This window comes from Echeneis naucrates, chromosome 10, assembly GCF_900963305.1.
Source record: "Echeneis naucrates chromosome 10, fEcheNa1.1, whole genome shotgun sequence".
Lineage (NCBI taxonomy): Eukaryota > Metazoa > Chordata > Actinopteri > Carangiformes > Echeneidae > Echeneis > Echeneis naucrates.
This window is the reverse complement of record NC_042520.1, coordinates 5,391,728-5,463,092: the sequence shown is the minus strand read 5'-3', so window position 1 is coordinate 5,463,092 and position 71,365 is coordinate 5,391,728. Positions and strand designations below refer to the sequence as shown.

The 71,365-nt window shown below is 40.4% G+C and overlaps 4 protein-coding genes across 6 annotated transcripts; 1 reads left to right on the top strand and 3 right to left on the bottom strand.

Annotated features, from left to right (window-relative positions):
* Nucleotides 1-32,711: 32,711 nt before the first annotated feature.
* On the bottom strand, nucleotides 32,712-38,383 carry eif4ea (eukaryotic translation initiation factor 4ea). Of its 3 annotated transcripts, none has more exons than XM_029512004.1 (7): nucleotides 38,334-38,383; nucleotides 37,163-37,266; nucleotides 36,728-36,823; nucleotides 36,408-36,471; nucleotides 34,714-34,827; nucleotides 34,276-34,415; nucleotides 32,712-33,989 (listed from the first exon to the last, which is right to left on the bottom strand). In XM_029512004.1, exons 1-7 carry the CDS (start codon nucleotides 38,349-38,351, stop codon nucleotides 33,875-33,877), a joined length of 651 nt encoding a protein of 216 aa, XP_029367864.1. In that variant the 5' UTR covers nucleotides 38,352-38,383; the 3' UTR covers nucleotides 32,712-33,874. The 3 variants fall into 3 exon arrangements, with proteins under 3 accessions (XP_029367864.1, XP_029367866.1, XP_029367865.1); XM_029512006.1 differs by lacking the exon at nucleotides 38,334-38,383 and adding an exon at nucleotides 37,859-37,998; XM_029512005.1 differs by lacking the exon at nucleotides 38,334-38,383 and adding an exon at nucleotides 37,739-37,768.
* A 1,373-nt stretch (nucleotides 38,384-39,756) lies between these two features.
* On the bottom strand, nucleotides 39,757-43,925 carry LOC115049581 (alcohol dehydrogenase class-3). The gene is made up of 9 exons (XM_029511925.1): nucleotides 43,878-43,925; nucleotides 42,881-42,982; nucleotides 42,448-42,589; nucleotides 42,250-42,337; nucleotides 41,786-42,005; nucleotides 41,046-41,306; nucleotides 40,690-40,825; nucleotides 40,075-40,213; nucleotides 39,757-39,964 (listed from the first exon to the last, which is right to left on the bottom strand). Exons 1-9 carry the CDS (start codon nucleotides 43,893-43,895, stop codon nucleotides 39,940-39,942), a joined length of 1,131 nt encoding a protein of 376 aa, XP_029367785.1. The 5' UTR covers nucleotides 43,896-43,925; the 3' UTR covers nucleotides 39,757-39,939.
* A 643-nt stretch (nucleotides 43,926-44,568) lies between these two features.
* On the bottom strand, nucleotides 44,569-47,242 carry gar1 (GAR1 homolog, ribonucleoprotein). Its single transcript, XM_029512364.1, has 7 exons — nucleotides 47,174-47,242; nucleotides 46,751-46,936; nucleotides 46,078-46,232; nucleotides 45,898-45,957; nucleotides 45,683-45,809; nucleotides 45,196-45,312; nucleotides 44,569-45,078 (listed from the first exon to the last, which is right to left on the bottom strand). The coding sequence occupies exons 2-7, from the start codon at nucleotides 46,917-46,919 to the stop codon at nucleotides 45,068-45,070; spliced, it is 639 nt and encodes a 212-aa protein (XP_029368224.1). The 5' UTR covers nucleotides 46,920-46,936; nucleotides 47,174-47,242; the 3' UTR covers nucleotides 44,569-45,067.
* A 59-nt stretch (nucleotides 47,243-47,301) lies between these two features.
* Nucleotides 47,302-51,324, top strand: LOC115049535 (alcohol dehydrogenase class-3-like). The gene is made up of 10 exons (XM_029511813.1): nucleotides 47,302-47,370; nucleotides 47,516-47,566; nucleotides 47,746-47,847; nucleotides 48,200-48,350; nucleotides 48,461-48,548; nucleotides 48,675-48,894; nucleotides 49,818-50,078; nucleotides 50,171-50,303; nucleotides 50,453-50,591; nucleotides 51,163-51,324. The coding sequence occupies exons 2-10, from the start codon at nucleotides 47,549-47,551 to the stop codon at nucleotides 51,185-51,187; spliced, it is 1,137 nt and encodes a 378-aa protein (XP_029367673.1). The 5' UTR covers nucleotides 47,302-47,370; nucleotides 47,516-47,548; the 3' UTR covers nucleotides 51,188-51,324.
* The last annotated feature ends 20,041 nt before the right edge of the window (nucleotides 51,325-71,365 follow it).

Sequence of the window (71,365 nt, the reverse complement as noted above, 5' to 3'; positions counted from 1 at the left end):
CAGTATGTAGGTTGGGGAGAAAGGGAGGGAGAAACATTTTAGCCAGACTACGACTTGTCTATCCCCCCCTCAAACATCCGAGCTCTCCACATTTGAGTTGTTTGCAAAACGTCCTTTTTTGGACAGCCTCCTTTTAGAAAAAGTAAAAGCACTCACCATATCTGCAGCTTCATTATAGTTTATTTGTAGTGAAAAATGTCAGCAGAATTTAAAATTTTGTTCAGCTTAGACTGCAGTGCAGCCTCCAGTGGGATAGAAAAACATTTAAGATGTCATACATCACACCAAAAAAAATACCCAGATTTATACACAAAGACGTTTGGTTGTTATGCAGCCACGTGCAACCTTGAATGCCAAAATGAGCTGATCTCGCTGTGCAAACAAACCCTCTGCATTCAAATGTCACGTTGTCTCTCTGGAACTCTTTAATTGACATATGCCACCCTCCAATTTGCCCGTGGCCACTTCTGCCTATTTTCTCCCCTGTTAATTGCTTGAGGTATTCGCCACTGTCTTTTTTTTTTTTTTTTTCCCTTTTTTTCTCTGGGACAAGACGAGCACAGAGCTCCACAGATCTACCAGCCTGCCCCTGATGAATAGACACAAAGTGACATACAAAGCAGACACTCCAGGGAGCCCTGTAAATGACACATTCATAAATGCCATAAAAAGGGCTGCCTCAGCTGTGATCGATAAAGTTTTTTTTGCGCATCAAATCGGGGAATTTGTGTGTTAAAGACGTGAATGGAAATGTTTCTGCCTCTGCCCTTTGCCTCTTGTCTGAAGCTCACGGATGACCTTGATTTCATCCTGTTACCGCACCGTATAGTGACAAAGGACAGAGAACAGAGAGACATGGTTGTCAAGGCAACATGGTTATAGAAGGCAAAAGGCAGATGTGTGTGCACACGAGCTCGCACATACGCACTCGCTCACTCTTTGTCAGTGACAGCTTTGCCTGCCTTTAGGATATTCAGTCTGTGAGCACTCTGGCAGCGTTACAGTATCGTCATTAGAGGGGATGGCGAGGGCTACGTGCAGGGCTAAAGATACAGCCACAGAGGGCCGGCGGGTGCAGAGACGTGACACATTTGCTGTCCAATAAGTCATTTTGTGAAATTAAAGCAGCGCTTCACATAAAACAGTGAAAGAAAAAAATGTTGTTGCTTCTTTCTTTAAGTTGCATCAAGCCATGCAAACCATTTGCTGTGGTCTCTAAAGGACTTAATGCCACTTAAATGTCCACCCAGTCCAGGGAAGTTAATACATATGGATTCTTTTATGGACTTAGTATCCAAAAGTTGTCATTGTTTTACCCATATGTAGTACATCGTGTGTGCAGTTGGTGCAGATTCTGCCTGATTTTTGCAGTGCGGACAAGTGAGAGGCGTTCTGGGTGATCAGTGGGCTTTCAAAGCACTAAAACTTCAGCAGGGTTCATGTCTTCAGTCCCACATGGATAGATTTAGGAAAAGGCAGGTTTTAGTTTAATTAGGGAAGGTTTGTTGTCTGTTAAATGTTAATGCAGAATTGAAGACCACAATCATCATGGCTGACAGTGAAAAGGTTCCTAATAATGAATATAAGCATAAACGTAGGCAATAAAAGTCATTAATTCTGGAGCTGCTGTGAGCTAACATTGTCTTGTAGAAAATATGTTTTCGACAAATTTATTTGGGAGCAATTCTGCATTTGGAAGGAACCATAAAAGAAACTGCATTATGATTTCTGCTGACATGAGAAAGAAATGCTCAGTAAAATCTTCACTCAGTGTGTTTCAGCGGCTTTCTGCCCAAATATCCAGGATATAGAGCGTTATAAAACTTTAAGAACAGACATGTTCAGGCAGCGCTCGGTGCAGGTTGGAGATAGATCATGTCCAGATTTAATACAGAAAACAAATGTTGTTGGGCTTTGTACTTTTGACTGACACGCTTTAGAAATGTAGCAAAGACATTTCTCCTTCATAATCCAGCCACAATGTAAATTCGAGAACAATTTCATCATATATTCAAATAAGACTGGACTGTCTTAGCATAGAAGAGAATTAGCATTTGATCAAAGAATGTGGGCTCTCTTTTGTCTCATGTGGACAGTTTCCAAAGGCAGTTTTTCTTCACACATAATAATCCGCAGAGTCTGCAGTCCGCAGAAGGTCTAAATTGCTCTGTAGACTGACTGCTATAGCATTGTTTTTTCCTCAGTGGTTGTCTAACCCAGGTCAACCCAAGGCAGAGTATGTCAACACCCAACTATTTTCTTGCTGCCAGTGTGTTTTTTACCCTCAGCTTCACTTCCCGCTTCGTTTCTTTGACCCCTTGTCCTGTGCAGTGGTGGCTGTTGATGATGAATGTTAATGTTTGTGAGAACCGTTACAGTCGGTGGAAGTCCACACGGGCTAAGGCCAGCTAAAATTATTCCACCCCATTAAAAATGACTGTGACTCGCAGAGATATAGAAATCCCCTTTACTTTTTTTTTTTTTTTTTTTGCGCTCGCTCTCTTTTTGAGTTTTGTTTGAAGTTGTGTAGCCATACACCACTTTGCTTAAATGAATGCTGTTTCATGCAGAGTTGAACTTTTGAGGAGTTCATTCAATCCAGAAGAGTAAAGATGCAAGTAAGCAAGTAGATTGAGCTGTGTTCTCTCATATCGATCCTGTTAATTTGGTTTTCGTTACACCACTGCAGAGGTACAAAGTGAAACGTTCACAATTATGGGAAGTAGGTTTGTTTGTAACTTTGTCTACAGTGCAGAAAACTGCCTTTGGCTTCACCACGCGGCTCTAAAGTTAGCACAACACCTGATGAAGGAAGACATCAACACAGTGGCATCAAGATTAGACACACAAATGTTTGTGACGACCATGAGGGCGCATACCCATCATCTCATGTCAGGAGTAAACATGCAGCATCTGGAACCAGTAAATGTTTGTCAAAATTAATTAAGTGATTAATAGCTGTTGAAAATAGTTGGGAATAAATTTTCCATTTGGTTGACTGTTTATCAGTACAGACTTAAAAGTGTGTTTATCTTCTGTTGGTGGGCGGATGCTGAATCATCCACCAGACAGTTAATGAGGTCATCCAAGCAATCAAGCAGATAAAAATTTTTCCCTGCATCTAAAAACACAGAGGTTACAAGAACATCTGAAAAACAAATAACTGATACAAATGATTATGAAGCAATATTATTTTACTTTTTTTTGCACTCTTTATTTAATCTAGTATTATGGAAGAAATATGGGAATACATAAATATGAGATATTTTTCCGTCCTGCAGGTTAAAGCCTGCTGAGACCATTTCTCTGTTAAACGATGACTGTCTGAAAGCTGAAGCTGTGTTCTGATGTAGTCTAATACTTGACTGTGAATAATTTAGCGATACTGTGTATGACTTGGCTGCTGAATGATTTAGTCCGAGTTTTAAAGTGAATTAATGGGTTTGATATAAATATGGATTCATGATGTGAAAAGGTTAATTCTCCTGCTTAAAGTCTATGTTGAGTTTTTTGTGCATTAGAATTTTTGAAGTGAACATTTCTTGGTGGCTAATTGCATTTCATTTTTCCTTTTTTTTTTTTTTTTTTTTTTTTTATGCAACTGTTATTCTATCTGAACAACACATTCTATGTTTACCCACTGCTATCATCCGAAACGATTGAGAGTTTTTTAATTGCACATTCTCCACAAAGTGTATTACCTGCAGCAGGAAATCAGCAAGGTTGTCGGTCTTTGATGTTTTTCTTTGCTGTGACTGAAAATCAGTCAGATGCTGAAAAGAAAGTGCGAGAGTCAAAGGCAGAGCAGTGACTGTTCTAGCAGCGACTGCTGCCGCTAATATGCATAGAAATGGTTTTGTGAGAGGGGCCATGGAGCGCAGTGGAGTGTGATGTAACAAAAAACATTTTGATTTGACACTTCACTGTTACTGTTTTGGGTTTTTTTTTTTTTTTTTTGTTGTTTATTTATTTATTTATTTTTTTTTTACTTAATGCATTGAGTCAAACCGACTTAAGAAATAAGGTGATAGATTAAAGGAGAAACCAAAACAGTAAGGCATTGAGCCCTCTTTAACAGCTCCGTTGCATAGATTCTTAAAATCTGTGCAGGAGGAATGATCAGCCTTCCTCCTGATTTCGATGATTGGGGTGAAGAAGGCTGTTTAACACGTCGCTCGAACACCTCCCGTGTACGTGTTCAGCTGGGCTGGCATCTCGAGACAAAGACGTGAGAATGATTCTCATCAATTTCACACTCTTTTAATCAGTGACTCCTTGTGACCTGCACCAAAGCGTCGACATTCACCGTGTTGCCTGTCTCTTCATTTTTCATTTGTCTGTATTTGCATTTTTAAAAAAACTGACTTTTGTTTTTAAATTTCTTTTAATACAAGCGAGGAGCAGACACAAGCACCTGATGCTCAAGGTCAGTCATCCCAGTGAACCTTTATTCCATTCGATTTATTTGTCTCTTATTATTATTATTTGTCCTCCAGGGGTTTTACCTGAAGGACTCAAGGTCAGCTGGATTTGATATTATAGGTTTATGGACTTTTCATCAAGATGCTTCATTAGTTTGTCCTCCCAGTTATGTGCAACTGGCACCCATCAGAATAATTCTACATATGTTAGTACCATGAACAGTCTCAGGGTGAAAATATGGACCTACTAAAAGATTCATACCTTTGAATATCATTGCAGTTCTCCCTAGCTGGTTAGATAGCAGCTCACTGTCTCTTAAAAAATGCAAAACAATAATGTCACTACCTTTGTATGTGACATTATTGTTTGTGCAGGGAATAACAAAAATTTCAGGATGTGTTCAAATAATAATTCTGATCAATGCACAACATATGATGCAGGGAACTATTTCCATATTCACACTTGGATTTTGACAGCAGTGAAAGGAAGTCGTAGTTCCGCGTCGATGATTTACTGACTTACTTGAATTTGCTCGTCCGAGACTGTAGGGCAGATAATAAGCTTTTTTGTAATAATAAGCTTTTTCATGTGTGTCTTGTGTCAGTGAATGCTCCAGTGCTATCAAATTTGAAAACATAATATCGCATAATACATGCAATTAAAATTTTGTGCAACTTAAAATATATATATATATTTCCGCACCACAAAATAATGATCAATTAATCAATAATCAATTAAATCGATAAATCACAATCTTAAGACCTTTCGTAGTGAGCGAGATTTGTCAGAAACAAGTCAAACAGCATCCATCGCTCTCCTGTGCAGCATATTTCTTATGTTTGTCAAGCTTCATTTATCTCCCCATTCAACTGCATCCAGTCCTTGAAAATACTTTCCACTTTGACAAGCGGTCCTTGGAGGCTCTCTGAAAAACATAGTGGGAGAGGAGGAGAGTTGGATGTGGGAGGTGGTGCAGAGGAGAGAAAAAAAAAAAACTCTGATTGATTTTACCATCATCACCTGCATTGAAATAGCACCTTTATTGATTGGTTATAGACAAAGGGTGGGGTGAGAGGTGAAGGTTCCTGAGAACTAGTGTGATGCTGCTAAAGGCAAAGCCTGTTCTTTCATCTTATTCTGGTTAGCACAGGTCTTTTGAAAAGGTTTGTGACCCAGCTCTTACTGTTACTGTCGCTACTACCACTTCCAGGCTGCTTTATATTCTCCGTGTTGACCAGATCAGTATTCCTGCTGCTTCTGACTTCAAAGGGTAAAAAAAAAAAAAGGCAAGGTAATGCAATTGTGGAATTGCACTGTTGGGTTTTCCATGATATTAATTGTGTGTCAGTTTAAGGTTAAGTTCACTGCACTTTTCACCTCATTGTACACTTCAGCTACTGGCTGAAGATATAACAGACTGACACACTGTCTCTCTTCATCTCCTCTTCACAGCTCATAATCACTCCTTCATCAACCATTATTTAGATAGAAAGTAGGCCTGTCTTTTTCTTTTTCTCCAACTTTTTTTCTCCACATTTTGCAAATCTGTCCCTCATGAAGTGTGTCAGCTGCTGTCCTGTAATTTTGGGAGACAGTAAATCTAATGAAACAAACGTTCCTTTTATGACTCTGATCTGTTGGCTATTGTTCACATTAGTTGTTTTTTTTTTTTTTTTTCACCAATCGCCTTCTGTGTGCTCAGTGAACTTGGACTGGCCCTTGGCTCCTTTCCATCGCAAAAGAAATAAAAAAAAGAACTCCATTCATGAGGCCCATTTGCATACTGAAATGACATTATTGGTTGCCCTCATTCAGCCGACTTAATGCTGCTCCTTCGGTCCCAAAGCCCCGAAAGTTTCTGTCGGTGATTGACACTGAGAGAATTGCAAAAAATCTTTAATACCAAAAAGGATTTGAGATATCCCAAAGCAACAGAAAACAATATTTATAATCCCCAAATCATTTTGCAGTTCAAATTCAAATTTCCATTTTAAATATTAGAAATGCATCACTATTCCAGCACAAACAAGAATATTCTTTGCTCTTTGTGCATTTCAAAGGCATATGTGCATACAGTCATAACAGCGAAACCTCAAAAGCATAAAATGTTTGGTGATGCCGGTATATGGGGATGATAAATATGTTATGAGGCAGACACATCCAGTCTCTCTTATTCAAATAAATCATGACTTCTCTCTTGATAAATGAGCATTCATGGCTGGCTTGGCATCCTTTTCAAGATGGAAAATTGTATCATAGTTTACTTTTGTGATATTTCTGTTGATAATAATTGATAATAGATCGATAAGGTGCTTTTATCACATGTTCATCACATCTGAAATGTGACATTTAGCTTTATTTTGACTGGAACATTTCAGTCGAGCAGACTGCATGGTGTACTTCGAGGGTGCCTTTACTTAAGCAGACTCCAGAATCCATTAACTCGATTTCGGAAATTGTTTCAAAAGCATTTTCCAACCGTTGTCTTTGCATTATCCTCCGATGATATCCTCCAGATCCGGTTACAGGGAAGATAACTTGGAAGTACTTTCAATATAAGGGAGCTGAGTATGAATTTAAGTGACTAAAAGCTTGGAAAGAAAGATCCAGTGCATCATAACCCAGTGCCTGCTTAGCTCTGCAGTTCAATACTTGAATGATGGTGCCGTATTGTAGAAGGAATCAAATGTGAACGTGACGTCAAACGAAGTTAATTAATTCGGCACTGCAGGGGGATGTATATTGAAACGGCAATCCTTGAATAAATATAAGTTGTGGTTCAAGGCCTAATGCTTCAATGGTCTGATCTTCTGAAGATATTCTATCTATTTCTACTACAACAAGGCATTTTTGCTGCTGACCTTATGTAAAGCAAATGACTGATTTGTCCCATGGGTGATGAGGGAATTAAAAAGGCAGGGAGTAATTGGTAGTTGCAAGGTTTTGACTGAAGGCTAGAGGCTGCAGGGCCGAAGCTACCTGCCTCCCACTTGAGGCACGAGGGCACCTAATAAACCACATAACCTGACATAAAACTGACACTTAAAACTAATTTTGAGGACATTTTTCTACTCAGTTGTTTGTTATCATGTTTGTCTCCTTTTTTCCATTTTAATCTGCACAGAAATATCGTCTGAATTAATTACTTTGTTCATTCCAGTTTATTTATTTTTTTTTTTTCTCAGTACAACAGAAAACATTTAAGGAAGCTCACTAGATATCCAGATGGTTAAAACTTTTACACAATAGCATCCATAACTTTCCAACACCAACGCCTCTAGTTAATTACAGTATGTCAAACATTGTCTAACTTTTTAGATTTCTGAATGAAACTAATTATTTTTCTTCGCATTTCTATTTTTGTAGCTCTGGTTTGGAGTTTCAAATTTTCTAATTTTCTTCAGCTGAACACGTACATTCTTCACCTGGGGGAAACCATCTGCCCCATACATAATGAACCTCTGTGTGACTTGTTCAAAGCTGTAGAATTTAATTTTCATCTCACCATCTTTTACATCGAAGCGGTTTTACAGGTCCTCCCCGGAGAGTCGACGACACTAGTTGGTGATGGACACAGGATCTAATACCGTCAGGCTGCGGTCATGGTTCCTTCAGGGACCTGCTTTATTCACTTGTTTTCCTCTGTTTGGACTCCCTGATATATGTGCATAGCTGAGCCCTGGGGAGCAGGAGGCATTCAAAGAGGCCTTCTTGATATTCCACTTGTAAAGAGCCCCGAGGTGGAGTGGAGAGGTAGATTGGTGAAAAGGGCAGGAGAGTTATTTCATACCATTGGCCACGGATGTTGAAGCTTTAATCTCCCCAAGGTCAAAGTCGGGTATTACTGATGAGGAGCCTGATTCCCAGGTTGAAGTCTAGGTTTTCATTCAAAGCCCCCTATTAAATGGATGGACCACATCATGCAACCAAAAGCACCTGGAAAAGCCTCCTTGACTCCTGGAAGATTATCTCACCCAAGAATAGAAATACAGTCCTGTGTTCTTGTGGCGACAATGACGCCTGCGTGTGTGCACGCGCACTTCACTCTTTCTTTGTGTGCCCACGAATTCCCCTTAGAAGATGGAGGCCATTACGTCTGGTGGGGAACGATGACACATCACAAAAGGATGGAGGTCACCGTGAGCCGAGCTAGAGGAGTGAAAGTTTTCCACTTTGATGACGATGAAATGTCATTCCACTCGAGCGGGAATGCTGCTGTCATTAAACGGGCTTTCCTCTCGCGTGCAGTCCCAGCTGCAAAAGGCACTGTCGAGATAAGAAACACTCAAATTGAAACTGAGAGTCATCCAGGCCGCCTGGGTCTTTTGAGCCCAACGTATCCAGGTGGTCTGACGATAGTACGTTTTAGGAATAGGACATTTTCCTACCGCCTGCCTTACATCTTTAATCACATCAGGTGGCCTTTTCTGACAGTGGGGTGGAGGAGCAGAGTGGTAGAGGTCCAGGCAAGGGAAGCAAAGCGGGGATGAGATAGCAAGTAAGGAGGACACAGAGGGAGGGAGAGACAGAGTAGAGATGGAAAATGACAATATAATATGATTAGATTTGTGGGACAGAATGGATTCTCAGTGCCCATTTTGTGAAAGATGAGAGGAGGAACAGGGAGAGGGAGTGTGAGGATGACGGAGGTGGGTGGAGTGTGAACAGTATGGCTGTGGAGTTCATTTAGCACCGGAGCTGTGAGATGGCTTGACAGCTGCTGGTGGAGGCATTAGGCTGCTCACTTTAGTCCAATTTTGCTCTCTTTTTCCATCTCTGTCCCTTTTCTCTCTCTCTCTCTGTCTGCCTGTAATGGTTGTCTTTGTCATGCCTGTAGTGTCAATCACTGCTCTGTGCAGGCCTGTGTGTAGATTTCAGTGGCCGGAGGAGAGCGCATTATTGTGGCAAAAAAAAAAAAAAAAAACATTACGATTCATTAGTGGTCACAGAGTAGCTGCAGGCGATAGGACATTTTAGAGGTCGTAAATTCGAAAGTCAGTTTTCTTGAAGCCTATAGCTCCGAAAGTTCGGAGCCAAAGTGAGACACTATATCTGTCATTTCCGAAAACATGACACTTGCTCTCAGAGAGTGATTGACAGGGAAAAAAAATTAAAATAAATTTAAATGAATTTGATATGCCCACCATTCAGAAACAAGACACATGCTTTTCACAAAGTGAGTGGCAGGAAGAAAAACGTCCAAAAAAAGTCATTTCCAAGGAGAGTCGCTGACTGGGTTGACAAAGAAATAGCTCTCCTAATGTATTGTCTGTATGGAAATTATGTTACCTCATAATTAGGGGGAAGTTAACCGTTGAGTTTTTTTTTGTATTGAAAAAATTGCCTCTGTAGCATTCATGTGTTAAGCAGTTTTATTTTTTGTTTGTTTTTTTTGTTGTTGTTGTTGTTGGGTTTTTTTATTTATTTATTTTTTTTACATTCAGTATCGTGTTCCTTATTCTGAAGATTATGGAGTCAAACTGTTCAAAGTGAATCCATTTTGAGTGTGTGCTTCAATGGGATCACAGTGACTTTTATTAGCAGCTAAGAAGCAGCCATAATTACTTCTTTCAAGGAACTCAATCCGCTCAGCAAGGAGCAAAACAACATTACCTGTCAACAAATCTGTCTGTCTCATTCTGTATCTACCAGTCTTTTTTTCTCCATTCTCAGTTCAAAGAGTGTCGCTGGAGTGAAAGGCTGCAGAAATATTTTCTGAGTAAAACATCGGTGTAAAAATAACACCATAAAATGAAACGCAAAGAGAATTTTGTTTATTACAAAAGCCTCTTCTTGAAGATGTGTGTACATGTGATAGTTTTGTAAATACATAGATGATGATGCTTTCTGAATACATTAACCAGCAGAGCTTTTAGGAGAGTCTCCTCTATGACCAGTATTTGATTTCTTCATTCTGGGCCACTGTAGAAAAATGAAGGCTCAATGTGGCTGCCACACCTCAATGTGAGAGAAGGTGAAAGACTTCCATATCTAACCATATCTAAAATATAATATTCAATCGACATCGAAGGATGCACAGCGGCATGTTTACATCGCTTAGCAATGATCACATGATCAATTGTTAGACAGACTTCAAAAACGTTTTGCTCATGCTGAGAATGTGACGCAGCATCAGAAGCTCAATTCATGATTAAAGTTTAGAAATCAATGAATGCTTTTTTGTAACATCTTGGACTATTTAGTTTTTTGTTTTCTCTCTTCATGACAGAATTTGAAGGCGAATCGGCTCTTCGGGCTGATGATGAAGATTGCAGCATAGATACTATTGGGTAATACAGAGCCCGGTAACATCTGTACTCTGCCAATGTCTTTATTACACCAAAATGATTTTTATCGGGCTACAAGTTCACAAGAGAATGTGTTTCTTTTGGCCGTTGATGCACTTGATCTTTTCATTTCATATCCTGAGGCGCTTCCAGGACAGTTGTTATCTGAAATTAGCTCTGAAATTAGCTTTTTGTCGTAAATCAAATCATCTTCCTCATATGAGCCCAATTTTAGTTTGTGCAGTTTGTGCAGGCTATTTACATCCTAAAGGTGCATTTTGGTTTTGTCCTAAATGCCAGTGTGTGCTCAATTAGGTTGTAAGAGTATAAAAGTTCTGCGCTGAAAGACAGTGTTGTTCTACTTTGGTGTAAAAAGGGGTGTCTGGCAGAAGGAGAGGCTATTATAGTTCCTTTATGGATTATGAGGCAGGAGAGTGACCCTTATCTCAAGGTGAACATCAGTAGCTGCCCTTGTCACAGTCCATCACAACACTGTTCCCTATTACATTACAGGTGATGGCCCTGGCAGCACATCACCGCAAACAGTATCCATTTTAGCAAGTCATTTCACCTGGTAATGATCCTTACAAATCTTGTTTCCCTTCACACAAGTCGTTCACAAAAGCAAAGTAAGTGATTTTATTTTCTTATAAAGCCCCAAACAAGTGACAGTGGCTGCGAATCCATCCAATCACTCGCTATCAAAGTTAGTGTCACTGAATTATGTCCGGCAGCTTCAAAGCTAGGGAGGCGCCGACCTCACAGATGAATTGCTGACTTTTTTTGATGAGGAAGAGTACCTTCAGGTTAATTTGTTGCCCAGCCTGTTGAGATAGACCCGCACCGCAAGATCTTTTATGCAGAACAGCTCTCTCCCAAAAGTCACTTCCAGTAAATGTGAAGATTATCTGGCTCAAAGACAATCACATGCACTCATCCACGCACACTCCTCAGGTTTAATTGGAAGAACCTAAGAGACCCTTAAACTCCACAAAGGTCCCATGTTTAATAAGACATAATAATTAATACAAGGAATTTCTCAATATGCACCCATGTTCACACAGCCCTGATGTGGACGTTATATGCAGAAGGATGGATGAGTAAAATAAAAACAAATAAAAAAAAAAAAAACTCACAACACAGTCTGTGTTCTGTTCCACAATCATCTGACTTCATTTAGATATTGTCACTTTAATTTCATTCAATTTTCTCTGGCCTAATAAATATTGACAAACGCAGTCTAATGGCCGAGACCTTTTGGTTACCATGAAAACATAAATTCTGCTTAATGTTACATCAAATAGTTGTTTTAGCTCTTATTGTGTTCATGAATTGTTGTTGAATGTGACATTTGAGACCAAGCAAATACTGACAGCCATATTTGATCTTGTTTGTTACAAGTCATATTATCTGAAATAAGATTTTTTTTTTTTTTCTTTTCTTCTGCATAACTGTTAAACTAGCGTTGGGCTGACTCTTCTGTAGCTATTTCCTTTTTGTACTTTTGTTTGTTACATTTTTCTCTTATGTTTACTGGAGTGAAAGCTGTGCTGTATTCCTTATTACATGTAGGTGTTGTAGATGAGTCTAAAGATATTAGGTGCAATCCCTGCAGAGGCCATTAAGTCATAAAGATGGAATGAATTTACAGTCAAAACTAAAAGATTATTAACTTTCTATCCCCTTTTAAATTAACATTATTCAGCATTATGTTGGAAGTTTGCCTGCCAGCCAGAAAATACCTCAGAGGGATGAGCTGAGGAGTCGTGGTGACGGCAATACATTGCATCCAAATAGAGCTGCTGTCGTCTGGACCCAGAAATCTATAGATGGTTGAAACAGCTGGAGGAATGAACATCTGTGTATAATTGTCCAAATTTTCTGAAGCAGTCGATGTATGACTGTAAAGCCCTTCTCTCAGCTTCTCAGTTCATTCTCTGTAAACCAACGTAGGCAGTGCGTTCTCCACAAGGACTGAAATATTGAGCTCTTCTTTATGAATCTAATAACCATCTCTTGTTTGTTTTTTGTCCATTTTTTTATGTGTCCATTGAGACACCCTATAAATGTAAAATGATTTGACTCTCAACAAAGTTGCTTGCGGCGGGAGGTTGCGGGCAGTTTTAAGTTTAAAATATTTTATTGTGCTTGTCTAACATTAATATGTGGCAAATAAAAATAAATGGACTTAGAAAGGACTGACTAATATATGCTTCACCAATTTGAGAATTGAAGCAAATAAATGTACCAATTACTATTAAATGCAGCCATAAACTGCATAATATAACTAAATTAATGATAATAACTGAATTAATGGTACATAAAACTTACTGCTTGGTATCGTAGCTTTTTGCAGTAAAGCAATTTTCTGAAAGTATGGTGATTATTTGGGTATAAGTAGCAGCATTTCCCAACGGCTTGAGTTTGGTTGGGAAAATGCAGACAGGAGGCAGCAGGATACTTCATTCAGGCACACGCTTGCTTTTAGGAGTCACAAGAAGAGACTGAACTACAGAGGCTCACCTCAGGCAGGAACACCAACTTATGCACGAGACGTTCAGTGAGGAGTCGCCAGTGCTTTAAGGGTTTTGCTACACTCCAATGTGTCACACAAACCTTTTATTTAGAAGGTGGCCTAAGTTACATCGGGACTGGTTTTACTTGTATTTTAAGAAAGGAAACTCCTTTAGGAAAATAAAAATCCTTCCAAGACAAAGACAACCATAAAACCAAAAGTTCTCTCCGTCTCCGGAGAGACGTCTCTGCGTGTTGCGCTGATATATTGGTTGTGGGTTCAGTTCTCGGCTTGGGGCCTGTCTGGGCAGAGTCTCCATGTTCTCCTCGTGTTTGCACCGTCCCAACACATCCTGTTTGGGTGAATTGGTGACTCTAAGCGGTCCGTAGGTCTGAGTGAGTGTGAGTGGTTGTTGGTCTGTCTGTCTCTGTGTGTTGGCCCTGTGACGGACTGCTGACCTTTCCAGGGTGACCCCGCCTTCACCCGGTGTGAGCTGGGATCGGCTCCACACCCCCAGTGACCCAGAAATGAAAAAGCTGTAGAAGAGGAATGAATGAATAGTCCTACATTCAGGTTTTAATTTTTATATAACAGCAAGGTGTTTTGGTTTATGCATCTAGATTCAGAACAACCTTTACTGAGAAACGAGTAGCGCTGTCGTGACCAACTTTTTTTTTTTTACTGCAGCCTCACAGTAAAAGCCTCCTGTAGCATCTGATGCATTTCTAATTATGTCTGGAACTACGACTCGTATATCTTTTTTTCTTTTAAAAAAGCCTCATGTTTGGATTCATCAAACCAGACGATAATCCCTTTACGAAATCTGCACTTTCAAAACAAAGCACGCCAGCTTTTTGTTTACAGTCCAATGAAATGACCAGCACATTTTGCAGGTAGGCCATCAACACTGAGATTATAAAGAAATTACTGGATACTGGATAAGACAAAGACTGGACGCCATTAGAGGAAAATATGGAAATACACTAGGAGCATATGCTGAAAGTCAAAGGTCGAGCAGCAATACGCAGAAACGTGGACAACTCTCTCCTCCCCACAAATGGTCACATGGCTGCTGTTCAAAAATACAACGGAAGGGTTAAGATTAGGGGGTAGGGAATAAAGAAGGGAAAAAAGATTTGACTGCTCAGCCCTAGAATAGAAACCATTTTTATAATTTTGTCAGTAGACTACAATAAAGTAACCCACTAAACCATTCAGGTCACCAGCAGATGAAAACAAGAGAAACGTGATGCATCAACATAACTGATGTCCTTCAGGCGTCGCGGGCAGGGTAGTTTTACTCTTGAATTGCCATTATTTCTGACCTTGTGTCTCAATCTTAATGCATTCCTGTGGTGGTTACTGTGAAAGCCCAAGCTAAATTAGGGAGCCACGGATGAAAACATGTACCTGGTCATTTTGACAGCTGTGAATATGAATTACAGACATCTAAGTGGGTGTTAAGTTGAACTGGTGATATTTTTCATTTTAAATGAATCACACAGGCAGTCACCACCAGTTGATCCCATCACTCAAGCAAGCACGGCACAGGACTCCATGTTGCATGGTTGTTCTATAAGACTGTACCATGCAGGCTGGACATACGGGAGAAAAGCACACCTCAGCAGAGACCAGATGAGGTTGTGGGCTTTTAATCGACAGCGTTCAATTAAAATGCCCCATGTGTGTTATGCGCCTAGGTGTCACCGTGATGGAACGGCAGTGCTCTTTAACCCCACAAGCAATGGTTTTCCTCATCAATCCTGGGAAACGACGGTGTCTGCAGTTTTTGATTATGGGGTAGCCAGACATAATGCTTGATGGAGTTGTGATGGGATTGCTGATGAACCTGCACTGTAAAGTCTTTTAATGCTAACTCTGGATCTGGAATCATTGTCCCAGGACCCACTGATGTTGATCCAGTCAAAAGGCCAATATTATTGAAAGATGGTGACAATATTAAATCCACACTATTGAGCTATTTCAGTCAGATGGAAATTTCATCTTTTGTTCTTTTAACCTCTTTGCAAACGATATTTTTCCGAATAATATTACGTGACAAAATGAAGGGTTAGAGGGGACTATTTGACTATAGTCAGAGGAACAGATGAGCAGTCAGCATTTTCAATTTATCTTTCAATCAAAAGCTTGCTCAGCTTTGTCTGGATACTCTGCCAAAGCAGCGTTTGATTTAACCAATCATTAGGATTGTGTCGGTGTGTAATATAGCCTCAATTGGTAGAAACTTTCTTTTCTTTTCCTTTTTTTTTTTTTTTAGCATAGATTTATAGTCACTGTCTTGTAAAAATCAGATAACTACCCTCGTATTCTGGGGAAATAAATAAATATCTCAGAGTTCAGCTGCAGGGCACCTTTGTTTCGACTGCTGTGTGTGTCTGAATTTTAGCAGCTGGCACTATCTGCTGAGACTTAGCCCCGTTCAACCAGCTCCAGAGGTCTGGGCAGCAGGCTGCCTGTCAGTGCTGAAAAGCGGGCTGGCATGACCTTTTCCATCCATCACCGAGAAAACATTGCTTTTCCTACTCTGCTGCTCGGCTTGTGAATGCGTCAAGTTCACACGTGCTCTCTGAAACTCCCCAATTTAAATAAAATGTAATCCCAACGCAGAAAAATCTGATGAGCAACACTCGTGGTTCTGCTCAGCTCTTCTGCGTAGACCTGCAGAAATAAAAGGTCCTCACAAGCAAACTAACAGAACAGATGGAGAGCACACTCCACTTAAACATTCAGCTTTAAGCTTTATATAGCAGGTTCACGGCTGCTGAAGGGAACAGCAAGGGGCCCCGCGCTGCAAACGGGCAATGTATTTTGAGATAAACACAAAGAGGGCAGTGTGAAATTCATAGAAGGAAATGAGTCCACGCGCGCAATTCATCCACACTAATGTGAACGCAACACATGCACAGAAAGCAGTGTGAGGCATCTGCTGCAAACCATGGATGTTTGGAATTAAAAAGCTGGGTGTTAACAGGTTTTGAGGGTTCAGGAGTGTGGTACTTGGATGATAAGTAGTTAAAAACAAAGCTGCAAAGCATTAATATTTTTCGCCACCATGTTGGCCACCCGGCAGTAGCTCACAGCCTCAGATGAATGCCAACACAAGTGCACATTATGTTCGCTCACTGCCACACATGAAGAGGCCTATTTTTTTTTTTTTTTTTACATATAAGTTTCATAATGAACATCTCACAGATGAAGGTGTGAATAGAAATAAAAGGTTACGAGAGCATGATGGTGGTCAGTGAAAGCCAAGTGGCAAACATATTGGAGCGAAACATTTCAACACACATTGACTAAACAAATTATGGCTTTTTTTCCTTTTCTTGTCAATTACTCTACTCCATGTGCTTATTCCGTAATTTGATGGCCACATGGCAGGAGGAAGTGGTTAAGGAAAGGCAGCAAATGTGGATTGAAATCCCAGCGCCACTGAATGCCTCTGCAGCCAACACTCTTTACTTCAAATGTCTGTCAGCACAGTTTGGAGGACATTAGTCTTAGGTAGACAGCTCCCAGAATAAAGCCTTAAGACAGCCCCGATCGCCCACAGCCTAGAGCCAAAAATGATAGAGTGGTCTGTGTATTCACATTGTCTCTCTCACTAGTATTATATGTTTATTAGTCTGTCTCAAAGCCAGTCTTATAAAACTGGCCAAGGCCCTGTCTGTCATACAAACCATTTTTCATTCCACAGTGCAGCACCACTTTTATAGTGTTTCTCTGGCCTTAGAAGGAACAGTCAAAGAAATTCAAATGTGCTCTTGTTTCTGCTGTCAGGTGGCAAAAGGAATAGCTGAGCAGCCAGTTGTTTTAGATACGAGGTCACTGTCGCAATGTACTGCAATCCTTCGGCTCCACTTTATCACATTTTTTTGAAAGAACAGGTTGCAGCAGCTCCTGCAAGACTAATGTAAGGTAGATGCGTTATGTGGGACCTTAAACTTTACTATCATTACAGCATTAATGTAGCATAGATGTCGGAAACGGGGACTTATCACTGAAGTATTAACACAATATAGATGCAGCACAGGTGAATTTTATCGCGGTTGTCTGCCACTGTAGAAGTAATTAAGCATGTGTGCAGGATTGGGTTTTGCTGCAGTCGCCTTTTGGGTATCGCTGTAGGGAATTGCATTGGCTCTTTAACAGAGAGTTACAGTCCACGGAGGCTCCAATGAGAAGAGGCTGATGAAATCTTCAGCATAATCACGGTTGAGGAAAGGCTTTGAAAACAAGGCCTAAGTTGAAAGTATCCCTTTACAAAGGACTGAAGATGTAATCTGACCCAGGTCTACTGCCCAGCATGGAACTATAAGCCACTGTCATCCCATAAATGAAAGAAAGGAGAATGATTAATCGTCTCAACATAATCCTGATCACTTACATCATTAGTTACAATGAAATGCTAATAACGCATCATATGTCTTCAAGGGAAACTCATTTGTCAAACATTCATTTAAATACAAATTTCAGAACCTCTGCGCACTAACCTTCTCCAGCACCACAGATTATTCCTGCAAACATTAGAGCAAAAATAGATGTTGTGGCGTAAAGATGAAGAAACTGTGTATTCACATTAGAGTACTTTGACTCTCCAGTCAGCCACCCATCCATTATCGATACCCCCTATCAGGCAGGGTCACAGATGGGGGCTGGAACCAATCCCAGCTGACATTGGGCCAGGGCATGTTACACCCTCCCTGCAGAGGTGGCCAGCCTCTCGCAGGGTGACACATAGAGACAAACAACTATTGACACTCACACTCCAGCCTTTTAGAGTCAACATCTGACACAGACGTGTGTCTTTGGACTGTTGGAGGAAGCAGGAAGAACAAGCAAGCGCCACACAGAGTGGCCTCAGACTCTGGAATCAAACCCAGAACCATTTTTTACTTACCAGGTGGTGTTAAAGGTAATTGAGGGTCTGTACAGAGTAGATGATGATCTACTGTGGCTGCCAGGTAGGTTAATGGCTAATGTGCTGGCAAGCTAGGACTATATTCCCATTATTTACAGGGACACAACAATTGCCATCATGAGCAAGCATTTTGCGACCGTAGCCATGGAAAGCTTGTGTATAAAGCTCCATTTGTACTTAGTTGTGTGTATCTGCAGCACCAAATTAATCAAGCTGTTTGCTGCATTGTTTGCGTTTTGTTTATTTGCAAGTGTTTTGTTAAGTTGCAGGGTGCTGAGATTGCAATTTTTTTGTTATTGTTGTCAGGGAAAATGCTCTCTGAGCTACTTGGCTTGGCTGCTAACAGGACCACAGTTCAACTTGTGCCAATGACTCGTGTTTTTTTAAATATCCAAAGCTCTTACTTTTTATGTCTCTCGCAAGAAAAATTAATGATCACTAGTGATTCATTCATCCATCTTCTACAGCTTTTCTATTTCCGGGTCACGGGGGGGTGTTGTAGTCAATCCCAACTCCCTTTGGGCGAGGGCGGGGTCACCCTGGACAGGTCGCCAGTCCATCACAGGGCCGGACAATTTAGAGGCGCAAATTAACCCAAACAAGATGTCTTTGGACGGTGGGAGGAAACCAGAGTAGCCGAAGGAAACCCACGCAGGCACACAGAGGACATACAAAGTCTGCATTGAAACGTTCCAGGTGTGGGAACAGAACCCACAAATTTCTTGTTGTGGGGCAACAGTGATAACCACAATTCCACCGTGCTGCCCACTAATGATTAAAATAAAATAAAATAATTTCACTGCAAAGCTTTTCCTTTATAAATGCTTGTGTAATCAGACCTTTATAGTTCTCTCCTTTTGTATTTTGGCCTCACATCTAAAATGCTGCTACAATAATTGGACATTTTCAATTCCGTAATCAGCACACTTTCTGAGAGAGTTGAAGAAGGTTACAGACACACAAACTGGAGGTATAAGATACCGTCTGCAAAAATGTCCTCTGAGACCCCAGAAGATTTTATAAAAGATAATGGGCTGTTGCATTCAGTAAAAATCCTCTGGTTACAAAAAGTACCACCTGCGTTTGGTGCGTGTGGTTTGCCGATATTAAAAATGGGAGAAATCACAGGCACCACAGCTTCTGTCTTTGTAATACCGTATCATCTAGCCACTGGTTTCCCATTTTAAGCCACTCATTGAAAATGAACAGCCATGATAGGATATATATCGCCGCTCCTGCTGCTGTCAGTTGAGCTGGATGTACGGTTGTGTTATCTGTTACCTCCTATAAATTCCAATTATCTCCCTCGTCAGATAAGATCACACATGCACATAGGCCTGCATGTCAGCACCACAACACACACAAAGGAGCAGCAGGCAAGAAAAAAAATCAGTGATTGCAACAAAATAATCCTGTCCTTGGATCTAATCTCTACTACCTCAACTGTAGACACACTCCACTCCAGTGTAATTAAAGATGATTTGGCATGATTTACACGCTATGGGCAAGATAAAATAAACATGATTAGGTTAGACAAATACTGAGGTCAATATTTTGAAGGCTTGGAAATTAATAATACATTTTGTATAATAAAATGCTGCACCTTGAGCTCCAAGCACCGAATGCTAAGCAGTCAGGCTGCTGCACCAAGGAAGGATCTGGGGCCCCCTGCCGTTATCGACGCAGCCTCATTAATTGCTGAAGACGCATCTCTTAAAGCACTTGTTCTTGTTAAAAACGGGGGCATAATTTGCTTTGAATTTACAGCACGACTGCCTTTCTTTGAGACAATGTCACATTTTCACCTGCAACCCCCAAGGGTTAGTTTTTTGGGGTTTTTTTTAAGTAAAGAGCTGTATTTGTTCTAAAATAAATACAGACACAGCAACCTTAAACCTTAAAATTCAAACTTTATGGAGCTTTACATCGGTATCTTTAAACATTAAGAAAGGGAGGAGACAGAAGATGGATGCTAGGTGCATGCCTCAAAACTTAATGATGCAAAATATGTTCTGCAGTTTCTGCAATCTACAAGATCTGGGACGCGCCGTGTTTACAGTGATTTCCACCTGAGAAGGACAGGAACCTGAGAGAGAAAGAAAATAATGCCCCCCCCCCATTGTGAGCTGCTTATCGCAGGCACTCAGCAGTGTCATCCTCTAAAATTAGCTTGTGCTGGCTGAGCACTATCTGGTGCAGATAAAATAAGGAGGGATCAGTTATGCTGCATTATTAATCTTGAGATGTGGAGGGAGAGAAAGAGACAAAAACAGGGAAGAGAAAACAGAATTGAGCTGAAAGAGGGGAACATGGAGAGGAAGGGACAAGATAACTTCCTTTGAACTCTTCCTACAAGCTGTAGCTGAATAAAAAGACAAAAACATATAAAAATATAAAAATACATGAACCTAAATGAGGTTGCCGGTCTCACCTGACACTGCTGCAGATTTAGGTCTGCCAGCAGCTCCAAGTAAAGAAAAGTCAAAGAGATAACTGTCCCCTTAAAGCTGGTGGGAAATCACTGCATCCAGGGACACATTCATACACACCAGCGAAAACACGACTGGCACTTTTTATTTTTATTTTCTGGCCTTAGAGAGATTTTGGATAACCCCATTGCACCCAATCCCACCTCTTACTCCGGTCACTGCCACATTGTGGCTTTGTATCTATTCTTGAGGTCAAAATTCAATTACATTACAATATAAATACCTCAGTTCAGTATCGTGTTTATTTGGTGATAAGCCATAGCCATGGGAAGTTGATGTGGTTGTATTATACCTTGACTAATAGCTTGGGGTCTGAGGATCAACTTTTTCTCTCCCTCTCTTTTTAACAGAGTCTCTCTTATGTAAGGCATTTATATCATTTGATATTTTGGTCATTCAGTAAATAGCTACTTATCCAAAGCTGCTGTACAGGAAGTGGCTTGAAATGAGGTTGACTCAAACACCTAAGAGCATATAACCACGCACAGTCAATTAGTGAAGCGCAGGCATTTGTCTTCCCACTGAAAAGCATTTGCTGTGTGGTGAGGGCAAAATAAACCATGTGGGCTCAGCGCAGTAGATATGCAAAACTGGCAGGATTTAATAAAATATCTTTTTTGTGTATTTTTTTGGAAACTCCAATAGTATCAGTATATTTACCAAAAGCAGTGTGACGCTTGTAAGCTGTCAGATATTTTCCACTGTGAGCCATGTATGGAAATGTCATCAGAAAGAACAAGGGAGTCCATCAGTACCACATCCACAATTTATGAATTCAGGCATCTGCGCTGGTCAGGGGGACCAAAAAAAAAAAACAAAAATGCCAGCTTGGTACTTCATCCACCAATGATGAAAATCCAGCCATGATCCAGCAGGGGGTTCAGGACAGGAGAAGGTTTTTCAAGATAAAGCTGCCATAAAAAATGAATGACTATTTGCAACAAACACAGATGCTCCTGAATCATTCATGGGTCGTGTAATGGAAAAGTATGAAGGAACAAATGACAGAAAGTACCCTTTACACAGACAAACTTCCATGGCACAACAGGATTTAGGGGACAGATGTCAATGAATCCCTATAAGGCCCCTTGCAGGAAAAATCCAGAGCAGTATATCACATCCAAAATGCCCTTGATCAAGACTACATCAGCTGTGTCTGTCCTCAGACACAGTAAGAAACCTTTACAAAGCACGGCGTAATGTTTCAGGGAAGAAAATAAAAATATAATCCATAAAAAAATGAAGCAAAATGTGTAGCGTTCATGTTCTCAGTGTAATTGCATTGTGTTTCTCTGTGTGTACAGTTAATGACAAAATACATTTAACCCAATGTGAAAAAAGTGAAGCAGAAGTATTGTAGTCATTACATAGATAACTTTTCTGCGCCTAACTTCCCTCAAGGCGAGGCACTGAAATGGTTGAGTGCATAAAACCCCAGCCAAAAAGAAATTGCTTTCTTGTTCAGAAAGTGAAAGTATATAATTCATCTGACCAAAAGCCTAAATGCAAGAGATTAGATCACCGTAAAGATCTCGGCATCAAAGAGATGAACACCTCCCTGCCAACACAGAGGACACAGAAAAGCCTGAGATCTGCCTAAATCTCTCTCTCAATTATCACCGTAGAAACGCTACAGGAGGATTCAAGGTCCTTCAATGATAAAGACGTCAGCGTGAGAAAAGCTGAAGTCACAAGATGTGAATGGAATTTTCATTCATGACATTGGCACTGGCACCTACAGTACTCGACTATGAAAGCTATGCAAAGGCAGACACAATGTCAACTATAACATAACCTCGGTGTTAGTGCAAGAGCACAGAGCCAGCCAGCTGCTGCATTTTATTGTTTGTGGTTTATTTTCCCTGCTCGTCATACGTACACCTCATGACATCACATTGAGCTGCTCGTACAGCAACAATAAACGACGACAGTGTTGTCCGGACTGTCGGTATATTTTTTCTTCTTTAACAGAATTTTGTGCTTGAACAAACATAGGTGCACTGACTTTCTGCCGCAGTGTCATTGCTGTACCAACGCACGCAGCCAAAGTAAGGAAGTGTCAGGTGTCGCGTCTACTAGCTTTAACAAAGAGAAACCTGCAAAAATACGAGTCCAAATCAAATTGAAGGGGACACGCGGGGCAGGCAGGAGCAAAGTTAGGAAGTTAGATGGCGTTGTGCATAGAACAGCAAAGTCATGGTGCTGCTAAACTCAACAGATCTCTGACCAACACTCACCCCTATTTATTAGAAGGCCATTCCACAACCTTCACCTAATATTTGTTATTGCACCCACAAGTACAACAACACGCAGCTGCAATCGGTCCCGAAATATGACTAAACTATATGCAGCTAAACCTGTCACCATTCTGTACGCAGAGATGGAGGCTCCCACTTTCCACCCCGGTTGCGTCTCGTTAGTCATGACCACCTGTGCCGAATGCAAGATGATGACACCTTGGAAGCGTTGTAGTTTTTGCTGTTGTCTTTGCTACTGTTGTTAAAGTTTATATTTTATGATGCCACAACTGCCTGTTGGTGCTCACTGTTCAATGTGAGTTTTTTTTTTTTTAAACTCCTCCAGGGCACGGTAGTCTTAAGTGCTTGAGTCGAAGGGGACTGGACTTATTTCAGATTCTCATCTGAAAGCCTTCTTCAGTTCTAAAAGCTTATGGGGAGCAATAGTAACTTTGTCCATACATAACACACCTGTGCACTTCAGATCCTGCAGCACCTTTGGACAAAAACTGGTTCATCCCCAGGACACGGGTGCATGGCACAAAATATCCGCGGCAACTCATCAGGACAAGACTCAGCTGTACATCTGCATTTTCTTTGGAGGAAATTCTTTTCAGGGCAGAGGGGACAGATGGCTTGAGGCAGGGATTTAAAAAAAAAAAAAAAAAAAAGGCCCATCTATGTCCAACTGCAACAAACAACCACGGACAGGTGGTGGCTTATTCCTGAGATCACAAACGTATTCCAGAAAAGACGTCCGGTGGCCTTCGACTAAACAATTCAGGCAAACAACTGCAGCGTAAGCAATCCACACCGTGTTTCCAATGGCGCACGCCTCGATGGACATAAATGGATTTTATGTTTAACCATCACCACTCTCACGTCTGTGCGCTAATGATATAGTTAGAGGTAGGAGACGTTCAGTCAGCTAGCGTGGCTCTGTCCAATGTTAGAAATATGGCAACCAGTGCGGCTGAAACTCACATTGTTGGAGTCGTCGCCGTGGGTAACAACATGCCTACATCCGGTCTGTGTGGTAAGCTAAACTGATTACCCCTTGGCTCTCACTCCAGACATAACTGATAGACATGAATTCTCATTGAATGCTCAGGTAGAAATAATATTTTAATAAATAAAAGGATGTCCTTAAATGTTCCTTTCAGGGCGTGGCTGTTTGCACTGATCCCGAATCTGAGATTTTATATCCCTAGTTTTTTTTCTGGCTTTGTCTTGTGGAATCACTGCTTTTAATGACAAAGAATATAAAGTAGTGTAATCTGTTTTGTGATGCGTGACCATACCAACAGTGTTGCACCGTCAGTGGGTGTCTAACCACCGATAGATCGCAGCACCTCTGGTATTGACTTAAGACGTGTGATAAAACACAAGACTGAAGCTGAATCTTCAATCTGAAGAGTTTTGATATCCACATCCACAGAAAAATAAGTGTATTTATATCATGTGGGACTTTGTTTATCTCTCATTTCAAATATATGGTGGCTTTTTCCATTTAGTGGGGGGAAGAAAAAAAAAAGAAAAATCAATACTCAGAATAGTAATGCTGTTGTGTATATTGCTTCCACACCTTCAGATATGCTGTCATCAATTTACAACACAGCTTTCAGATCACAGGCATGCTCTTATATTTATTTGTAACAGCTGCAAATGTTAGGGCAAGAGAACTTGTGCGTGTCGTACGTCGGCGTATGTGCAAATGTGTGCGAGCAAGAAAAAGCAGGATGTAGTGAGAACATGAAGAGGAGGCAATTAGACAATTAGTGATGAGGGAGCTTTTGAGGTGAGATTTTCTGACGGACCCTTCCGGCACATCACAAACTTATAAGCAGAGATCTAAACCAGGAAGGCGTTGGATCAAGAGGTTGGCTAGTGGTCCCCTTGCATGATCGCAAGCCTGCATAATGATGGGAAAAGAGGAAATGTTCTTACTCCAAGCCGGAGATAAAAGGATTTGTAAGGGTATGTAGGTACAGAAGAGGAGTCGAGAGAGCAATCAATAATTAATTTACTTTCAACAGTCAAGGGCAATTAACACGCTTTTTTCCCCATTACCCACCTAAAAGGGCCGCCGATGTGGCTCTAGCCCCTAATCTCACTGACCATTGTCACAATCGAGGATTACACAGCTAACAAATCGATTCACACACAGACAGACACAGAAAATGCACAGGCTTTCCCAAACACTGGAGACTTGGATTAGAGGCAGTTTTGTTAAGTTAGAAATGTCGAACACGCAGGATTTTGTTGCATTAACCCCCATCTCAAAAAACAGGGTGGCTGAATGATTCGCTTTGTTTTTCAGACAATGATCTGCACAATATGCAACAGCTCCAAATGTAATGTTACATACCTGATGTGGCCTGAATATTTATTATATATTTTGTGTTAGTGTGTGTTATGTTTTTTTTTTTCCTGGGCAGATATTTTATTAAATCTCTTTAGTGCCAATATTACGCTGCTGTCAGTATTAGGAAGGTCACAGATTTGATCCCCCCGGTTTGTTTAAGTCTCAGTTCTTGTCAGGATGAATGAATTATTTTCTTTTTCATAAGCAAACAAATACTGATTGCCGCCAGCGCTCAACAAAACGTCTGCATACTCACAACGTGTGTCTTGAATATCAACACATTAAAAGCCAATAGTGTCCTAAATTCAGAAATTTTTTGTCCTTGGAGACCATCATCATAAGCTCCAGCAGCCAGCGAACTATTTTCTAGATAGAGATCTTCACTCCACTCACTCCACTGCGTTCATCAGCATTTTTCTTATTGAATATGTTGCCAAGGAAACACCATTTACGCCTGACAAGCTGACCTCAGAGTCATGATCAAACTCTGTGAAAGAAGGCAGGATATTTCAGCAGCTCATCTTGTCCCAGCATTACCTGCTGCAAGTGTGCTGCAGACCTTTTTTTTTTTTTTTTTTTTTTTTCTTTTTCTTTTTCATGAAGTGGGTCAGAAAAGTGAACTTGGCCGGGGAGACAGGCTCAGAGATGGATGATACCCAAAGCTTTGGGGACTAGATTTAACATGGACTGCTGTGACACCAGTGATTACTGCTGAACCGACTGGAGGGAAAGCTCATTTAACTAAGTAACATCCAGGGGATCCTATTCCTGACCAGACAGAGTGTGTTTACAAAAACCAACCAAGGGGAATGAGTGCGTCACTATGTTACACACACATCTACGATATTTCACCAGATGGGTCAGAGCACAAAGCAGATACAAGATACTTGCTTGTTGTTGTGCAGGTTTTTTTTTTTATTTTTTGTTTTTTTTGTTTTTTTTTTACATATTTTCCATTCCTTCCCTCAGAGACTCTAATCAGATCTTATTATTTTCCATCACTGGCTGTTGGACTGAGGAACCCTTCTCATTACTGGTGACTCCTTCTAAGCAGGCAACCAAAACTCAGTGTTACTTCAGCTCATTAGGGTCCTTATTTCACATGATGCAGACAGGCAAGTAAAAAACTGATAAAACCATCAAGTACAATTTTTGGCCCAAATGTGGTTATGTGTTGAAGTTAAAGTGTGCTACTCATATTCCAGATGATTTAAAAGGCTTTAAAGGATGCCAGACCTCGTAATGAAGCGACCTACGCTTTGTGAAAAAAGGAATCTTTGAGGTCACATCCGATCGGCTCTTGAACCACTGCTGACTCAGTATTTTTCCTTCTTTCTCGTCCATGTAGGTTGAAACATGATGTTTGCGCTTGCATTTTTAAATTGAGCCAAGAATCCAGAAGGAGCCAAACAGCATTTCTGAAACAGTTTGTTCTGTGGGATCAGCATTGCCAAAAAAGTCAGTCTTCTAAAACTGCTATAAAAATATCAGTGAATATTATTTTCCACTTTCGATCTATTAATTTTGTTAAGCAACATCAGTCCTGATAGTGAATATTCAATCTTCTAATCCTGCTTAGCCTGTAAGTAAGATTTAATTTACTTTGTTAATTATTATTGTCACGAAACTATTTTGTCACATTATTATCTCATTTTCTTTTCTCTTCCACATTTCTCCTCCTCTTCCTCTTTTTTTTTTGTTAGTGCCAGATGGCTTTTGCCCCGAAATATTCTTGAAACATTATTTCATTATTATTTTAAGGCTTGGGACTATAAATAGTGTTGTTCTTTTAATTGTGTTTTCTTATCAAATTTTTGAATAGTGTTAAAGTAGCTGTAAGAATAAATAATTAAATCCTCCCTCCCCGCCTCCCTTGCAGCTTTTTGGAACCTCTAGCTTCCACCTAACCTGCCCTAGGAGGTACACCGGCCTGGCACAGGGGATACCTTTTAAAATGAAAACCTACAATGGCTGCTACTTAATCTGACTCATTATGCCTGTCAGTCATTTACAGTGAATTTTTTTACTTGTCAAAGAAAAAACATGTAGCTTCTTTCTTTGTGACGGCAGTGTGGAGGCGAAGAAGCAATTATCCACGCGTAGATTTCATTTTATAGCTCAGGACAGCACTCCATTCCATCTCACTACAAGTCAGTGAACTGCTAAATAAATTCACTTATAGTGGTCGTTCACCTCATTAAATGATACAATTGTGCACCTACACATGCATATAATTCAGACAACTTGCACTGCTCTGGATTATACGTTTAAGTGGACGAAATGCAAGAGCACAGCGAACACTTGTGATTAAAAAATATTCAGGGTCTGTGATCCTGTTTAAACATAACAACTAACAAAATATTATCATGGTGGTAAATTAACAATGGAGTCCAGCATGAGTCCTTTCGGCAAAATGTTGAGACTAAAATGTTTGTGTATGAGCGGCACATCTTAAGCGTTGGCCACTTCTCGCCCTGCAGCCTCTCCATTTCCAATGAGTCAAGAAAAAGTTGTAATTCATCTGCAGGAGACTTTCACATCAAAACAAGTTCGTATAAAGTGCCACAAGACAAACAACGGAGGGAAGAGTGTGAAAGTTGGTGCAATTCACTGGCTTTTATACACTGTTACCTGTTTCCATATCAAAAGCACTTAACTGTGACATCTACGTTTCAAAGCAGTCTATATCTACACTCTTTCAATTATCTTTGTTTTATTTGTTTTTGACTTAAATGTATGAGGACCAATTAACTTGACTATCCGGCCTTTTTGGTGTTACTGTGTATAACAATTCTACTCCTCAGACTATCTGCCACAAATGTGATAACTGTCTCAGGTTAAGGATGCAAGTTTTAACAAGTATTCTCGACATGCACACGAATAACAGACTCTGTGCCCAATTAAAATCCTGAATATTCAAACTCTTCTGTAAATGCCACCATTTCCAGCTTGATTCGCGGCTCTGCTCACAATTTTAGCTTGTTGACTTGTAAATGTCCTAGTCAGATTTTGTTTGTGATTTTCAGACCCGCATGTCAAAGGTCACCAGATGTCATAAGGCAGAAAACATAGACGTACACAAGCTGTGGTGGACTTGCCCGCCACATGAACATATAAATATATGCACATAATGATAATTTTTATCCAAACTGGATCAAATCAACACTCTTTATAGTCATTCCTCTACTAGTTTTAAAACGGTGTCACATGCAGTTCGAACTCCACAGCTTGTGTATCTCTTTGTGTTTGTGTACACATCAGTCTTTGCACATTACAACGCCCCCTACATAGCACTCCACAAACGAGTTTCTTTTTTCTGGTTGCAACAGGAAGATGACAAGATTATTATTGGCTGTAGGACACTGTCAGCAGCCCCATGGATAATAACCTACCTACTGCGCCTGGCTCAGAGTCCTCAGAGGCGGCTGCGCCGGTGAGGTGCTGGGAACGAGGAACAGTTCAGTGACATGTCTGTCAGGGAAACACAGAGGGAATCGGCACCTCCTGCGGATGCAAGGAACTGCCTGCAACCTTTCATGCTGCAGCCTCGTCCTGAATGGTGTCATGTCACGGGGTTTATACTTCTTGCGCTTGTGCATTGGGGTTGGGTCAAAAACATCAGTCAAAGGCAGGGTGCACGGCTTGACTCTCCCTGTCCCCTTTTGTGCGCTGTATAGGGCTGCTGAGCAGGAGGTTGACAGTTGCCTATGGCGATATGGGGGGAATTGTAATGTGCGTTGTGTTTTGTTTTGTTTTTTTTCCCCCCCATTTGTTGTGGTGGTGCTATTTACAGATATCTTCTTCCCCTCGTGTGTGCAACAGAGACACACTCAGTAGAATCCAAATTTCCTTTTCAAAAGCATTTGTGAACGATTGAAAAATTGGAGGACATATAAATAGTGTGTAGTTACACTGCCTCCTTGTGGACACTTGAAAAGAAATGAAAAGAAAGACCCCACAGTCCCAGTCACTTATTGCAAATGGATATTAAGCAGTCAAGATTATGCAGACCTTCTTTGACAGTATGCTCCTTGCTGAGTGGAAGATGTTTGATGAAGGCTCCTTTTTTTCGTCATGAAAAAGAAAAAATTCTCCATTTGGTTTGGAAGAGGCAGCACGGTGGAAAAGTGGTTAGCGCTGTTGCCGGCCTGGGGCCTTTCTGTGCGTAGTCTCCGTGTCCCCCCCCCCCCCCCCCCCCCCCCCCCCCTCGTGCCTGTGTGGGTTTCCTCCCCCCGTCCAAAGACTGCATGTTTGGGTTAACTGCTGACTCAAGTTGTGCGTAGGTCTGAGCGTGGGTGTGGGTGGTTGTTGGCGACCTGTCCAGAGTGAGCTGGGATTGGCTCCAGCATCCCCTGTGACCCAGAGATGGATGAACAGTAGGATGAGGATGAGGATGAGTGAGTGGGTGGTTTTTCGGAAGCTGAATGGAATTCAACCATCGAAGCACCTTTGAGCTGACTGTCTGTGATCCAGGTCCTACCTCACAGCATCTCTGGTCCACTTTAGCAACATACCTGTGGTTGAGTTTGAGCAAATCCCTGCAGTCAAGTTCTGAAATCTCAGACCGGAGGAGTGGTGGCTGCTATAGCAACCCGCTGCAGCCCATGGGTTTGTAATTAGATGGAAGCACAGTGCTGGAGCATGTTGGCCATTATAATTCACTTGTGATTAAAAAAAAAAAAGTACTATATGCAGTGTGTCCCAAGAAGCTTGTGAGCATGGGCTTTGATCTCTGTAATAACCAACATGCTCACACAACCAAATTAGAGGTTTTGCATTTTGTGTTTTTTTTACAGACTATTGCAGCTTTACGAAATTTTCTATTTTGTACCCACCAGCAACATTAACAAGCTGCTTCGCTATTAATGAGTTCATAATTTAGTCATTTTGGAAGCAATTTATATGTTTTTATCCCACATTTTACAAATTTCAAATCAAATTTTTGCTTAATTGAGATTGCATCATTACAGATAGATTACATCAAATGTTCAAAAATAGAAAATGGATTTTTTCAGTTTTTTTCAGTTCAGTGAAGGATCTGAAGAACAGTCTTCATGTCAGCCTTCATGCATGACAACCTTAAACTTTCTATACAAACCTCAAGAGTTGGTGTACATTTTAGTGGCTTCTGTCGTTGGGAAATGTTCAGTCGGATTTGCACCTCAATCTGTCAAGACATGGGGGTCATCAAATCCACACAACGCAGACGTCAGCTGTCACCACCAAGAGATGCTAATGAGCCAAAAGCAATCCATGAGAAAGGGAGTTGAATCGATAATGAACGTCTCTGCCAATCAGGGATCAGGCAGCATTTTCATCTTTCATCATTCAAGAGTGAAATCACACACAAGTAAAACTAGAGCCAGAGTTGTCGAAGCTGGTGACACAAGAAGATCAAGGAGGAAATAATTAGATTATTGATCAAAAGATATTACCAGGTTATCAGACACTGGATTACATTTCCATTTTATCACGCTAGAGATATATTTAATATTTAAATCTGGCACAATGAAATTAGACAGACACAAATCTTCATTATCACTATTAGAAGCTTAAACCTGAGCCACATAACCAAGTCAGAACCATAAAACAGGTTTTTGCAGTATTACAAATACAGGACTGGCCCCATTCTCCGGCAATGTCTCTCACCCTCAAGGTCTAACACTCAAACTGGTCCTCACAAATACAACCACGCAAGCGCATGCACACGTTTACTTTCATGCAATAAACGGACAAATATATCTCTGACCTGCATTATGAGGGCATCTGAAAACATCTGAGGCCTGAAGGACCGACTGTATCCGCAGTAACTTAATGTACTTGAATTTGTGTTACCTTTATGTCAACAGAAGACAATAAAAAAAAGAGACACAAAAACAATGAGGCAGAGTTAGCAGCTCAGATAAATGATGCAATGCACATGATCTAACACAGCAGTCCGTGAGACTAAATCAATAAATGAACAAAACAGAATGAAAGTATTTATATCAGGAGACCTTGGAAATATTTTTTTTTTTCAGATATTCATATGAGAAAATGTCAAATAAATAAAAAGACAGATACGTATTTTAATAACTTCAGCTTGCTGCCATGATCACAGAACATTCAATCAACTCTGACCTGACGTTTTTCTGCAAACGACAAAAATCTCATTATTAATATAACTATACTGTATGTGAGTATGTTTCCAGAACATCAGCCAACCTTTTAGCTGAGATTTGGGTCAGACTTTTTTCATTACTTTTTTTTTTTTTTTGTCACAGTCTCTTTCACCACATCTTTTTGTGCACAAGTGCAGGGAGCTGTGTAATGACTCCACATGTCAGCCATCTTAGGAGAGAGGCTGAGTAGGACAATCAGTCGCACTGTTTCACTGTGAAACTGCCAGCGCCCGGAGTCTTGATTTCAAATGGTTGTGAAATGCCATCTGCAGATTTATCTGTCATGTTTCCATCTATGGGAAATTATTTCTGAACTCAGCTGTTCAACAAAACGCACACAGTGTTTTGGTTGTGACACAACAGAAGAGGCTCCGAAGGTGAAGTGTCGTGTTTGGCTTTGTGGGGTAAAACCTTTAACCTTCCAATCTCATTGAGGTTGAAGGGCGTTTGTCTGGACCGCTCATCTAATTTCCTCCTCAGTTGTTTCCAGTGTTAATATGTGATTTGATGGATTGTGTCATTACAGGGACGAGGAGGGGCTGTGCTGTGATTGCTCCCAGGTAGCAGTCAACAGATGTGATTGATGACTCTAAGACTCTTTAAGTCCAACTGCAATTTTTAACAGCCTTTTATGGATGAAGCCCATAAATGACTGTAGTTGCAGCAATTATAGAAATCTCCAAATGTCCCACGATATGGGTGCAAGGTCAGCAAAAAAAAAAAAAAAAAAAGACGATGCAGAAATGACTTTGATGACTGTTAATGAGGATTAAAGAATAAAACCTCATTTTATCCAACTCGTGGGAAAACCAGTTGGTTGGAGGATCTTAAGGTTGAATACTGTACCATTGTCTCTCCCCAAAGCTCTTAATTAGGAACTTATCCTGGGTCGGTTTTCCTGCTGCTGCTCTGTTCTTCGTGGTGACATGATTGTTTCACATCTCTCCTGATATGTCAGCTGCACACGTTGCTAATCTCCAGTTTTACTACATACCAAAGGCGTTTCAGCTGTGATGACTGCAGAGGGCTGCACAGACAAGCTGTGGTGTTCAAAACAATGAGTGGACGACATATTGTCCCATTCTGTGTTGCTGAAGCTGCTGACCTGTGTCTGCAGGATTTTCTGTCAGTGATTGTCTGACTGTGTAATTACACGGCTACTCGGGTGTAAACGCATTTGTAATGATTTACCGTTTTCTGCTCAGACTGGATGTCATGCACTTCCTCTTCTTCCCCATGTCAGTCTGCTGTTTCAATTTAACAATCAAGTTCATAATGACTGAAAACAGCTTGTTTTGAAAGAAGAGAATCCCCTGTACATTTATTTACATCATCCTTTGTACATTCACTGCTTACATTCAAGGCACAGCTCAATCCCTCCAATGAGTAATTATTTTTTTTTTGCTTTTGTCATACAAAACAAAATCTGGAAAGGAAGTAAGTAAACCTTGTAAACTTTCAAACTGAAGAAAGGAGTTGGTCATATGGCTTGTCTGCTCACAAAACAAAAATCTTAAGCACCTAAAAAGTTGTTTATTTGGAAAATATCTTCATCATTGGCACTGTCATGACATCTTTCTGTGCTCTGAAGCTTATAATTGTAGACATTTATCTGAGTAGTAAAGTATGCCAACAGCTCAGGTATGAACACAGGATTATGTGCACTTCTGGTCCATTTTAGTGTGAAATTTGTATTTTACTTGAGCAGCGACTTGAAATTCTTTAGACACTTGGTGTGAAGTACCACAAGTGTGTAAATATATTTTCCACTCTTCAAAAGCAGTGAGCATCTAAATTTTAACACTTTTTATACAAGCTACTTCGTAAACTTAAGACATCCAATTCACACCTCCCGTTTGCAACATTGGCAATAAAGTGACTTCTAAATATGTCGAACTGATAACTACATAAGATACACCAAGATACATAATCTCCTATATTTCGTTGAGAACAGGAAGAAATCAAAAGCTTTTCCCGTTATTGTGCCCATAAAGCCCAATGTGCGATAAAAAATTTGATTGAGCAACAAAATGTATAGGAACACCATACATTTATACTATAGACTGAGCTAAGAGCTACAGTTTATACCTAAGCAGATTTTTTTTACTGTTTTCCTTTCAGTACTAAAGGCTGAACAAACTCTTAAGCTTGCCAGAAATATGCAGAAACGTATGAAAATCAATCTGGCAACAAAACATATTTTCTCCTATCCTTAGTCCTCCACCACAAAAAAAAAAAAAAGTAATCATAGTGCTACATTTAACTGCACATACATAAACAAAAGCTTTGGTAAAGTGGCAACAAATGGAAAAACAAAAATGAAGCAATTTTATCTCCACTTGAATCTTTGTTGGTGGATAAACATGTCAGGTACATTCAAGGAAAATTACACAATATCTAGGTTGGCAACAGAAAGAAAAGAAAGAAAAAAAAAAATACTGGGTTGATGATTCTGGTCCTCAGGCAACAAACTTGTTCTTGGTTGTGGAACCACTCTTTGTTGCTGTGTCAGCATGTGACTGGTATCCAATGATCACTTTTGGCGGAACACCTAATCTCTCTTTATACACCCGCCTAAAATAGAAAAACAGTAGATAAACATTCTCTACATATTAGGAAAATGCACATAGCTTTATCTAGAAATACATGACACATGGATGTTAAATACACATTTGTATCAAACGCAATCTTTTCTAAATGTGTTTCTATTCCAGTACCAAGCTGCAGCAAACTAGTTCAGGTTCAGCTCTGATAACATGTTTCCATCACATTTTCCACAGAAATCTTAAATTCATCAAGACTCGATTTTATATTTGACGGGTTTAATCTTCCATCAATAAATATGGCCTCCTCTGCTCACCCAATGTGTGTGATGGCGTCTTTGTTTTCGTAATCTGTGGTCCATATTGCTATTTTATCTCCTTTGGCACGGACGTTAATGACAGCTCCACACACGTCGTCGCTGTAGTCATCAAACGCTTCGCCCACAAGACACAGGAGCTACCGGGCAAAAGCAAACATTATTTCAAAATGCCTTGTTAGCTTAGCGGTTTTTCACTTAGTAGTTAATAGCTGATATCTGCTGATCTTTTTAAATGGACATTCTGACTTGTCACATTATTAGCATGACACTGAGCCAGCATACACAATACCAGGAAACCAAAGCAGCAGAACTCTGCCCTCATCTTTAGCTGTGATTTTTCTGCAGTGATGTATCATCATGCCTTCAAAAAGGCACGTAGAAATGACTAAGAATTGCATAGTTAGTGTAAGTAATGCTGAACAGGTCTGAACGTACTGTCTCCAACCAGAATCGATCCAAGTCTGATCTGCGCTGCTGTTTGGACAAAGTTATCAGCCAACGGCCACCTCGTCGGTTTCTTTCATCCTCCCACATGGGCTCAATGCCATCCTGTTTCCAAATAAAAATTAAAGCTCATGATATGAAATATCCCAACATATCTACAATGACCAAAATAATTGAATGGTCCAGTATAAACTAGGATAGGAGTAAATAGCATATGCAGGATTGAGGGGCAAAATATACAGCATTTTGTCCTTCTTAAAAAAATAAAATCATGACATTACAAAATCAAAAAAATAAATACATTAAAAAAATAAAATCTACCATCCAAAATGCAATTCTACCTTTTTCTGTCTTTGGAAATATAAGAGACCTCAGTTTGAAATCAAATTGGAATGAATGAGTTTTCTGGAGCAGAAGCCAGCCTCATAATGTTTAATTTATGAATGTAATGTGATTCATTCTGAAAGTTAGCGACAGTCAGAAACCCGGTTCTGAGCAATGGAGACTATGATTAATATTCAGAATGACAGAACACAAGTGGTCACATCCTACCGGGTTGAGAACAACTGTGAACAGACTGCATTTCACTTTTAAATAAAATGCTGCTTCCATCATAAAGTTAAATTGTTAGTATAACCTATATGAGTGTTTGTTTGTTTTTTCTCGGACACGTGTGTGTGCGTGCGTCATAGTGGTGACAGAATTTTCTATTGCCTGACAACAAGAAATAAGCCATTTCAATTACTGTCCAAACATGACCAAAAACATTTAGTCTAAACATTTAAGTATGCTGATAAGGTTTATCCACTTGATTGTCCCCATTCATAAAGACAACTATCTATTATGTGCTAATGTCATAATCAGCACCAGATACAGTTATCCCATAAGAGCACTGTGTTTTTGTGTGGTGAATTAGGGTGTGTGCACACCTAACCTGTTTGGCAACGTTTAAACATTGGGGCATTTGTATTATGTTGGCCAAACATCCACACTGACAGGACCTGATAAGGTGGATTTATTCTGCTCCATTCTAACTTTGGACAGATTTTGATGAGGATTTTAGGATGACAATGCAACACAGATCAGGAAGTAGGCAAAACACACTAAATTTAGACTATTAAGAATCATAACTAAAATGACCACATCAAAAGGCTGCTGTGCTGTGTGTGCAGCTCTGTCTTCTGATGTGCACGTCCAAACCAGCAACAAAACAAAAGAATGCAATACAAAGGTGTGCGTAAAGCTTCATGAACAATCTTTGTTTCTAACTGACAATTAACAGATGGGGCCTGGTCTTACTTTGTCTTGCCTGATGCTCGTAACGAACTGTTCTCCAGGAGTAGCTGTGGGTTAATAGCTCTGTGTGTGTACCAGTGTCACTAATGGAGGATTACGAATCAAGTAAACTTAAATGAATGCGTTACCTTTCAGGCTATATGTGTTTGTGTTTTGTAACTATTTGTTACTCTGTAATAAAATAGTGTGCTCTAAATGAACCAGAATAACCCTTCACCAAACACTCTGCTTTTTATGAACAAGTTGAACTATAGCCTGAGATAAAAAGTGACACTACAACTCCATCCTTTCAGCCTTGACTAATGTTATCAGTTTCATCAGCTGAAGCTAAGAAAATGTATAGTTTGAGGTGTAAAATGTTAAAAGGCTGAGATTAAAAGCACTCTTACCTTGAACAGAGAGTAGTCACAGCCAGACATCAAGTTACTTGAGAGCTGAATGTGATTGTATAGTCTGAGAACAAGAGGATAGTTTATGTTCATGAACACATGGGAAACAGTGGCCTGGATGAAAATATGGTGAAAGATGAATTTAACCTTTTACATTATCGACTACAGACACAACAGTATTATCTTGGTGAGAAATCAAATGGACAAATATTTCCTTTCACAAAAACTTGAATTGATGTGCAGCAAATCTGAACATGAATAGGCTCGGTTCAATTGTACAGAATTTCATGCATTCAGATACAGTGAGATAAAATACTTACGCCCAGAAGTCTTCCACAGTGTCGAATTTTGAGATAAGGCGAAGGTTGGCTTGCCATGTTTTGCTTTTGTCGTTCTTGAAAAACCAAAGAGCCCACCTGCAAATCATTGAAACATGATGTCAGACTACAGCTTCACGTTTCATGTTCATTTAATGTGTTGCACTTAGCCAAATTAACAACAGCTCCTTTACAAGGTTTCTACTTGAAACTGCTGTCTGCTCAAATCCCTTCAAGAAAAAATAAAAAAATAAAAAAAATAAATAAAACACTGCAATCATTCTTCTAAAGTCAAAGTCTTATGTTGGTACTTTTTCAAGTTTGACGCAACTACATGGCTCAGGTAAGCTCTTTAGTCACCACCATCAACTCTATATTGATTCACTCTGTTTGGGAAAAAACACACACACACACAAAAAAAACCTAAACTTTTCTTACCTGTTCTGCAGTGGGTGCTTGATGTAGGCTTCAGGACTCACAACCTTTTCAATGGCTGTTTCGCATTTTTCCTTTTCAGGATTTGCAGGAACTGAAGTTGACGCCTAAATCAGAAGACACATTGTTACCATTGTTACCGATGCATTACAAAGAGACTATGTGATGACAGCTACTGGCACAGTTTTGCTGTTTGAATTACTTTTTGGCAGCCATTGCTTTGAGAGTAAAAAGTGGAAATGTAGGAGTGATTCACAGTTTGCAAAGGGATGCTTTTATTTTAATTGTGCGAGCAATCTAGGGGAAGTTTGCAGTTTTTGCCACACTTTGACTACACAACACTTCTCAGTCAGCGCAGCAGAACTGCTTTTCCTACTTGTCCACCTTTTGAAGGCGAACATTTCACTCATACTAAAAGATTTACATCCATATTTAAGTGAATATAACACTTTTTTTTTTTAGCAATCAAAGATTCGTGAGTGCATCTGGACACGTCCACACATCTGCATTGTCCTGTGCACAAAAGAGGCAGACTTACAATCCTGAACTGACAATTTCACAACTTTTGCTTGAACTCACATTCATAACATCCATCCAGGCTGAAGGACAGTCTGATTTAACGCAGGTTTACATTGCACAGTAAGCAGTGGTGTGTTGTGTAAAACCCTGCAGTGATATCATCCAGCAGAATAAAGTTACCATGGAGGGGGAAAGGGGGGGGGAGAGATCCCTCTCATCCGTCCCGGCATCAGGAGTTCATCTGAGGCTACGACCGAGACATCCACTCGGTCAGCAACGAGTTAACTAGTCGTGCCTCCCCCACCACCACCACCACCACCCAACGCACACTTTAACAGCAGTCACCGTAAACGACAGAAAAAAAAACAAAAAACAAACCTGACAAGCTGTAACGGTAGAAATAATCCAGTTAACAAAAATTAAAGCGACAAACGTACCACCGCGATGCTAACTTAGCCACGTTTAGCTAACGGCTGAACTGTTAGCCGCCGCAGACGATAACAGGAAGTTGATAACTGTGTCTCCGCCGAGGCCGCTCGGTGTTTGGTTCAGTTTTTGTCGTTGCTGTAAATAATTCGTGCGTTAAACGTTGAATTAGAGGCTCGTCTCGGAGGGGGAAAGGAGCCCGAGTTCAGTGATGTAGCAGTGCACTCACCACCAGAGCGGTCGCCATCTTGTGGAAACCGCTTTCAGTTTTCTGACTCGTTAAAATAGCCGATTGGGCCAGCTGGTGCTCTACACGGCGCATGCGCATGAAGATCGCGTTTAAAAAGGAAAAAAAAAAAAAAAAAAGATTATTGCTCGTGAAATAAATAAATAAATAAATAAACTATCAGAATCAATCAGCCGATGATTACATTTAATTCTATGTTATAATTAAACCCCCTCGTTAAAAAAAAGAAATCTGAAATTCAGATTGCTCCATTTGTTGTTGTTTAAATTAATTAAAGATTATGTCGCCAATTCGTTAACATATGTGAATCTATAACATGCCATGTATGTCGGACAGACCGTGGTTCCACCAAAAATTGCTGACAGAATATTCAAGATGGGCCGTTTTTGTGTTTTGTTTTTTGTTTCAATCCTACAATTATAAAGCAATTAAGTAAAACACAATGAAATTACGCACAAAATGTAGTTACCAAACGGTCTTTTCAGGCTCCATTTAACTAGAGAAATTTATCTTTTTCAGTCCAACTAAGTCATCCTGGTCTTTTAGCAACACTGTTGATAATGACGGTCAGTGTGATACAGGACATACTGTCTGGGCCGCATGGCGACCTTGACAACCAAATTGATATTTGCTTGTTTGTTGGTCAAGTGGTTACTTATGTAACCCTTAATTTGAGAATCCCAGTCTCAGAGATCATGATAGCTGAAACATGTCTTCAAACAAAGGGACTCGCAGTGTTCTCGTTATTTATTACCCTGCCGCTCAGTGGCAATATAATTTTCAAAAAAGTAATAAAACAAGAATATTTTCCATAGCAGCTTGTCTTCGATTGCACATACACGTAGTAATCTGTATGTATGAGAGTGGTTAGAAGTGCAGGAACCGGAGAGAAATATTTACATATGACAGTCTAAATTATCATGGCATTGCAATGAGGGGAAAGATGCAAAAACCAGTCTTTTGAAATATATTATAGGCTAAGTTCATTTTTACCTATAAAATGTGTGCATATATTCTACGATGCACAGGCTTATTAGAAATCCCCTCTAATATACCATATTCCTCAAGGGAATAGAGAAAATATTTCTGATGGTATAATTACTATTTTCACTCAGAAAGCAACTTGAGATCTTAGGTTGTGGTATGGTCTGTCAGTGCCTGTGAAGACATCTTCATAATTCATTCTAAGTATCGCATAGTTGCATATTTCTCCTAAATATTTTACCTGGAATGTTTATCTTTCAATTTAAAATGGTTGAAACGTAAAACATATTGATTATATTAATATGTATCATGAAATGAGAGACAAGAGATACATAATATAATGGAATTAAGAATGTATATATATATATAAAAACATCAATTTCACATTAGTCAATCAATAAAAAGACAAAACCAATGTAAATAAATGCATTCTCAAAAGACTTTAATGATACCATTTTGTTTTAAACAGGTAATACTGACGATAAAAATTATGCACTAATATTTAATGTTATTTTATCAAACAAGTGCAGAGTAAAGATGTAAGTGCTGAAACTATGGAGGGAAGATTGTTTAAAGGCCGAAGAATTTCAATGCTACAGGCACTTCAGAAGGTCAACACAGTGCGGATGCTGCAATGACAATAGATAAAAAGGTGTTAGGCTGAAAAATGAAGGACTACAGTCAGCATAACAACAGAAAAAAAAATGTGTGATTTATACAAAAGAACAAAAACTCTTACCTCTTTCCTGCATGCATGAGGTCAAATCCTTCATTGATCTGCTCAAATGGAAGCGTGTGGGTGACGAACTCATCCACCTTCAGCTTCTTGTTCATGTAGTCTTCAACCAGTTTAGGAACACTCTCCACACTCTTCCATCCTGACAATGAATAATAAAATAAACCACAAAAAAAAAGCAAAAAAAAAAAAAAAACAGTTTGAGCAAGAGACTTACAAGTTTTACTTGGTAAAAGAACGTATGACTGCAAATTAAACTTTCCCACAATAAGTTTATTTTTTTATATTGCTGCTTTTGAAGGTGTCAACACTAATGCTTCCTACAATTGTTTGATGACTGCCTCATGGCTGATTAAGTACTTCTATATCTGCAAACATTTTAATAAGAAAGCAATCTGTTATCTTTGTGTCAAACCATAAAAAGAGAAAATTTTTAGTTCCAAATCAAATTCAGCTGGATAAATGTAGCTGTTAGAAAGCACATTGATTTTACTTCAGTATAGACCTGCATCCTTTCACAGGAGATAATCAAAAGAGTTTGAACTTGTACAATTTTAGGAACGCTGTCAGACCACATTAAGCCTTGTATGACCAAAATTTGCTTACAAAGCCACTCACCTCCAAAGGCTGTTCCTCTCCACACTCGGCCTGTCACAAGCTGGAAAGGTCTGGTTGAGATCTCTTGCCCAGCTCCGGCTACACCAATGATGACACTTTCACCCCATCCTTTGTGGCACGCTTCCAGAGCAGCTCTCTGAAATAATAACATGATAATTTCTCTGGTTTCTTTGAACTGTCAACTAATAAATGGTGCCAATGCCACCTCCCGACTACATTCAACACAGCGCACATCAGCACAAGCTCTTCTATGGACACCTATAGTGCAATTGAGATCATTCCCAAATACCATAGACCAGTAACAGTTGCAGTGTGAGGTGCTTATTTATGTTTGGCATAGAAAATGCAAGTCTCACCATGATTTGCACGTTTCCAATGCACTCAAAAGAATAATCCACGCCTCCATCGGTCATCTCCACCAGGACCTCCTGGATGGGCTTGCTGTGGTCTTTAGGATTCACAAACTCAGTGGCTCCAAACTCCTTGGCTTTTTCAAACTTGGCAGGGTTGATGTCCACCCCGATGATTCTGGTTGCCCCAGCAACCTTGCAACCCATGATAACAGCCAAGCCAACAGCTCCAAGGCCAAAGACAGCACACGTTGAACCAGGCTCAACCTGAGAGTAGATGAAGAAGCTGTAGCAGTGCTCTATTTACTGAAAATAACAGTACTGAGTTTTGTTATGTGTTACATTAAGTTCTGCATCAATTCATTCCTCTTTTTCATCCTTGTACAAGGATTCTTCTGTAAAGATCCCATTAAATGTTTTTTTTTTTTCTTAAATGTTGTAATGAATTCATTATTTTCTGTTTCCAAGTTGAAAACTGAGCCCCTGGCAAAAATTCACATCAGTTCTGCATGATTAATAGGGGTGAACTATGTCAGAGGGAAACCTGGCAACAGTGATGTTTTTGATGTTTTTTCATTGATCCCTTGAAACTACACTTAATGAGAAACATGTCTTGCATGAATAACTTTAAACAATATGTGTCACAACTTTCCAGCTGTAGTTATCTCCCTTTGGAGGGGAAAAAAAAAAAAAAACTCACGAACAAATGTTTTTAGCATGTTTTACCAAGACGCAGTGATACACACCTTAGCAGTGTTCAGAGCCGCACCGTAACCTGTAGAAATCCCACATCCAAGAAGGCACACTTTATCCAGCGGAGCGTTCACATTCACCTTGGCCAGAGATATGTCAGCCACAACGGTGTACTCAGAGAAGGTGCTGGTGCCCATGAAGTGAAACACTTGCTTTCCCTTGCAAGTGAAGCGTGAGGTCTTGTCAGGGAGCAGGCCCTGGCCCTGGGTTACTCTACAAGTGGGAAAACACAGGGGGAAGGTGGTTTCATTTATTGTGTGTATGATGAAATAGAATTTCTGTGTACATCAGTGCACTGTAGAAAGCTCAATATGATGACTGAGCTTTAATTTGGTTGCCCTAAGGTGAGGTACCTGAGGCTCTAAGATCATTTATTGGAGAGGTCTGCCACACAGAAATACATACATAAATTTCAGTCATATGCCCAGAGGCAAGAGAAGTAGTGAGACAACATTACCTAATTTTCTGGCAAAGGTTGGTCTTGGGATTTTTGCAAAACTTGCATTCACCACACTGTGGTACATACAAAGGAATGACGGTGTCACCTTTGTCAAAAGAAATGGTGTTAAATTATATCACATGAGGAGTGCTTGCTTTGTAGCACAGCACGGAAATGTGGACTTTGGTAGTACCATTTTTGCCTGTGGCTCCATACCTGGCTTGAATTTGGTCACACCCTCCCCGACACTCTCGACTGTCCCTGCACCCTCATGGCCCAAGATGACAGGAAAAAGGCCTTCGGGGTCACTGCCACTCAGGGTGTAGGCATCTGTATGACAGACCCCTGTTGCAAAGACCTGAGAGGTTAAGTATTAAGACATTAAGTTGATTTCAGATGCAAATACTACTCACATAGCTAAGCTGTGAAATAATATGAATATGAAATAAAATGTCAATTTGCATCATTTAAAAACAATGCTTGTGCATGATTCTTCCTGGAGGATGACAGTCATTTTTCTGCTTCTTGTACTGAGAAGTCCTGACCCTTAAAAGCATACAAATGTTTTTCATGTCCGTTCGCTGAGCTGGCCTTCCTCATGTTGGGGCTTTTGACAGGAAAAAGGGTGACTGGAGAGGTTTAGATTTACCTTAATGCGGACTTCATGGGCCTGAGGAGGTCCGACCTCCACCTCTTCAATGGAGAGAGGCTTCCCAGGTTCCCACGCGACAGCTGCCTTGCACTTGATCACCTGAAGGAGACGGACAGTGTGTGTTTCATTCAGGTTTGTTAACCCTAACCAGGCTTTACAGTGTGTGTGTGTGTGTGTGTGTGTGTGTGTGTGTGTCATTCAGGTTTGTTAACCATAACCAGGCTTTACAGTGTGTGTGTCATTCAGGTTTGTTAACCCTAACCAGGCTTTACAGTGTGTGTGTGTGTGTGTGTGTGTGTCATTCAGGTTTGTTAACCATAACCAGGCTTTACAGTGTGTGTGTGTGTGTGTGTGTCATTCAGGTTTGTTAACCATAACCAGGCTTTACAGTGTGTGTGTGTGTGTGTGTGTCATTCAGGTTTGTTAACCATAGCCAGACTTTACAGTGTGTGTGTCATTCAGGTTTGTTAACCATAACCAGACTTTACAGTGTGTGTGTCATTCAGGTTTGTTAACCCTAACCAGGCTTTACAGTGTGTGTGTGTGTGTGTGTGTCATTCAGGTTTGTTAACCATAACCAGACTTTACAGTGTGTGTCGGGCCTTGCAGGCTTCCCGGTGCAGTCAACCTTTGAACTGGATTATACAACAGTCTCAACACTTTTACCACTGAGGTGGCAAACCGTTAACTTCTGGCCCTTTATCCTTTTATCGATGATAAAAGGACAGAGGTGGCAACACAGAAACTAGATTTGTGTACTGAAGTAGTGCTGAATCAGAAAATATCTCCTGAGACAAACTGAACAGCTGCAACGAAGCGGCGTCAAATGCCCATTAAGTGACTGCACAGCGTTTCTTTGTGTTTTTTAAAATAACTTCGGCAGCATTTTCCCGTCGGCGCCGTTTAACGATAAATGCATGGACGGTAATGCATTTAAAGTTATTATATATATATATATATATATTTTTTTTTTTTTTTGGAGATATGCACTTACTTTTCCAGCCGTCTCCATGTTTGCTCCTTCAGCACGAGAGGCCGGGACGCCGCGCGAGCGTAAAGAGGAGTCGGTTTCCGGACCAATCAGATGGCAGAACGCAAAACGAACGCGTGACGCAAGCACGTTGGCTCCGGGGAGGCGTGACGTCACGCTTCGTGTGCAGCAGTGGTGCAGAGGCCCAGAGAGAGTACACATGATCAGAAATATGATTTAAACTGCTGGTAAAGGCCAGCGTTTGAACGTCAAGGCTCATTTGGGACACCGAAATAATGAATATAACACATTTAGAGAGATGAGTGCGGAGGTGGATTTAACAGCAGTGGAGAAGATAAATAGATGGCTAACTTCAGCACTAAAGGTGCAATACAAGGGACAGTCCCACATTCAAACTATATCAAATCATGTAAAAAAAATCTGTATAATGCACTTTGAAGCATGCTCATTGTGATTTCTATCAATTATATATTATTTGTCGCAATGTCATTATAATGTTGCAGCTGGACATAGAAAGTTGTAACTGTCAATATTCATTCCCATTGTAATCCTCCTTATCTTAAAAAAAAAAAAAAAATCACTATAATTGTTACCTGTTCCTTTTCCCTCACTTAAGTATACTGAGTTTATGAATATGCAAATATAGGATAAAAAGTGTACTTGTAGCATCTGAGAATATAAAAATAGACACAGCTACAAAGCACCTTTTAATCAAGGACTTCAACAGAAATGTGACAATATTTGACAAATTATTTTGTATGATTTCAACTAACATTGAATTCAGTTGGATTTCCTACACATTTTTCCACATTAGAATAAAGAAATGCATGGAAGCTTCCAAATGTCTCTCCTGAAATATTTCTCAAAAGCACAAACATCTGTCATGACGGTACATTTTAACACAATTAGCAAAGGGGCATGATTCGCCTCTTCACAAAGGGAACCCTCAGCATGTAAGAACAGGCTTAAAAGGTCCCCGCTATCTTTCATCTGTTAAATAAAAATCATGAAGATTCATCACTCCTTTAAAACTGGTCAAAAATAAAACAAAATGAAAAGATCCAAGTTCTACAAATCGAGGTAATGTCCATCCCCTGAGTCCAAAATGCCAGGCCACGGCATAGAGAACAGCCTTTATGCTGGAGAAGGCATAGACAGGGCTGGGAAGATCAAACCACACCATTAATGTCAGATCATCTTCCACCTGCAAGGAAACAGAAAGATGTTGCATTATGAAGATGCATTATACACAGAATAAATGACAATACTGACATCTTTACACCAGCAAAGATAATTTTTGGAGCAAGTGACAAATGCCAACCTCTGAATCCACGTCCGCCACCACCTCCTCTTCCCCTGAAGCCACCTCCTCCCCCACGTCCACCACCTCCAAATCCTCCACCACGGCCACCTCCACCTCTGCCGCCTCGAAATCCGCCTGAAACAACAACAAGAAAAAAAAAAGGAATGAGTCACACCACTCTTCCAAGTCCTGCTGTGAATAAGTTTTCATCTGCATTCAAAAATCAACAGCAACTAACACCCAGAAATAAACAGAAGTATCTAAGTTAAGGAAAAATCCAGGGGTGTTTTTTTTTTATTTGTAATTAATTCAACATTATGGAGTATTTTCTATGAGAAATATAGTCTTAGAAACATGGACAATTACAGACATTAACACCTCATAGCTAGTCACAACTAGGGTGACTGTAACACAAGTTTGCTTTGCCAACCTTTAGGTTACCACTGCTTAAAGACCTGCATATTCAACAAAAGGAAAAGATTCAGGATGACTTTGAATTCCTTACCTCCACGACCACCACCTCTTCCCCCGCCTCTTCCTCCGCCTCTACCCCCTCTTGGTGGCCCCTTTTCTCCTGGCGCCCTTGGGAGGAATCTCTGTAGTGGGAGGAGCTTCATTGGATCTATATAAAACTAAAAGAACGGTTGTCAACTGTAGAGGTACTGTAATGCTGGTGAGTATGAAGATGCATAACTTTGAAGTGTTATTCATGTTTTATACCTTTTGCAATTTCTTAAACGAAGATGCCTTCATATTATCAGAAAGTTTGACCGAAAAATACTGCATGGAGGGGTCAAGGAACCAACAGGAACAGCATGAATAATATTTAAACCTCATCTGCTCCCTTTCTGTTGTGGTCTCGAGGTATATAGACTGAAAAAAGAGTTACAGAAAGGATACGAAGTCCCGGAGCTGTCCGAATATCTCGTCCACCTTCCCGATCTGCTCCTTGTTTTCCAAGTACACTGGGGCATTGAAGTAGGGAACTTTGTTTTCATCTGTTGTACACTTGCATACAATATCATCTTCACATGGATGCATGAACTCTCCCAGTGCTGCAGAGAGGAGAAAAAAAAATGGAGAAGCCACCACTATTAAAGTAAGGTCCAGTTTTATTTCTGTCCTTTCCTACAGTTTAAATGCAGATGTGCTGAAGAGCTATATCACACAGTTTGTCAGTCTGCAGCCTTTGCACACGAGGACACCACACATAACAATTCCTTACAGAAGATTAACATTATAATAACAAAATTATGGGTGCAAAAGTTAAACTTATTATTGCTCACAGAACTCAAGATGGTGGACTGTTTGCAGAGTGAACAGATAAACATCTATACAATGATCCTGGTATGATTAAGTGTCGTTCTGCACTGCGTTTGTGATGGTTCAGGAAGAGTGTTAAAACTTAAAACATCCAATTGTCAAATCTAATTCAGGGAGCATTATATTATTATCTTCTAAAATATAGTGAATCGGCTACTCCATGCTCAGCTCCATTAAGAAAGACCTGGCAGGGATGTTAACCTCCGCACCACGTTTCTAATATTACCATTTGGAGATCCGGTCATCTTACCAACAACATGATCTGGAGGACCGAAGTCTTGCTGTCTGTTGAAACCCCCTCTGCCCCCACCTCGTCCAAATCCTCCTCTGCCTCCTCCGCCTCGATTAAAACCTCCACCACGATTAAAACCTCCACCTCGTCCACCACCTCGTCCTCCTCCACCTCCTCTGTAAGACATTGTACTCCTGGAGTCCTCTGTGGCCAAACAACATCAACAAACACAAAAACACACGAGTCAATGGTCGGTCACTTCTAGCACCGCTGGCTTACAAGTTCGTGCTAGCATGCTAACTGAACTCATTCATCAAACTATATTTTTTAAAAACCTACAAAAAACACACACACACAACGTCTTCAAACTTTCACGCCAAGCATCCGTGACTAATCGACCCTACACAGCAATTATCGCACAATTGGAGACCAACAACTCACCAGGTAGATCGGCTAGCAGCAGCTATTTACTTCGAAGGACTTCCATGCGACAACACGTGTGACTCGGACCTGCCGCAAAGCTGCCCAGTAGCGTCGGAAACTGTCGTAAAACCCACTCGCCACGCCTTTTGGCTCATCCTATTCAAAAAGTAGCAAACGTCAGGTTGTGTGACAGTTCAACAAAGATAAGACACTTGGTATGTATACCGCCACAGATGAATGTATTTATTTGTCGTAAAGTTGTTTTTTATTATTATTTATTTCCCGTGTCTCCGTTACGTGTGTAGATGTCAATAGTTGTCTTTTTTTTTTTTTTTTTTTTTTTTTTTTTTTCAAAATCAGGCAAATGTAATATATCTCAGCAATCTGTCAACTATGTCAACCGCAGGCCAGGTGAGAATAAACCTCATTTGTATCGTTTTCAGTTTTTTCTTTTTTTAATTTTTGCTATTTAAAACATACCAAATGTATAATTGGAAGGTAGAGCGACCACGCCCTGCCTTCACAAATAAAAGAAAAAGCATGTTTAATCCGGAACAAGTGATACAAGGGTATTCTTGTCTCTGTCTCAGGTCATCAGGTGCAAAGCAGCTGTTGCTTGGGAGAGTGGAAAGCCCCTTTCTATTGAAGATGTGGAAGTGGCTCCTCCTAAGGTCCATGAAGTGCGCATCAAGGTCAGCTGACCATCCAGGAGAAAACAACTTGAACAAACTTTTTAGAACTTCTTTTTTTGACCAGAAATGGGTGCACTTTCTCAACGATAATTCTCTGGGATCGTGCTGACAGTTGTAAACTATTATCAGTGGTGTCAAAAGTGTCCTTTCATAAGAAACGTGTGTCGAAATATTGTGTTGCCAGGCATATTTTATTTTGATTATGCGGAGACAAAAAGACAAAATGCTGACAGACAGGTCACCACTTCCTCTGTTTGTTTGTTTTGTTTTTTTTCATGTTGATGGGGCAATTTTGAAACATTATAACCACTTAAATTGTGACATGAGCACAGCGCCCTGCTTGTCTGTGCAGGTTGTTGCTGCTGGTGTGTGCCACACAGACTGGGAGTACCTGTACGAGGCTGAAAAAGGGATGAAGTTTAGACCCTTCCCACTTGTTCTTGGCCATGAAGGAGCAGGAATAGTGGAGAGTGTTGGTCCAGAGGTAACCACATTCTCACCAGGTAAATCATACAGCAGAGGATAAGCTGATATTTGGTAGGATTCGTTTCTGTTTTGTTTTTATTTTACATACAGAACCCTGACTGAAGTAGTTTGCTTTTCTTGTTTTTAGGGGATAAAGTTATCCCTCTTTTTCTGCCTCAGTGTGGGGAATGTGAGCGATGTGAGAGTGCTAAAACAAATCACTGCAGGAAGAACTGGTGATTTCAATAAAACACATTTGCATGGAAACATACCCACCTTTGATCCATTGCCTTCACTGTGTTTTGCTGCATAATCCAGCAGACGAGGTTAAAATATTATTCATGCTTTTTTGGGGTTTTTAGGGCAAATACACAAGTGGGTGTTTTGGCTGATGGCACAAGCAGGATTTCCTACCAGGGGCAGCAGGTGTACCAGTTCCTTGGTGTCAGCGCCTTCTCCCAATACACTGTGGTTCCACACACGTCCCTTGCAAAGATAAGAAGTGACGCACCGCTGGACAAAGTGTTTCTTCTCGGCTGTGGTGTCTCCACTGGTTATGGCGCAGCTGTTAATACAGCCAAGGTAAGAGGATACAGATCTGCTTCACATTTGCCTCCAGGTCATAACTGGTGGCATGCAGATGCAAGAAATTTACATAAACATTTATTTAGAACCATGTCATCATTGAAACAGTTTTTTTTTTCCCCATAGAACAAACACTGCTATGTGAGGACAAAACTATATGACATAAGTAGAAAATTTTCCCCACTAGATGTCAGTACCTAACATCTGATGAATAAGAACTGTCAAGCATTGTATCTGACAATACAGATATTTTTTTCTTTAAAATAAGATGAATATAAGACTTCCTTCTTTAAGAATTAAGGTCTGTAAAAATGACATAGATAAGTACATGTTTTGAGCAGTAAACAGATTTAGATTACCCAAGTTAAGGACAAACGCTTATCTTAAAGTGTTAAAGTTATAAAAACTCACAGAGAATCCCTGTTCTTTGATATGTTCTTGAGAACATACAAACTGGGTGTGAAGTGGGTGTAAAGGGGAATTCAATTTGTATTTCAAATATGATACAATCAGTGTTTTATTTAAACAGCACTTTTAATATCAGGTATCAAAAGTCTCAGATCAAAGAATGAAAAAAGACGATATTAAAACCTGGTGAATAGAAAGCAAGTTTTCATGAGAATAAAATAGGTCAGTAAAATTCATATAGAAAACAATAGAAGGAAAATGTTTGAACTTGATATATACAGTGGGATGAAGTCGAAATGTAGCATATGAAAGTTGCATCAGCTCTCTCAGTTTATTGTAACTGTAGGGGAAATTAGGTCACAGCAGAATCACATGGCTCTTTCATAACCAATAAAACATGAAAGTGCCAGAATGAAGCGCTGCACGGCAGCTACCGAGCAGCGCCCCCAACAGGACTCTGGGTCAAATCTGTCTGAGTTAACCGACTTCTCTTCCACACAATGTGAATCCAGGTGGAAAAAAATTCTACGTGTGCCGTGTTCGGGCTCGGAGCCGTTGGACTGGCTGCCGTCATGGGTTGCCAGGTTGCCGGGGCAAAAAGAATTATCGGAGTCGACATTAACCCGGACAAGTTTGCAAAAGCTGCTGTGTTTGGAGCCACTGAATGCGTCAACCCCAAAGACCATACCATGCCCATTCAGGAGGTTCTGGTCAAGATGACAGATGGGGGCGTGGACTACGCTGTGGAGTGTGTTGGGAGTCCATCTATCATGGTGAGTTTTTCTTTTTTTTTGGGTCACATTGTAGTCTCAACACAATGTGTCCAAATGTAAATGGATTTTAAAGGCAACATGAATTGTCTCAGACAGCTGCATTCGAGTCAACAAAAGACAGCTGTGGCTCCTGTGTGATCGCCGGATGGACAGAGACAGGAGTGATGAATGTAAAGGTTGAAAAGATCCTCATGGGTCGCACGTTGAGGGGGACTTATTTTGGAGGTGATCTTTGGTAACGTACTGCAATAAAGAAATAGGACAATAAAAGGGAATGTCGTGACTAGAAAGACAGTAATAGCTTTCATTGGTTAAGGTGATATCTCAGATTACAATGCTTTGTCTGTCTTCATTTTCATTATTCCCCCCTAAAGGTTGGAAGAGTGTGGAGGATGTGCCTAAATTGGTTAATGACTACATGAAACAAAAGCTGAAGCTGGATGAGTTCATTACCCACAGCCTCCCACTGGATCAAATCAATGTGGCCTTTGACCTTTTGAGAACTGGGAAAAGGTAAGCACCGATTTACTGTTGGAGGGTAGTACTTGTTTGTTTATGTGTGCGTGCGTCTATGACGGAAATTATAAATGAACGGACCAGTTAATGTCGTCGGCAACAAAAAACTGCTCAACACGAAGACCTTAAGAGAGTGGTCGAGAACACAATTGGTTAAAAAGACCAATCAGATTCCTTTCAAACTGCTCGTATGGCCGTCTGTGGCGTTTTGTAGGAGCAGCTGGGGAATGTCTTGGAATTTGATGAATCGTAAGGAAAACATGTGTCACACTATTATTTTCATTAGTCCCCAAATTCCAACATGATGGTAAAGCATTAAAACAGTTAAATCCTTTTAATTGCAGGAAACCAGAAAATATTCACAAACATTCGAGCTTCGACCTGAAGCGGGGCCATGTTGGTTTTATGGAAAATTTAAATAACTTATTTACTGACTCAAACTCAAAATACTCTATTGTTTTATTAAACTGATTACTTTAAACTCTCAACTCTTTCTGTATTATATTACATTTGGTGAAAAGGTTGTGACTAACCCTGTCCTAATCATTTCTCCCTCTTTTTTTCTCAGCATCCGTACTGTAATCAGTCTGTGAGATTGAAGAGGAAGAGGCTACCTGACAAGATGGGATATTGGAATTCATGTCTTTTCAATATAATTTATACAGTTCTGTGAAACTGTTATGCTCCTTTTCTTAAAAGATAATACCAATAAATATTTTTCAATGCTTGACTTTGTAGAAAGTAAACTTAGCTGCCACTAGATGGCAGTCTTATGTCATGTAAAAGCTTCTATATTTGTGTCTCACTTCATAAATTGCTTCTTTTGCACAGAATTCTGTGTTCTTATTCAGATGAAATCATAAGATTGTTTTCTTCCCCACAGAACATTTAGTGCACGTCTGTGATCTGAAACCGATTGTGCTGCATATGCAGTATTAATGTCTGAAGAAACTTCTAGTTCTGTCACATTTGGCTGCCACAGTGATTCTGGACTTGATATCAAGCAGAGGAGATAGTTGGAATTAAACGCATTTGCACAGGAGATGAAGTGAAAGACACGGGAAGCAAATGGCTGAATCTGTCATCAGCTTTGGGAGGTTGGGTCCTTGGTAATGTTAAATATTGAATTAATAGGGAGTCAGAAGGGTTGAAAATAACAACTGTGGGCTGTCAGCCAGGAGAGCGGTTGTCTGGGGAAGGTTATTTTGAGTTCCTCTCAATGAAAAACTGAAATAGCTGTCAAAGGAATTTGTTTTATTGTTGTGTTATCCGGCTCAAATGTAGACTGTTGGCAGCTGCACTTCTTTTCCATCTTAATTCAAAATGAAAGAGCAATTGGCTCTCTTCCTCTAATGTTAGTCTTCTCTCTGTGCTATCAATCACAGATTACACATTTTACACCCCCAATCCCTGCTCCTCCCTTTTCCAAAGAGTCCCACAGAAAAGTTTTGAAAGAAATAGACATCAGAAAATTGCAGAGGAAAACGCAGGAGACAGATAACAGGGGAAGATCAAAAGGAGAAGAAAGACAAGCTTTGACAGGTGGTGATGTGGCTGGGCACGCTCAACTGCAGATGTTGGACATGCTCACAGATTTATAGGGCTTTCTTGGGGACATATCTGAATGTCTGCTTCATTTATGAGAAAGCTATTCAAAGTGACAGCCATAAGTCTTTTACTGTTTTGTTTTGGTTTTTTTTATTATTATTATTCGTTGTGTTTGAACTCCACAAACTGGAATTGTCACAGCATTGTGCAACTGATACAGAGAAGACATACAAGAAGCAATGAACACATTTTCGTCCACCTTGACAAGCTTCATATTCAACATGCACCTTTCTGGCAGATATCGTCTGGATAGGAAACTTTGGTGTGAAGTGGGAGGGGTGTTGAGCAGCGGTAGAAATAACAACTCCAACATTTGCAAATAATATTTATGCATTTCTATGAGCTTGCTTGCTTCTTCTTCTTTTTTTTTTACCTAGTGCTGTCATCACTTCACTATGACAACTCTTTCAGACATGAGACTTCAGGAAGATAATTGACAAACAATAGAAATGCCAGATGAGGTAAATGCCATCACAAAAATAAGGGCATGTCTGGAAAAAAATTGTCAAAAATTGCCGCCTTGCCTTTCGCAATATTTACATTGGGATCAAGAGATTTCCACGTATTTATTAAGCTATATTCCTGTGTGACAGACACATGATGACATGCTGAATATAGTGAGAGCATAAAAAATTCTAAGCAGGAACCATCTTATTTCAACTAAGAGTGTTTCAACAATGAGAAAAAAATAAATGCTATCTTGTAAATATGAATTGATGCTACTCTAATTCATATGTGACATACAGTGACACAGTTTGAATTGATACTAGTTTTTTCACTTTTACACGCCAGTCCTCGTAAGCTTTAATATTCCTACTATGTCTGAGATGAAAATCACTATGGTTCCACATGAACCGTGAGTTCACCTGTTGGTCTCAATGTTGACTATGTGTTTCCACAACATCACAAACAAAAGACATGTTACCACATTCTACGATATCAACATCTGAGAAAGAGCAGCACATCTGAAAGAGACATCGTCAGTTAGGCAGGGAGAGATACTGGGATGGATATACTGTATCGTCCCAATGGCTATGGAAGAATGGCCACGCTTAGTCACGAAAGACTGCCAATGTGAGGCCCCTGTTTTATCCACAAATCCTGGCCATTATACGGCTAATGTCAGGCATCGCCTGTGACATCCCCTGGTCTTTCTTTGACATGGTTAGCTTTAGCTTCTGTGTCAGAGGAATATACTCAGCTCCAATGCACGGCAGCACAGTAGGCTTCAGTGCTTGATGTCTGAAAGGGGCATCGAGTTTTCTGCTGTGTCAGTGCTATACGCAGCAACAAATCTGACAAAATAGTTTATTGTTATCAACTGGATTTTATTTTCAAGATATTGATATTTTTAGGCTTTTTGAAAAATGCGCCACAGTCGAGGCTTGATAAATAATTGTTTCAAAATCAAGCATGACAATTATAAACTGAACTCTGAGATAGACTGGCGACCTGTCCACGGTGGACTCTGCCCTCACCCAAACGTTAGCTAGGATTGGCTCCAGCAACGCCCACAATCGGAAGGATAAGTGGTTGACAATGAACGAATGAATGACATAGTGAAATGGCATCCACATTTTTCAGACAACAGCAATATGCTTTTATATACCCTTTGAAAATCAAATCCATCAAACTTATTTCAATGTTTATATACCAAAGCCAAAGTCTTCCCAAAATGGATGCATTCTACACACAAAAGTCAGATAACTGATGTGGCCAAGTTAAAAAAATAAAACAAAACATATATACACATATTTAAATATAAACTATTTATGTTAGCATTCCGAAGACACACGATAAAAGTCCAGGGCCCCACACTTCAGATCCTTCATCGTAACACCAGACCCCTAACCACGATAATGACTATATCATGCTTTTCTCACTGAGCTACCCCACACCATATGTTTTGTATTATGTTGCCTGTCAATCATATTGTGTCAGTGTTTTATAGTTAAGTTGCAACAGAAATAGGCACCAAAGAACTGGATTAGACAGACCACACATGGCTATTACCAAAGAGACACACAAACACGCACACATAAAGAGCTGTATGCGTGACAGCTCTAAGCTTTTGTTGTGTTTTGTCTGACAGCAGCAGTAAAGTAGTAATTGAGAGATTAGCTTTAAGGTGCTATCATGGAACTCCTTTGTTTGGCTTCCCCCTTATTGGTCACACAGACTACTACTAGAATGTGTGGGAAGGAGTCATACGCTGAGATAGTTTGATTTACTTTAGCTTGTTTGAATCTTTCGTAAATGACCTGGACTAAAGACCACATCCATGGCAAAGACGACGCACAATATAATATTTTGATTGCAAATAAATATCATTCCAAGATTATGAAATAGCAGGTTTGCATTATCAGATTTTCTTTGTATATAGTTAGTTATAGTTAAATCCCCACCTCTTTGATCATTATAAGTTAAAGACTGATTATCGTAACTGTATCTTAGATGATTTGACCTTGTGGGCTTGACAGAACTCATCCATGACAGACTTGGACCCAACCCTCTCCAAGTCTGCCACAATGCTTTTTTCAGCGTGCCAACATTGAGTCAACAGAGTCATTTCATGTGGTTATGGGCTGGAGGTAGGGGGAGATATTTCTCTCAGACCCTGTGTGTTTACCCCCTAATCCCCGAGAAGAAGTTCACAAGCATGAGGAAAGTACTGGGAGATTTAGCTACCTCCCAAACCTGCTCAGTTTGCAGCCCCCTTGTCTTCTACAGCCACATGGGGCCTGGGTAATTCCTGGGAATGTTTGTGAAGGTATTTTTTTCTGTGATTTTAAGAATATAATTAGTATGAAATTGCTGGTTGTGCTATATGAAACAATGTACAATAGTCTATACATCAAACAGAAGGTCTGTGTGCGTACTCCTCATCTACTGCTTTTATTTTTTGGTGTTGGTTAGGTCTTGTAAATCTCCACTACAAAGTTCCCTCTATCTAAAATGTGTTTATTCCAACAATAACCTTGTTTAGCATTTTCTTGCCTGCAACTGCAAAAAGTTATGAGGAGGAAAATATAACTGGTTAAAAATATACTTTCCTTGAACATATCGAGGTAAAGGTTGGTGTGTAAAGTTTCTTTTTGATCAGTAGCTGACTATGCTATTTTTTTTGCCATAAATACAAACAGGATATATTGCAGTAGTATTACTATGTACGGAGGCCCGAATGCAAACCAACAGGCTGAATGTTTAATTTCTTCAATGCAGTTGAATAAATTCTTGATGTACATTTGTTCAGCTCAGTTCTTTTGTGTATGTCATGTCGATTTAAAAGTGATGCCTAAATTTCTGGCATGATCATTAATTAAGTAACTAATTGTTCAATATTCCCAGTAGCATTAGTAAGTGGTGTCCTGCGACTCTGAGAAATGTTTTTGCACTTGTTCTATTTGGCCGCGAAAAAGATTCTGGCTTTGGTGACTCGTGTTGCTACATTTGTTTCATTTCTGTCTGGCTTGATATATCTTCCATGACTCGCAAATGAGTCTCAAGTTTGTGGTGGGACGAGACGAATCAAGATGAATGTGCGGTGAGTCATAGTTACCTTGTTATACCGCCGCAGCAAAATGCATCATTCTGTTTTTCTTCTTCTCCTGACAACTCACTGATGTCCAAAGATGAGGCTCCCAAATCACTGTTCCTTGGCCACCCTCCAGGCCACAAAAGGATTGGGCCAATCCCAAAAAAATACACTTCGAAGTGAACACAGTTGAAGCATTTTTCTCCGGCTGGTAATTGTGGTTAAAAAACAACAAAAAAAAAAAAACAAAACCCAAACTGAAATGATGCCTTACAGGTGACTGGGTCCATTACTCATTCCCAAGCCTCCCACAGTTTCATACTGTGCATTGGCAGGCAGATGGTGTAATGGTGAATTTACATTCATGTTTATTTTATATATACAGCCGGCTCCGGACAGGCAAACTTTTCTCAATTATAATGAGTGATCCAATTATTTTACACTGCCTCGACAGTATAACTCTGCACCCCTTAATGAGGTAGAATAATGTTCGACAACAAAATTAAGAACCTTTTAATAGTAGCTGTATTTCAAATAAAGTACATATGCACATATACTATGCTACTCGATATAATTTGTACCAGCTTCACAGTACAATACAGTTCAGCCTATTTTCAGCAGTCATAGACTCTAGTTGTACTGTACAGCTGCAGTTATTTCAAGGATGGATGCGTGCATAGCTCTTAAGTTCTTGACTTGATTAGCAGAGCAGCAGAAATCCTCAATGCCTTTGGGAAGTTAGTTTTTAAGGAGGTTCACACCGTAAGGTCAACTTTGCTGCAAAACACATAGATTTAAACTTTAGCAACGGATCTAACAGCAAATATGTAATCCTAACAAGGGAGCTTTGGACATGGACAATATTCTCACCGCCTCACACTGAGAGAATCAACAGTTCGCTGCCACCAACCTCAGCTCTGTCACTTTACCAAAAGTCTCTCTGTCGCCCCTCGTCTTAACTGGAGTCTCTGTGTGCTTCATGTTTGCCTATACTTCCTAAATCCCTAAGAGCAAACAGGAGCATGGGCAGATTAACTTAATATCATCCTTGGCACTAAATACACAAAAATCAAATGTCATCCGTGTCCCAGGGTACAGTCAAAATACCCCGTCAAACTAGGACTGCCCTGCTTGATATAGTGCAAAGGGCACCATTCAATCCAAACATAATTACATATTGATGTTTAGAGGTGTGCAATCTATCTTTCCATCTACCCATCCAAGAGGCATTCATCTGCTGCCTTAATAAGAATTAAACCAAAAGCGGGAAAAAAAAGAAAAAAAGAAAAAAAAAGAAATTCAAATTGGATTCAAATCAATAATCTGGCTACTTCTTTGTGGATGGCATGGGAGTCTTGAAGAATAGGCAAATGACTGGGAATGTGAGCTAAAGCTAATAAGCAGGCCATCCCTAATCTCTTAAACAAACCTCTTTTCTCCCTATGTGGCCTTCTTTCTTGCATTATAAATAATGTATATTTTGCCAGAGCCCCACACACAAACAGACACACCACCACCATCGCTACCCCCAGTGCCTCTTTTGACTTCTGAGTTGCCGGTAGAGTTCAATCTGGTCTTCAAACAAGTCTTATTTTCTGCCTTCCCCCAGCCTTATTGGTTTACTTTAATTAGTGATATTGAAGGCAGGGGCAAATGAGGGGGTGCGGGGGGAGTTATTGGTGATGAGGATGAAGAGGAGGAAGGAGGAAGGGAGGGGTTTGTCATGGTGTAAATACTGAAAACAAACAAGAGAGCTGAAGGGGAGGATGGTGGCGGGCGCAGTCCCGATGCCCCTGCGCAGACGGAAGGGGACACATGGTGCAAGCAAACACTCATAATTGCATTAGATTCCCCTGGCACATGAGTAATCTAGCCTTCCCCTGTCCCCGAACACAACAGGACACATCTCCCACTCCTCTCACTCTCTGTTGCTGTCTCTCTCCGTTACAAATTATTAATGCAAAGCCCACAACGCTGTCATTGATCATTCAGCAGACACGACGGACGTCTAATTACCATCCAGGAAAGTGTGCTACGGAGTGTCAGTGAGTGTGTGTGTGCGCTCAGGAGATTCGCTTGCTGTTCAAATGCAGCACGTGTGTGTATATGAATGCATGCATCGCCGTGTGCACGTGCGTGTGTGCGAGCATCCCATTAACAGTTGTCCTGTTTGATATTTCATTCCTCAGCCCACATGTCTTGAGAGTATGAGCAAACACATTTGCTTGAATGGGATGTTCCCTGAGCAAACGGGGAAAATCTGGCCTTGATATGAATATCACTGACAGTCAAGGATAATTGGGTTGGGATGTTTTGCTCCTTATTGAGCTGTCCAGCATAGTGTAACCATATAAAGTGACACACGTAGGCTGATATTATTCTTGAAGTGATGTGGTGTTGATTTCTTTCAGTGACTCTGTTGGCTGCCCTTCGTGTGGAGCAGCAAAGCATCGCCGCAGCTGTAAAAACAACAAACTCCACTAGGTGGTGGTGTGATATCCGCAATCGGATCCACAGATCTACATTATAAATACTCCAAGCTAATACTATCAAATCTTTTTAAAACATTTGTTTGCTACTGCAAATACACAGAACTTTTTAAAGAGTTAGCACAAGAAAAAAGACCAGATTGCCATGTTTACTTGAATTTAACATGCTAATCAAAACTATACTTTGTCTATTATTCAAGTGCTTATGTACTCTGTATTTTGACAGAACTCTAGCTTTACAATTACATTTCCCAGATATTCATCCTGTATTTTTCAGCATTAAATTGCTGCTTTTAATCAGACTAGTAAAGGCATCAGCAAAATAAGCTACAAATCCTAAATTGCAAACATAACATGTAAAGCAACAAATAAAAAGATCAACGTTATCAGAGCCACAGTGTTTTCATTATAAGATGTCAATCCTATTCCAGTGAATCCTGAACTTATTTTGATAGAGAACAAAAAGGTAATTCAGCATTAGTGAATAAAATGGGTGCCAGGGAGGCCGAGTAAGGTCACCACAAACACTAATGAAAGGGACTGCTGCAGAAAAGTCTCAGATCTCTGATGGTATTTAGCGGATATGTGGGGCTTTGAGGGAAAGCCACAGTGCCAGAGGGTTTAAATTTGTGAGGCCCCGGGGCCAGCCTGACAGAAAATAAACAATGCTTTCCAGTGATTAGGACTTTATTAAGGCACACAAGGTCCCTAGCTTAGCTAGATAGGGTTTATGTTTGAGAAGTGGGCCCAGTAACAATGCTAGATGAGCGCTTTGATGGCACAGAGCCGTTTAAATAATAAGTGAAGATATCCGTTCTGGCATAGTAGTTAGCCATGTTGCCCCACAATAAGAGGGTTGCTGGTTCGGTTCCCAGCCTGGGGGCCTTTCTTTGTGGAGTTTGGATGTTCTTCTTGTGTCTGTGTGGGTTTCCTCCCACGATCCAAAGACATCATGTTTGGGTTAACTTGTGACTCTAAATTGTCCGTAGGTCTGAGTGTGAGTCCGAGTGGTTGTTGGTCTCTGTCTGTCTCTGTGTGTTGGCGCTGTGATGGACTGGCGACCTGTCCATGGTGACCCCGCCCCTCACCCACTGTGAGCTGGGATCGGCTCCAGCCCCCCCCTGCGTCCCGGAAATGGATAAGCGGTTGAAGACGAATGAAAGAAGGAATGAATGATATCTGTCCCAAGAAAGTATTTCATTAGAAGAAAGGAGACACAAATACAAGATGGCTTCCTCATTTAAAGCTGACTGATTGCATTTGTGTTATTAACTCCAACAGTGCACACAATTAGCTTCTATTGACCACCCCTCTAATCACTATCAGTCGGATTAAGAGCCAACACCAGAGCAAAATGCCCCGTCTCTAATGACTGACAAACAAACAACCAAGAGAAGACGAGGAGAGAGCTCCAGGAACACCCACTAAGTTGCTTTTAAAGTAATATCCTCTAAGCCCTGGACACCCCAACAGAGTCTGTCATGTCTAACCAGGTTCCTCACCTGTTTGGAAGCAGCCAAATAGCCCAGGGTAATCCCTCATCCCTGGGGCACTGGAGGTGATTTACCCACCCCAGAGCTCTGTCCTGCCCCGACAAGTCGGTGTACTGACGGGGCCCTTGGAACACCCACAGCCATCGCTTTATATTAGTTTCAGGACATTTTGCTTTTACTGGATCTCCTAAAATGGAGAATAAATCTAAATGTCAGCATGTTGCAAGCAACAAACAGCAGAGCAGAGGGCATTGGAAATATATGAAGGGATTAAACATTTAATAGAGAATCACTTTAAGAGCCGAAGGAACAGCAGATATTTACGGCTCTCTTAATGTGGCCACTATTTTCACGCTGCAAAATATCTAGTCATTCAACAAATTTAACACAAATGAGAGTGACTTGGGAAAAGCAAAATGGCTTTTGTGGATATACCGAGAGCCAATTTTTTTTTTTTTTTTAATCGCTGCTGCACGTTTGCATCCCAGCTCAGAGGCAGAGGGATCAGCACTTTAACCACTAATATGGCTGCTTCAGTGAGAGCCTGAATTGTTAACTGTTCTTAATGATCAGCTGCAGCATTCGCTCTCTGAAACATGGTGGATGTTTAGAGAAATAAAGGAAGAGATTTACCTCATCCGATTCTTTTTGTTGTGGCTGTTTTTTTCGTTGTTTGTTTGTTTGTTCTGCAGACTTGTTCAAAGCACCACAGCATGTTGTATTCCACAAATCTAGCTATGGGAACATCCAGAAACAAGTGGTTCTGGTTGTGCAAAATCCAAGTTAACAATTTATCCTGTGATGAGTTATGTGCCGTCTTGTAAATGCAGTGGAGCCGTGGCTCCACATGGGGGAGCAACGTTGCACAGAATCAAGTGTCACGCCATCCATGGTGAGTCTCAGAGACAAAGAGTCTGGCAGAGATGTATGGATGACTGGAACTTGTACAAATGGGCATTTTCAGTTTGTATTGTGGCATCAGTATGCAGGGAAAAAAAATCATTTTGTAATTTACATTTATTACACTATCATAAAGAAAATTCCAGCTTTCTTGTGCTCTCCAGAACACATGACTAAAACTGATCACAGATCAGAATGAATCAAGTTAAATAAATGAACAGAATTTTCACTGAATTCACATTTTTGTTCAACTTTCAATTGTTTTGTATTTCACTAAATGGTACAAATTTTGGACATATGGCTGCTTAAGAGATGATGTAGAATATCCTCATCACTTTGTGTGGTTGCTTAAGCAGGTTGATTTTATGCTGCACAAACAAAATTTACTGAAACGCCGTAGTCTAGTTTAGCTACCTGCGCTCGTTTGTATTTCACAGATCATGCAACACACAAAGTGTAAGAAAAAAAAGACAGATAAAAATATGATTAAAAATGTATATAGTAAACCTTTAAACAGCTGTTCAGTTTAAACTGTCGAGCCACAAATATGATCATCAGCAGTCATTTTCTGCACCGTGAAGCATGCTCGCAGTATTGAGATATGCTGTGATGTGAGGTAAATACAACAAGATCTGGTTATGGGAAAATAAAAGGAGCGTCTCGTCAGGGTTATTGATTTATCAGAAAAAGCACAGTATGTTTTTGTTATTGTCTTTACAGCTTCTTATCATTTACTTATTGTTATGTACAGGAGGATCCTCTCAATACTGTATACTAATTAAAGCTGTTTGGTATGTAAAATATATACAAATATTTTGTTTTGTCTCATAAATATGTTATATTAAATCATTTTTAGAATTTTATTAAAAGATTTTTTCTCTTGTATAATTTCTAGACATAAAATGAGTTCAGAGAGCTGGCTTAGAAAATCACTGGGTTAACACAGACTGTCGGTGCTATAGAATTGGCAGCCTCTCAGAGCCATTAGTCTTTCTCTTATCTGCCAGACTGTAACCACATTAATCATGTGGCTGCTTCGAGCTTTTAAATATTATCCAAACCTTCATGTTCACAATTTGTTTTAATAGCGTGTCTACGCTCGGATAAGAAACGAAAATTAGAACGGCATTAAATGGAGCCTGTTCAATTTGCTACAGTAGAAGCTATTTATCTTGAATAACACTGAGAGATTGTGGGCTCCTTCATAATGTTTTATCTATGACAAGTCTTTTTTTTTTTTGTGAGTGCGTGTCTGTGTGTGTGAGAGTGTGTTTCTGTGTGCGCATAAACACTATTGAAGCAGAATTTTAGCTGACTGCCTCTAAACTTTTTTCTGTTCTAACCATGTGTGGTATTGATTTCCTTTTAGAGATTCTTTCCTTGCTCTTTAGTTCATTTGGACATTTTGTTTGTTTAGATTCGAATCCCTAAAATCCCCTTTCACTCTGCTAAGAGCAAAAACAACTTATTAACTTAAAAACAATAATTTCCCATGAGCATCTCTCACCAATGTTTTTTTGCCAAGATAGTTTCCCTCATCCACAATATTTCTTTGAGCCTTAATTAACAGAACGAGGATTTAGTGTCCTCCAACCATATCACTCAGAGGACAAGTCTGAACCCGTGCAGCTCTACAGATCCAAATGAAAATGAATGAATTTCAACTGGGAACCAAAACATATAAGCTTAATTAAAACACCCTCACTGCCAAAACTCATTATGGTGAAACATTTTGAAAACCGAACACTACGTGTGTGTGTGTGCGCTGCCGCAACAAAGGTGTGTATCTGCTCTTTGTTTGGACCTCAGGATTTCATTCCTGTGTTATACAGAATGAGTTCAATTTACTGTATAACGTTTACACTTATGTTTATGAACGTTTAGGATTGAAATTTCTTCTTATGGAACCAGATTATATCTAAAGTTTTCCGTTAGTATCCAAAGTAGAGCCTGTAATGCCAAAAAAGTGAAAGTGATTTGTAGCAAAACTGAAACACTTCTGAAAAAGCTTTTTGACCATAATGCAGCTATAAAATCTATGAAAGCCAAAGACATTGATTTAGGATTTTTATCAGTTAAAGGCAAAGTAACAGCCTCGTCTGCTTAATGGCTTGGGAAAAATCTGGTACTTTTTTATCACCATAGTTTTGTATGACCCTACAATGTGCATTTTAAGAACCCACTGCATCGCAGGCCTGCTTTTACACAGTTTCAGTGAAGATGTCCGGTTGGACAGGTAGCATGTCGTCTCTGAAGAATCTCATGGCTAAATAAAACACTTTCATTATAATTTTTTTTACCAGTTTAATCGGAATGGTTTCGACAACATATGCAGCTCATAAGCTGCTGCCATAAGGGTGCTGTATTTACATCTAAATAAAACTATACACAGTAAAAGATAAACAACAACAACAAACAAAACAACTGTAAGTAACATTTAGGCTATTACTTAAAGAGAAGGAGTAATATATTCAGTAGGCCTCCTCCCTATTTCCTACTGATACGTTGGAGAGTAAAAAAAAACAAAACAAAAAAAACAACAACTATCTATCTGCAAAATACAGAGTGTGTTTGCATGGACAAATTTAGGCTAAATGTGCTGTACAGGACAGGGAATCACCTGGAATCCGACAGCATTAATCTGCTCTCCCTTCCTCTGTGTTTAACTGGGATATTTGTTGATGACGTGAGGCTGTAGATAGCTCCAAGGCTATCAGCCAATCAAACGCTGGCACACCTAAATCTGTTGATGTGAAGATGCAAACCGCATGAAAATGATCTTCACCGTGAACAAAGTGCAAATATAGGTGAGAACGTTCATATATCCAAACCTTCGTCCTTAGTCAGGCTTCAGAATGAACTGAACTTTCATTGTAAGTGAAGAAGTGATATTTAGAAAGAAGATGACGTTTCACAGACCTAAACTGCTGTTGCTTTGATGTAGCTGTCTCCAGCACAGTGAAGAATATCTACCTATATGAATTCAACAAACCCAACAACACAAAGAATGAAGACCATGGACGCATATGTGCTTTTGTTCGGACAGATCCTTATTGGCCTTACAAAAAGGTGTCTTGCCTAATTTATTGCCAGGAGTGAGTTATGTCTCTGTCTCGTAAAGACGGGCCTAAAAAGTACTCAGTGGGAAACATGTCATAAACATTTTATGGCATCAAGGTATGGCTGAGAGGTAAGGAGCAATAAATTTCCTTTGTAGGAGCTGTTTGCTCCACATGTGAATCTTCTGTCAGGTGGACGAAGGCTCAATAACGTCATGTGACCTCACAGCAGGTGTGTGGGTACGCGCACACACACACACACACACACACACACACAAAAGATTTATTATTGCCAAGCGCTAAAATGAATATTATTGCAAAATTGATGCAACGTAGAGTTTAAAGGAGCAGCCGACTGCGTATGTTTGTGAAGGATGTCAATGCAAGCTCTAGTGTTGTAATTCAGAAAAAGGAGGCCTAAAAAGGTATTTCACAGCAGTAGTGAGGCAGCAGACAGATAGAGAGAGTGTGTTTCAACTTTATTTCAGTTAAAGCCAGGGAGATTACCTTATTGTCTTTCTCATATCCAAGAGAGGCCCGACAAAATTGCAGTCAAATCACATAAGCACATAGCTGAAAATTGCTGAGTAGGCCAACATCAACAATAAGCAGGCAGGTGACAAACTTCAATAGATCTTGGATAAACAAAATCTTTGCAGATCTTTATTTAGTTTGCCTAAAATCGTGCTCACTGTGTTGTGCGCTGAATGTTTAAAATACCCAGAATGCCTTTCTCAAGTTGAGTCTGACACGACGCAGGTGAAGGTGTGCATCCAGTGGACGCGGTTAATAAATGCACATGAATAGCCTTCTATGGAAAGTACAGCATTCCTCATAATTCTTTGTGCTTAGTGTATATGTACACAGTGTTTGTACAAACAGGCAGTTTTGTACATGTTCGTACGACTCTGGGGGTTTCCAATGATCTTTCCCTGCTGCGTGTGGTTACACGGAGAGACAAGGCAGGATTAAGTTTAAAGGGACTGACTGCTCGTATTGTGTATAATTAAGGTAATCTGAGGGGGTTAGGGTTAAAAATGAATCTTTTCAGTGTTCATGTTGTCATATGGACTCAACTGACAACACACTGAAATTCTATATCATTTAACCAATTGGTATATGTACTGAAATGTCTACAATTATGGCGAATATGCTGAATGACTTGAGTCAGGTTTTGATCTATTATAGTAATATTTAGTGCGAATAAGAAAGAAGAATGCTTCACTTTGATTTGTAGTGTATTGAATGAATGAGCTTAAATAAACTGGAAGCATCTGTTGGCTCGATAGTGTTCCCGAAACTCATTTGTTGACTTAAGCAGATTTGGATTTCAGTATTAATCAACTAATCAATGCTTCCTCTGTTTGTATGTGCATGTGCACTGACTGATGTGTTCAGAAAAAGTCAGGCTCCTGACCCAAACAAGGTTAATTTAACATAGAATAGAGGAGATGGTTTGGTGGTTTTTAAGTTGTTAAAGAACCAAAATCAAATCTCTCGTTCCAATGCCGTCTTGACTTTCCAAATCCTGACGTTCTGGGCCTGAGCAAAATCGAAAGGTCGCCGTGTCAATTCTCCGGTGTCGGGTTTGAGACATTACATCAACAGCTGGTTCATAAAGTTTTAAATTTGGTGACATCATATGAAGCTGGTGTTTGATCGTCCTAGTTGTCGTGCTGATTTTCGTGATGACGCCCTCCCGTTCCACCACTGAAGGCCTCGACGCTGACATAGCAAAGTACACTGACAAATTCAACACTCACTCAGTCACCTAATCAGGCCGCTCGCTCACTCATTCGCTGCTCTTTCAGCATGTAAGAATATACAACTGTTGCAGCGACAGCCTGATAGCCAGACACTCAGCTGTTGATGGAAGGAAAGGGGGATGATAGTAATGCCAAAAGGTGCAGAGATGGGGATAAATAGTTGCGGGGACACGTCCCCCATCGAGGAGCCGTTCTGCTACAAGTGGGTGAAGGAGAAACCTTCTCCGGGACAGAGGAAGGATGAAAGCCACCGCCTGACGACAGGTACAAGGCGCAGCTGACACAGCCTGTCACTCAACTCCCAGCGTGCAACGGGGCAACAGATTCACAATCTGCTATATTGGCACGGGCTGTTGACTTGAATAGCAGAAGAAGGGCGTCTACCAAAATGCCCGCCACGCTGAGAAGGGGAATCTATGAGGCTTTACGTCAACTCTGACAGCTCTTAATGGCCATCAACATGCTCTTTTCAGGGTAAGCAATGTGTAACCATATGCTTGTGGTGCAGTCATCGGCCGGAGCTGTGCCAAAGTACTGTCAGACACCTAACTTAGACATATTAGACAGAATGAAATCTCTGCGGTGATACAAAATGTCAGACGCCCCCCCCCCACACACACCCACACACATATATTGGTTAATGTAAAATAAAGTTTGATTATATTAATAATGAAAGGGAACTTACACCAAGAATGAACTTAATCGCTCGGCAACATGGGCACAGTTTCACAAACACAACACACAGACTGCCGTCCTGATATCTGAACTCCTGTAAATTAAGGTCATTTCCATGTGATGTGCGCCGTGAGCACAGCTCTGGCACTTGTTTGGCAACTGCGCCGCTCTTTCAACAGGGTACTTCATCAGCTGTAGGTTCCTTTGAAGAAGAATAGTATTGAGGAGCTAGCTCTTTTAGCCCACGGGGGACCGGAGCTGACATTTGTTTTGAACCCTTGCAGCACACTGACAGAGATTGAGATGACATGTGAGTGTGCATTTTTGTAGATTTTTCTCTACAATTGGTATCCAAATACACAAATACACTATACTGACGTTTAAAAAAAAAAAAGAGTGAAAAGAAAGAGAAAACAGGAATTTATTTGCCGTGTGAAACATTTTCTGATTTCATTTCAGGAATGACTTCCTCTAAGCAGGATGACCTTCTACAATACAATTAAGTATAATAGTTATCGTGGTACGTCCAAATGAACTATAAATGCCCCCCACACACCACATTATTACTAAAGTATGACTTTCTCACAATGTTTCCACTGAAATGTAAATTTTGATGGGTGAATTGGTCCACATGAGCAAAGAGATCCAATTACATAGTGATACTTGAGTCAGTGATCTAATTTATAACTGATGTCTCAGTTCTATCAGCGGTGGACAGACAATTAATTTACATTGCAGATGTAATGCCCCCCCCCCAGTTATAAACTCTGTGTGTAACTCCTTCATTTTTACTGAGCAGGATACCACCATCTATAGAGCATTCAAAATGATTAAATAGCTTTGTGAAAACAGTCCAGCTCATAGAACATATTATGCGTTTGGGACAAATCAATATCGTCTCTTCCACGGTGCACTGAAAAGTTATTATTCAGTCATTAGTCCCATTAGACCCAGTTAGGATTCAGAGTCCAGCTCTGCAGAAAAGAAAGTTGAAACGCTTCGGGTAAGAAATTGTTTCAAAATAAATCCAAAAGGGGGTGTCCTCTTATTCCGCTGGAATAAAAACATCTATTTGTAGTAGGTCTGTTAGATTAAAACGTTGCTTTTTCCGGATTCAAGGTTTATCTTCAACATTGTACAGAGGGATGTGCTAGATATAAGATCCTCAAAGTCAAATGCAGAAGTGGGGAAGTTTTTCTGGTGCAGCTGGGTGAATTTGCAGAAGGATTCCATGAAAGTCTGTTGTCTACAAGGAGGAGACATCCCACCTGTGTGTGTATGCATCGAAGTGTGCATAGTATCATTCTATGCCGGCATGTACCCCTTGTCCACACATGCATTTTAAATAATTCGGACTGCTTCAAACTAGAATTTCAAACACTGGAGCACTTTTTTTTCTCCAATCATTATTCTGACTAAACTCAGGAAAGCAAGCCAACTGAACCTTGGTTTGAGTGGCATGTGAAAAAGCGCCATTCCTGCAAAAAACACAGAAAATAAAAATTTTTTATGGTTCTTTGACCAACCGTGCACCAACGGGATTTGTCTTGGTGCCTCTGGCAGCCAGTCTGATTTTAGCACATTGGAAGGAAAGGAGGGACCAAAGTGCACATTTCCTTGTTTCTCGCAACAGGGATGGACGCCTCGAGTTTCCAGAAATATACTGCCCCCTGTTTGTTGTGAGTTTGAGGGAACCTATTGGCTAACTCATGCACAGTATAAGAATAAAATCTAGCTCAGTAACTTCATCCTCAGACAGGCTGAGTGTCAATCCATTGTAAACATCTTGGGTAGGTGAATCAGGAGCCAAAAAATCGACTGTCAGCGCGGTGCATACAGGCTGTCTAACTCTGACTTCTCTAGCTTCCCAACTACAGAGTTGGACGGGGGAATGGAAGAAGAATTATTCTAACCGGAGTGCAACAGAAGTTACAAAATTCTGGTCTTATTACCACAGAATATAAACAATATTCCTTTATTTCATGCATTTAATACACTAGCATTAGGCCTATAGTTTAGAACACAATTGTTTAGCTGCAGCTTTAGCATCATGTTTTCTAACAGTGTTAAGAGTTTGACAAAATGTCAAAACCTTTATGCAAATCTGATATGATGCATACAGAGAAAACTGACGATGGACACGGCCCGACAACACGCCACTTCATATTATGATACACTCGCAAGACTCCACCCTTAAATAATCCACCATTTTGTACAATTGTTACAGATGAAAATTGTTGAGGAGAGTTGCTGAATTGTGAAGTTTTTTGTCGGTTTAAATGAATAAGTCAAATTGCCAGTTGCCAGACATACAACTATGGAAATATTTGGCTCCTGCTTTGTGAAACAAAATGGCTTCTCTTTTTCCTCACAGTAAATACAGAAAAGAAACCTCAAAACAAAACAGTCGAGAGGATAACCATTGATCCCCATCTAAGCCACGCTCAATCACACTTAAACGGGGTGGCTCTTCGTACCAGAGGAACCAGCACAAACCTTTAAGTCGACAGCTAATGCCCGGTTTAGTCCTCTCTCTCTCTCGCTCCCTCTCCCTCTTGCTTTCTTTCCCTTCTCAAAACTGCCATGCTACAACTTAATACCAGACGAGCTCATGCTGGGCGGCGGAGAGGCTCTATCGAGGCCTGACTCCACACAGTCAGCCTTCGCCTTTGCTTTCCATTTTGTTGCCGCTATTCTTCGCCTCACCCCCTCCAACTTCTCTTTTACGGGTCACCGAACCCTGGGACAAAGTGTGTCTGCCCCACCTCCTTAAACCGCGGTTGCCAAGAACCGACACCGCCACACCACACACAACGTTAGAGGATGACATTTCCTCACCCCTTTGGTCCCCCTCCTGCTCTCCCCCTTTTCGTCTCTCCTAATCCAATCAGCAAGGCCTGAGTTTTTCTAATATACTGGTGGTCTCATACTCTGACTTTATCCCTGCAGCTGTGCCGGACCGCTCATTGGCAAGATTAGGGCCTCTGCAGCTCCTCTGATCATGTATTTCAATATGAATGGGACCAATAAGGGGGTGGATTATGGCTTAGTTACTTTGGAAATCCAAGGCCCCCCTTTGATGCCCCCGGGTTTGAACGGCAATGGCAGAACTCCGCCTGGTCGGCATGGCGTGGCGGCAACGCCACCTGGCAGTCAAATGTTTGCTCATATGCGCTCATTAAACAATACCACACTGGCACTGTGGGTACTGACTGCAGGCCCGATGGTGAGCCTTGGCCGTGACCAGATGGCGCCGTCACCAGGATGCCAGGTGGGGTTCGTCTCGTGCGATGCCTCATGGACGAAGGATTGGGGGAGGTTTGTGAGTCGTGGGAGGAAGAGGAGTGTGGACAGAACATGTTGCCAACTAGGAAGAGAATAAATAAACACACATTTGGGTTACCTCCACAGTCACACAACTATTTCTTTTTCTGTCTTGATCGCTCTGTTCCTTTCATGCTCACCGTAAACATCCATAAATGCAGCCATGCACTTAATGTAAGTAATTACTGTAAACATAAGACAACTCAAGATCACCTGCAAAAATATAAGGACAACTGAATCTGCCTCCAAACACTAGAAACCCACGCTCACACACCGAGGTGTCCTGAGAGCGTCGGCCCCACTGCGACATGGCTCCTATGGGAGCTTTTCATTAGTTATTGAGGCCCGTGTCTTCTTCTCTACCGGCCCTCCTGCCCTTGCATCTTGGGGCCCTTTGTGTGTGAAGTGCTAGAGGTGATTAATATTTGTTTTCCCGTCTCTGTGGGAGAGGAAGACCCAGCTGATCCACTGTGACCCCTCTTTAATCCCCAACGCGTCGACCCAGACTCTGTATCCTTCCCTCGTTTGGGTTTTTCTCTTTCTTTTCTCTCTTTTTTTTTTTTTTTTACCTCAGAGGGTGCATACCCCATACTGACACTTATGTCAAACTATGGGATCGGAACTTAGAGCTGAGCCCCAGAGACAAGTTTCTTTATAAAGTGCAACGAGTTTTCATGTGCCTCCTGTGTGGACATATTGTTGCCAAGACCGGTGATGCAGAGCTTGACATTTCCATTTATTCACTACCAAAAAAAAAAAAAGCAGCTGGGATGAGCCCCTTACCAAACGACACGCTTCCTTCAGTACACCTCTCTGCAGCAGGATGTTTATCTTATCTTAGAAAAATTTAGAAAAATAATAAAATAAAATCTGTCTCACTATCGGGTGAAACAGCACTTGAAGATTTTACAGAGCAGCTCCTCAGTTTGCCTCTGCCACAGTAAGACAGAGCTCCTGGACAGTTTGGACAGTTTGGACAGGTGAAGGGAGCGAGGAAGTGTACTCCACAGAGAAAACCGGAGGATATTCTGAATGAATCGGGTTGAGATGGCCAGGTTGAAGGGTTTTGAGGCTTTGTTGAGGCCAGCGGAGGGGGTGTCTTGAAGGATTGAGTGGCTCGCGGGGTCTATTGAGGACTTGATCCTGTTGACAGATATACTGCTCCCTTTGTGACCACATGGCTGTGATGGAAATGGCAGGTGCAGTATGGGTAGACGATGGAAGGGGAAAAAAAAAAAAAAAAAAAAAGAAGAAGTCCTTTCTAGCGTTGTGTTTCAGTGGTTGTAAAAACACAGCTGTTTTCAGCTTTCTGTACCGGCTGTGTGCTCGGTTTCCAATTCTCTCCAGCTCCTTGTTGCCTTGTTGGCGGAGTCACTAAACTCGCAAACACAGTCTTATGGTCTTAGCTCTTTATAACAGCTTTGGTTGAAAAAAATGTAAAGATCAGTATGAACGATCAACACTGCTGGATGAAAGCGCTTAGCAAGTGGCTCAAAACCTGCCTCATTGTAATTGATAGTAATGGGAAACTGCTTGGCTATTTAACATACACACATATTAACTCAGGATGAGGAGGAATGGGTTCAATCCGAGAATTTTATTGAGATAATACAATTGAAAGCTCAGACCTAAATGGTAAAACAACTTCAAAATAATTTAAGTATTTAGAATAAATGAGCATACGATTGAGAAATAATCCATAAGTGTGATAATTCATACTATTTATTAACAAAATTATAATCACTAATAAACTATTACTACGGCTGCTAACTGCAAGCATGATATTGTAAATAGTGAAAAATTAATTGATAATAGACAATTACTATCAGAACGATTGCTTGTGAGAAGTTAAACAATAAAAATATTTCATAATTAATTTGATATTTTATAATCTTTGTTATTTTACTTACATCTTATTTTAT

Bases quoted from the DNA above. Each gene is read 5' to 3' on its own strand.
- LOC115049581 (XM_029511925.1), bottom strand. The intron at 42,338-42,447 runs GTATGGAGCCAC...CTTTTGACAAAG, and splicing joins TGTGACCAAATTCAAGCCAG to GTGACACCGTCATTCCTTTG. The intron at 39,965-40,074 runs GTAAGAGTTTTT...TTGTCATTGCAG, and splicing joins CTCATGCATGCAGGAAAGAG to CATCCGCACTGTGTTGACCT.
- LOC115049535 (XM_029511813.1), top strand. The intron at 50,079-50,170 runs GTGAGTTTTTCT...GAATTGTCTCAG, and splicing joins TTGGGAGTCCATCTATCATG to ACAGCTGCATTCGAGTCAAC. The intron at 50,304-50,452 runs GTGATCTTTGGT...TCCCCCCTAAAG, and splicing joins GAGGGGGACTTATTTTGGAG to GTTGGAAGAGTGTGGAGGAT.
- eif4ea (XM_029512004.1), bottom strand. The intron at 34,828-36,407 runs GTAAGAGTGCTT...ATTTGGAAACAG, and splicing joins GTGACTACTCTCTGTTCAAG to GATGGCATTGAGCCCATGTG. The intron at 34,416-34,713 runs GTACGTTCAGAC...TTTGCCCGGTAG, and splicing joins ATCGATTCTGGTTGGAGACA to CTCCTGTGTCTTGTGGGCGA.
- gar1 (XM_029512364.1), bottom strand. From the start codon at position 46,919: ATGTCTTACAGAGGAGGTGGAGGAGGACGAGGTGGTGGACGAGGTGGA. The intron at 46,233-46,750 runs GTAAGATGACCG...TCCTCTCTGCAG, and splicing joins TCCTCCAGATCATGTTGTTG to CACTGGGAGAGTTCATGCAT. The intron at 45,958-46,077 runs GTATCCTTTCTG...CCCTCCATGCAG, and splicing joins TCGGACAGCTCCGGGACTTC to TATTTTTCGGTCAAACTTTC.